The following is a 60,948-nucleotide window of genomic DNA, read 5'->3' on the forward strand; positions in this document are numbered from 1 at the left end:
GTGTCTCCAAAGGGCTTTCACCATTGTTATCGTCTTATTCCTCAATACCTTCTGTTGTGTGTCAAGAATCTAAACTGGTCCTTCCTCGTAGGAAACATCCTCATTAATGTTTACATCAACCCAACTCAAAATGTGAGATGGATCTGGTTCGTACTTCCGTAACATCGATACATGGAAAACATTATGGACCCTATCCAACTGTGGTGGCAAAGCAAGTCTGTAGGCAACCTCTCCTACACCTTCCAAAATCTCAAATGGTCCAATGAATCGTGGCGACAACTTGCTACTTTTCCCGAATCTCATCAATCCTTCCATGAAAAAACTCGTAGAAAAACATGGTCTCCTACCTCAAAGGATAACGACCGTCTCCGCTTATCGGCATAACTCTTCTGTCGGCTCTGAGCTGAAAGTAACCGCTGTCTTATCAACTTAATCTTCTCAGTAGTCTCGAGTACAATGTCCGGTCCTAAGGCGGCTATCTCGCCTACCTCAGTCCAACAAATAGGAGAGCTACAAGGTCTACCATACAACGCCTCAAATGGAGCCATCTGAATGCTCGCTTGATAACTGTTGTTGTAGGCAAATTCAATAAGTGGAAGGTGATCCTCCCAACTACCACCCAAGTTAAGCACACATGCCCGAAGCATATCCTCCAAAATCTGGATAATACGCTCCGACTGACCGTTAGTCTGTGGATGAAATGCCGTACTCAGATGCAACGCTGAGCCAAACGCTGCTTGAAGTCCTTCCCATAACTTCGAAGTGAACTTGGCATCCCTATCTGAAACAATGGTTACTGGAACTTCATGCAACCTTACAATCTCCTTCACATAAAGAACACCAAGCTTCTCTGCATCATCTGTTGCCTTAATAGGCAAAAAGTGAGCCGTCTTGGTTAATCTGTCAATGTTGACCGATACGGACTCATTGCCCCTTCGTGACCTTGGAAGACCTGTCATAAAATCCATAACAATATGCTCTCATTTCCATTGCACTACAGGTAATGGTTGCAATAAATCGGCTGGTCTCTGATGCTCGGCCTTCACCTGCTGACAAGTAAGGCATCTAGCCACAAACTATGTAACATCTTTCTTCATCCCGTTCCACCAATACTGACGTCTGAAATTATGATACATCTTGATACCACCTGGATGAACTGCAAAGCGGGAAGTGTGAAACTCCCGTAGGACGTCCTCACGACAACATGTGGGAACTACCAACAAACCCTTGAATCGTAGACCCGCATCTGCATGCAAAGCCTAATCTTTCACTGTCTCACCACTAGAGATCAAAGCGTGAATGGCATCTAAATCAGGGTCCTGTCTCTGTGACTTAATCACTCGTACAACAAGGGTAGGCTGAGCCACAAGACTAAATAAGAACGCCGACTCACTGTAAACATCATCATCAAAACACTGTAATCCCATCTCTACCAGATCCTTTAGCATCTTCCACTTCCCAATAGCTATACTAGCCAAAGTTCCACGAGATTTCTGGCTTAAGGCATCAGCTACCATATTTGCCTTACCTGGATGATACTGCAAATCAAAGTTGTAATCTTACAAGTACTCAACCCATCGTCTCTGTCTATTGTTCAAGTCCTTTTGGGAGAAAAGGTATTTGAGACTTTTATGATCCGAGAACACCTCGAATCTCTCACCATACAAGTAGTGTCTCCAACACTTCAGAGCAAACACGACTGCTGCTAATTCCAAATCATGAGTAGGGTAGTTATACTCGTGAGTCTTCAAATGTCGTGACCCATAAGCTACTACTCTACCATCCTGCATCAATACACACCCTAAACCATCACGTGAAGCATCACAATAGATCACATAACCCAAGCCACGCTCAGGTATCACCAACACTGGAACCGTAGTCAACCTTGTCTTCAATTCCTGGAAAGATAACTCACAGGCTTCATTCCATGCAAACTTAATCCCTTTCCGGGTTAAACGGGTCATAGACGCTGCCAAATGGGAGAAATCTGTCACAAATCTCCGGTAGTAACCCGCTAGACCAAGAAAACTACGGATCTCAAACACATTCTTAGGTTACTCCCAATTCAAAACAGCTTCAATCTTTGATGGATCAATTGACACTCCGTCTTCTGAAACAATATGTCCCAAAAACTTTACCTCTTGTTGCCAAAACTCACATTTCTCATATTTGGCATACAACCGGTGCTCCCGCAAAATCTGTAAAACAATACTTAAATGGATCCGTGCTCCTCTCGAGATCGTGAATACACAAGAATGTCATCCACGAAAACTACCACAAATTGGTCCAAGTAATCGTGAAAGACGCAGTTCATTAAGTCCATGAATGCCGCTGGAGCATTAGTCAAGCCAAAAGGCATAACAAGGAACTCATAGTGTCCATACCGTGTACAGAATGCTGTCTTTGGGATATCCTCATCCCTAACCCGCAACTGATAGTAGCCAGACCTCAAGTCAATCTTCGAAAAACAACTAGCTCCCCTTAACTGATCAAATAAATCTTCTATCCTTGGCAAAGGATACTTGTTCTTGATGGTGGCACGATTCAACTTCCGATAATCGATGCACAACCTCAAAGAACCATCTTTCTTTTTAGCAAACAAGACCGGTGCGCCCCATGGTGACACACTCGGTCAGATGAAACCTTTCATCCTCAAATCATCAAGTTGTCTTTTTAATTTCTCCAATTCAACTAGTGCCATACGATACGGTGCCATAGAAATGGGCGCGGTACCGGGCATCAAGTCAATAGTAAACTCCACTTCTCGGTGTGGAGGCAATTGTGATACCCCTCGGATCTGAGACACGGGTTGATCAGGCCCAGGCCCAAACCCGAGGGAATATCAAACAATTAATATTTTATAATGAACACGGAATACAAAATAAATTCAGAAATGAAATTAAAGCTAGAAGGAACTAAAAATAGAATCCGCAAAATATTATAATTATTAAAATCCATCAAGCCCAAACTCCAAAACTCCATCAGTTTACAACTTGGGAATCTATCTCTAGTGGACCCTTATTAAACATCCAAACGGAAGATAGAACAACTGTAATAAACGTCCAGAAATAAAACTATAGAGAGAGCCCTACATCGTCGGAAGAGTGAATAGAGACCTCTGCTCAGCACGAACACGTCTAAGCCTGGAACTGTCGTGTACTTGAAAAATAGAAGTGGGTTAGGCCCACGCGCAAGTTCTATACTACTACAATCCAAACAGAGGCCCGATACTTATGTACATCCTAAACAATTCAACAATAGCTAATAGTCCGTAAATATATATATATAGTCACACTAAATGACTCTCACTGGATTACAGGCCGGTCTGAACCTGAATAGAGGTAACATGCTAAAACGCACACGAAGTGGGCATATGTACCTATACCTAAACAGGGTACACCTCCAACCATCGTAGCCAGCTACACATCCCGATGCATATACGCTCCCTAGTCATCGGTCCTGAGGCTCAAGCTCATACCGAGGCACCATAACAGTACATATATAAAATCCATCCAAAATCCCTGGTATTGCCGCTCAACAAGTAGTTGCCATGACAATACAAATCCACGGGACTTAACTTTTAGTTAATCCCATCCTTATTCCAAGTAGGTGGGTAATGGTATTGTTTTAAAAACCAAACCCATCCTTAGTATGCCACCGTCCCATACCGGTGCTTACTTTCCAATCCTCCAATAGTCAATAATACCAATAAATCAAGTATATATCAACTAAATTCCAACATCCAACATTCAATATTAGCAGTGATAGAATAAGCATTAATAAACAGGGTCACAACAACAACATATACATGCCCAATTTAAGTTGTTCCCTTTAGTCTGATATAAAGACAGAATTAATTAAAACTTCCATTTAACACCTTACAAATGACATACAGATATGTAGGGTATGTATCACAAAATCCTAACCTCCACAGTTGATACTAACTGTGATAATGTAAGCATCAAAACAATATTCACAGTATGTATGTAGACATGCTCAAATTATAGTGTTCCACAAAACCGATCTAGTGTTAAACTCAAATCCTCCTAGTATTTAAGTTCCAACAGTTGCTATTACAGAAGTTAAGATAGCTATCATCTAGACCCATCCTTCCAATAATTTATAATAACAGTGGTAAGGAAAAACGTGAACCACAGAACCACAATGCATCCACAAACATGTTTAGTCTAGGTTGAACAAGCATACAACACTACTGTAACTACCAGTTTCATAGTAAAACAGATATCATTTTAGTTTGGTTTAATCTTCATTAATCCTGAAATCATTTAAGAGTGCAAAGAGTATGAAGCCTAAGGGAAAGAGTAAGGATAGAATCTTGCCTCAGCAACTTTTGTTCAAAGTTTCAACGTCGTCTTCTTAAAAAATCCCGCCGAGTTCCAAAACCCGGTTACTGTTCACGGGTACGAAACACTATTCCTGAACTCAAAATCTGATCTCCACCGTTCAGATTGTGCGACACTGAGTCATGAACCTCTCCTCCAAAATTCAGCTCGATCGGACCACGGACGAAGTGGGATCGGAGCTTTGATCAAATCTTGGCAGAATGTGAAAAACTGCGTTTTTCCTTCTCCACTTCCACAAAACGTGGGCTCTGTTAAAAAAAACCCTACACAGACGTCTACCTTATACTTATAGAGTTTTCCTAAACCCTAGGTTCATTTAAGTCTAACTCACAATCCTAACCGGCCCATCCAATTAACGTAGAAACTTACGACGACTATAATATAAAACCCTAATTTATACTGTAATTAAAACCCTAATTAGATGTATTTACCTAATTACCCTATTCACCATTAAATACTTAACAAATAATCTAATTGAATAAAATAATAATTAGTAAACCCAATTAAACCCAAATAAGACACACATAGAATAATTAAACCAATTACACTTAAACCATTAATGCCAATTAAATAATTAAAACACTAACAAGTAATTCCAATCAAATAACTAAACCAATTACACTTAAACCATTAATGCCACTTAAATAATTAAAATACTAACAAGTAATTCCAATCAAATAACTAAAAATAAATATCATTTAAATAAATTAAATCACCACAAAAGAAACAAATTAAATCACCACAAAAAAAAAAAAAAACAATTAAGCACCTAATAAAAAAAATAATGACACATAATCAAATAAAATACACTTAAATAATAAATTAAATACCATTAAATACCAGGAATATCCTTTTTTAAAATTAGGGGTATTACAGCAACTCTGTCAAATCCTTCAGAAACACATCCAGAAAATCACAAACAACTGTAGGATAATATTCTTCCACAATATCATCCTCTTCGGCTATAAGGCTAGCCAAAAAGTAATCACCACGACTCCATCCACGAATTCTATAAAACGATGAAATATGGGAATCACTCCGATCTCCAAAAAAAAAAGAAACAATCTCCCTCGGGAGTACAAACTGTAACCCTTCCTCTGTAACAGTCGATCGTGGCATGAAAGGAAGCTAACCAATCCATCCCGAGAATGACATCAAAGCTAGTCATCTCTAGGAGGATAAGGTCAAACACAAAAGTCCGCCCGGCTATCACAATGGAACAGTCCCTCACGACTCGGCTCAAAGACACTGAAACTCCAACTGGCGTATCAACACACAACGCCGGATCCATAAAACTAACCTCTAACCCCAATGCAAGTGCAAATGATGATGAAATGAAAGAATGAGATACACCAGAATTAAGCAAAACACGAGCCCAAGAACAAACACTGGAAATATACCTCGGAGAACTAAAGATCCAGGAGGTACATTAGTCGGTGCAAGGGCAAAGACACGCCCCTACGGTGCCTGTGCCTGTGAACTACTAATCTGAACACCAGACTATTGTGCCGACACAGTAGGAGTATCCCTCCTAGCTGGTCGTGTATCCTGAGAAGACAAGGCAGGCTGTGGTGGTGGTGGCGATGGTCTGAAACCTGATTGAATTGTAGTCGACTGTGACGGCCTCTGCCGTGACCTTCTGCCACTAGTGGTGCCTGCTCCCTGACTCGGACAGTCCCGAATCAAATGGCCCTGCTAGCCACACCCATAACAAGCCTTCGGAGCTGAAGAAACTAAAGTCAATCTCATGGGACAACTGGACTTGTAATGCCCAGGCTACTGACATTGATAACAAACAACTCCACCCTTGTCAGATCCAACTGGCATAGGAGTAGTAAGAACAGATCGTGTAGATTGTTGCCCCTGAAACTGAAATGAACCACCCTTGTTCTTCTTCCAAGAAGATCCTTCTAAGGATGGCCCTGCACCCCTCTTCTGCTTCCACTGTTCTCTTCTCGCATCCTTATCTCTGTTATCCACTTCTAACATTAAAGCCTTTTCCACTGCTTCAGAATATACCTTGATAAACTGTGCCGTGATCAATGGCCTCATCCGATCATTAAGACCAGAAACAAACTTTCGAGTCTTGTTAACTTCATCTCTCACCATTTCTGGAGTAAAGCGAGAAAGTGAAGTGAACCTGTTCTCATATTCCGCCACTGACATGCTCCCTTGAATAAGATTATGAAACTGGTCTTGTAACTCCCATCTTTTGGAAAGCGGAAAGTACTTTTCATAAAACAATTCCTTAAACTTGTCCCAACTCATCTCCTCCACCTTGTACCGGCTCGTAACCGACTTCCACCATAATTTGGCATTCTTAGCAAACTTATAAGTAGCTAGGATGATCTTCAAATGATCCTCCATCACATCAATTAAAATCAATCGAGTTTCAACTTGCTCCATGTAGTCATCTGCTATCATTGGATCCGCACCGCCCTCAAACATAACCGGCATCAGCTGAGAAAACCCCTTAATAATCTTGAGACGTTTTTGAGCTGTGTCTCCTCAACTTGAACTGTAGGTTGTGGTGCCGACTGCGACTGAGCAGCAATCGTTACCCTCACGACATTTTGCAACAAACGATTCAACTCCAGTGCAACAGAACCTTCACCCACTTCGACGAGTGTTTCAACATCATCCCTCCTTGTGGGGACAACTCTCGGGGGAATCAAGTCCCTAAGAAGTGTATCCTCATCATTTAGCTCCTCCGGATTGGAGCTAGAGCTCTCGCCAACATCACCCCTAGTCGGTCTAGGGCCAACTTCCCTGATTTCCTCACGCCGTGACATCGTTCTATAAAATAAGGAAAATAATTCAATAACGATAACACTAAAGTCCAACCGTGAACAACCCAATGCAAAAAGATACTGTACAAACATTTAGCATGTAATACTATGCAATGAACACATTAATATAGGCATATAAGCACATAAGCACGTAAGCAAGTAAGCAGTTAAGCATGCTTTTTCACATAGCAAAACACTTTTCCAAACAAGGAAATAACAATGCAAATGACTTCCCAGACAACCCAAGGTAAGCCTCTACCCGTTGTCTTAATGGTATTCGAACCATCGCTCTGATACCAAATTTGTAACGACCCTAGCAGATGCCAAAATTTAAAAAAAAAATTCGGTATAACCTCCCCTAAAATAGGCCTTCAACAACCTGTCCCAATACACAAAATACATAATATCATCCAGCATACCATTCATCCGTTCATTATACCTCAACATAGTACCTCTCATGGTGGAACATCTACATACCAATTAATCTAAATTATCATAATTACAGTCACAAAATATATGGTTAAGATTTAAAGTCCCTGTCTTACAACGTTACATGATACAATTGCATGGAAACATATACCATAATTCCATTAGTTTCATTTACATCTAACAAAAGTTAAGTTTGTTCTTAAGTTACAAGGCTATGAATACTAACTTAGTTACATCCCCACAACTATGAATATACATAAAACGGTCAAAATACAAAATAGCAAACAACCTTCTAACAACTTTCAAGCTTGAGGTGGATTGTCGTCCACCGGTTCATTTCCAAGACCTGAAAAAAATAATATAAATAGTAGGGTGAGCATAAAGCTCAGTAGGTGACACTTAAGACACAATTCTTGTGTCCTTGTGAATCCAAACAAAGTATAGGCCAATGGGAAATAGGGATCATGCAATATAGGGAATTAAAATAATATGCACGTCAATTCCAATTATAAACCATGCAATGCAATGAAATGCAATGCATGGTAATGCCACTCCCCATTTTCATTCACCAAACCATTATTCTCAAATGTTAATACAGCCCGCCCTTTAGTAACCCCGTCGAGACACGAGAGGAGGATTGGCTATCGTCCCTAGACCTTTGGTAACCCCGCAGCATCATCGAAGGGCCCGAACAGCTCAACCACGCTAGGGTGACTCCCTAGTCCCCTCTAGTCTATATTAACCTCCGGCACGTTGGTAACCCCGCAGCGACCGGGTTTATCAAAACTATTTGACAAAACTCTTCTCCCAAAATTTCCCCCATTTTCATTTCAAGACAAATTCTCCCATTTCATGCATCCCAATGACATGTGCATGGATGTACATATAATCTCAATATTATGAAAATGGGAAATTTGGCACAATCTAAATAAACATGTTCTCATTAGTCATTTTCAGCATGTTAACACATAGTGGGCATGATAAAACAACATCTAAACATACTTTACACATGAAACAAGTCATAATCAAGCTCTTGAAAATTCTCTAGACATCATTCATACAATCATAGATACAATTAACTCCCAATTAAACATGTTTGACACAACAAGGAGGTGTAATTCACAATAGAACAAGAAAGGAGTAGATTAAGATGCTCCTACCTCAAAATGCGCAAAATCCCTAGAAATGGGTTCTTAAATTCGAGCTCCCAAAGAGGACCAAAAGCTGGAATTTCTGGTACTAGCACGTAGAGCTCGTCGTGCTCATCGTTTTGCCTCAAACGGCTCTCAAATCTGCCAAGGATTGAGAGAGTAATCAAGATTTGAAGTTGTAAAAGAAAAAAAGAAAAAGGAAAATAAAGAGAAACAGAGAGGCTGCGGGAGAGAATAAAGTAGAGGACAAGAAAAATGAAAAAAACGTGGTCTTATGACCACTTAAAACAATTGTGGGCCCCACCAATTTTTATTTTCTTTTCTCTTTTTCTTTTACCTTAAATTCACTCCACACACACACAATTACATATATGTATATGCATAACACAAACATTACAATACCACACAAAATGTAATGGCTGTTTGTGATTTTGATATGATGTTCACGTACGTCGTAGTAGGATGGGAGGGGTCTGCTAATGATTCTAAGATACTAAACGAGACCATTAATAATGAGAATTTGCATTTCCCAATGCCTCAAGAAGGTAAATGTCATACTTGCTATAATTTTGCAATACTTATTTAAAATATCATGGTAAAAAAACGTGCCTTATAGTTTGTAAAATGGCAGGGAAATATTATTTGGTGGACTCCGGGTATGCCAATCAACCGGGTTTCTTGGCTCCCTACAGAGGCCAACGGTACCACTTCCAAGAGTACCGTAGAGCTTCTCGGCAACCCCAAGGGAGAGAAGAAATATATAATCACAAGCACTTGTCATTGCGCAATATAATTGAGCGTTGTTTTGGGATGCTTAAGATGAGATTCCCCATCTTGAAGCAAATGCCCCCATATAGGTTTGAAGCTCAAGTTGCTATTGTTTTAGACTGCTGCACGCTTCATAACTTTATAAGAAAGGAGACGCATGTAGATCCAATATTTAATGATACAACTGTGGAGGCAATGATAGATGAAATTATTGGAGATGATGAAGTTGATGTTCAGCCTAATGTGTCGCAATCTCGCTCGCGACCAATGGATATTGTACGCGATTATATTGTTAATACTGTATGGAATGTAAGTCATCACCCTTGAAATAGGATTTACATGTTTACCATGTTTGGATAATTGTAATAACTACTTTATACTTGTTCCATTTGTTAGTATTTGAATAACGTTAACAACTACTTTATTTTAACTATTTCTTAGGATTTTGACAACTGTAATAACTATTTTATTTTGACATTAATTGCCGATTTCGATAAATGATTCTCTTTATATTTTTTATTAACTTCTTTGGATCAGTTTAATAACTTGTATATACAGTCATGTATAAGATACAGGGTGACGGGCCACCTTGTGCATGTGGAAGGGGTCGAATGAATCTTTATACGGCTGGAACTTCTAAGAATTATGGACATTCATTCTATAGATGTCCAGCTTGGGAGGTATACAATTTTCTTTGCATGAATAAGAATCTTTTAACTACATCTTAGTGTTACAGGTGCATTCTAATAATGTACAACTCTTTGTTGAAATTTAGTCACATAATCGTGCATTTATATGGTGGATGACATGCACCACTGCAAGTGGGTGGTCATGTGCAGGAAGAGTTGGAGGATGTAGTTGCTGTTGTGCAAGCAACACAAAATCAGCAAAACTACATTATCTATGGATGTTGTTGTTGTCTTACTATAACTATATTCTTGTTGTTTTTGCTCATGTTGTTGTTGTTGATTATTGTGGCTGTTGACAAATGATATAATATATTAGTTTAAATTTATTTCATGAACTTTTATTGTGACTGTTGACGAATGCGGAGAAATTTTTGAAACTCATGTATGTAATATATTAAGATTCATGAAATGTATAATATATTGAAACTTTATTTCAGTTCCATATTGAAATAATGTATGGGACAACTGTCAAAATAATATGCAACATTAATAGGTTTTGCAATTTATAATTTATTTTAATGGGTTTTATAATCAACTAAGATAAATGGAGGAACAATATATATATATTAAAAGTTATATCAATTGTATATTAAAATTATACAATAATTAAATTTAACTTTATACTTAATAAAGTTAGAAAAAATGTATTCAAGAAAACGTTATTTAAAAACATTCTTAATCCAACATATTTAATTATTTTATTTTTCTACTGATTTTGGTTACACTTTCAGTCTTCCAAACATGTTTTGTTCTCATATTTCTTAGAACAATATACATTACCAAACATGTTCTACCATGTTTTTGTTCCAAAATTCTCAGAGCAAATTTAGAACACCAAACATGTTTTGTTCTAATTTCAGAACATCACACTACAAAACACTTATTCTATTCTAGGCTAGAGCAGTACACTACATCACACTACACTTCTCAAACGGGCCCTAAGTTTTTTAATTAGAGGAGTTTTGCTTGATACAAACAAATTCTTAAAAGTTTAATTCTCTAAAATGTAGATCCTAGTGGCCAGATATACTAATAAATTGAGATTTAAATTAAGGAAGTAATCATAATTTAAGTATTATATACAATATATTTAAAATAAAAAATATGTATAAAATAATATTAAAAATTGAGTTGGAGTTGGGTTCACTGGCATATCAATCCATAACCTAATCCTGATTATGTTGGAATTGAAAATTTTCAATCCTAGTAAATCGTAATTGTAAAAAAAAATTAGTTATCCAAGCCTGTAAAAGACCGAACCTCATTGGAATTGGGCTTGATTGGGCTACCCAAATTACAGTCTTCAATGAATATGGTGAGTTGGTGGTTGACGGTGAGAAAGAATCCTCTGAGCGCGAACGAGCACTGGAAGACGGCCTTATTGCATTGAGAGATTACATAATAGGTGAGTGAGCCTTATTTTACTTCTACTTTATTGTTTTTTTTCTTTTCTCATTTTAATTTTACTCGATTTGTTCTTCTTTATTTGATTTCAACTTAAAACTTGGTGGCTCTTGTTTTGTTGAATTATTCGCTTTATTATTTTGTATTTGCCCTTGATTGGTTGACAAAAAGATACACTTTTGCGTTAATTAAGTTGGTTTTTGAACTCTTTGTAAATTACTGGCCTTTAATTCATTCGTCAACAAGGGTTGGCCCCAACATTTGGGAAATTAGAATGTGTTTTAGTCCAATAGTGATATCTAAAGTTGCATTACTAGGGTGGTAAACAAAAGAACAATAGTAATAATTGAAGCATTTTGAATTTGATTATCTGGAATTGGTTTCTACAATCATATTACGACTTCTACATAAAACATACCTTACCGTATGCACTAATTTTCCCCTAACTATGCCTACAAAATAATACTTTATGACATTCCATTTTTCGCAAAGCAAATTGATCAAGAATATGACAAGAGCTAAAGCTGAACCGATCCCACTAATCAGAAATAAACCACTAAAATTGTCGAGGTTCAGAGCGTTGGGATTATTGCTGGGGCTACTCAAAGAGTCCTATTAGGACATAAAAGATAATTCATTATTAAACCATGCCTTCTCCATCATCATAAGCTTTCCTTCTACTCTCAGTTTCATAATTGCCCATGAAATTTCAAGAACCAATGGTGAACCTTTCGGGAAAACCTGTCATAAGAAATCAACTATTAATTAGAGTTCGCATAGACAGATAAATAAAGATAGGAAATGTCCACATTATACACAAGGTCTGTTTATTATTTCTATTTATATGCCTGCATATGTGATGACATTGTTGTTCTCTTATGTTCATATGTCTCTGTGCAAAACAATTTGTTTAAGAATGATACTCAAAAAGCCAAAGCCATTGGTCTTTGATTTTGATGCAATCATGGCATAGTCTTGGGAATATCTTGCAAGGAAGATCTTGATGTATGGGATCTCATCAATGATAGCGAGAACACCACCATTTTTAGTCCCCCTTGATAAAGCATCTGTATATTCCTCAGGCGAAGAATATTGCATAAGGTTAGTGTCTTCAAAATTCAAGTTGCTGACAATATCTCCTTTTATGAGAGAGCCACTTTGGTAGCCTATGTAATTCTCTTTTGATGTTAGTTGTATCTGTTGGACCGTCAGCATTGAAGATAAAGTTGCAGTGTAGCTTGAAGTCAATATAAGCACAACGAACACCCAAACAATTACTGCAAATCTTGACAAATTACTTAATAACTTTTCTCCTGCAATGTCAAACACCAAAATTTTGGTTCTTAGTGTTTTTTTTTTTTTTTTTTCTGGGAGGTTAGTTTGTTTTGTTTCAATACAATATACTTTTACCAAATTAAAAAATTACGAAAGAACTTACTATTAGCAAAAACAAAGGTTGAGAAGGAGAACTAGAAGACCGTTCCAATTTGCTGAGCAGCTGAACCTTGGAATTCTACATTTATTGGATGCTCAATAACCCAAACGACAAAGCCGGTTAGGATAAAGAAAGTAGCACTTGTGAGCCATAGATTTGAATCAAGTGGCTTCAAGAAGATCCATATGTTCTTATTGTCAACCCTTGCTATTGTTCCAACAGCCAAGTCCGTATATGGCATTGTAAAGTCAACATATAGAGATCTATTGGCCGTTATTACAGTATCCCCCACGACAGCATCATAATTCTGAACCATTCAAAAATGCAACATACATTAAAAAAACCACTATGCAGATATATATAAATAAGCTAGCATTCATGTCTAGCTGCATGTTTTGTGTCGCGTGTATATGAGGGAATGTGTGTGGGAAATGTGAAAAATGTTTCCCGTACTAAATATTTGTGAATCTCTCAGTCGTGATATTGTTCTACATTTTGAATTAACGTACCTGAAGATAGACCTGATATATAAGATCACTATAGTTTCTTGCCGGCTCCCCATTGGAATCCTCAAATGGAATAAACTCATATGATTCAGTACTTAGTAAGCCATCAATGGCAGCATTGAATACATCAATGCAGAAACCAATGGCAGTTGTTGCATTTGTTTGAGGATCACGCTGCACCTTTATCAACTCTTTGAACCCTTAATTCACTGGTACACCAATTCTTAGCTTGTTACCTTTCATTTGCATCAACCAACCTTTTGGAGTAGTTGTAGATCCTCCCGGCCAGATAATGGTTTCAAGACCTGTATTAGTACTTGAAGACCTCGGATATTTTTTGCTAACAGATGGATTCATTTCTTTACTGATTCCATCAGCCAGTGTCCAAAATCCAACTCTTCTCTCCCCTTTGCCTAATACATTGACTATTTCAAATGCCCTAGAGATTAGTTTCCCGTTCATAAATTGGAACTCACCACTTAAACCCCTAAATTTAATTTGCAATAACTGTTTTAGAATTATTGAGGCACTTTGAGAAGCTCTAATGTTAGCTAAGTCTGTCATGTTCAATGCTGCATTTTGTTCCTTGGTTTGAGAAATCTTATCTGCTACATTCTCCACTGCCCTTGCTAGGGCCCAAATTGCATCATATGCTCATATGCCAAACACATTTAACTCCATCATTTCCTTATTGGGGTTTTCCATACGCATTTTCCTTCTCCATCTTACAGTGAAGTTGTGGAGCTCGCTTGATGGTGGAATATAAGACTTGAAACCTAGTGCGCCTTGTATTGACTCAATGAGTACAGAAGAATCCATTGAATACAAGAGGTCCATAGTCTTGTCAGTTATAATCCTAGCATATCCCTTACTCATCATTCCTAACCTTTTGACGTTTAAGAAAAGACGAGACACTAGAGAAGGTGAAACATGCACAACAACTATTGTTGTTTGAAGAGTACTACTCGTGAGATTATGGAGCTCTACGAGGATATGTTCATCAGTGGCTGAGGGAGAAATGGCACTCTTATGAGCAATATGAATGTTTTTCTCTTGGAATGAGTCGGCCAAATTTGATATGATTTCTCCCTGCTCATAAATAAGGATGACGTTCGTCCATTGAAATGATTCTAAAATGGAAGCAACACCATCAAATTCAAGGATTTGGTCTTGTGTAAGTTGAACAAGGTATAGATATTCTGTTGACAACGTAGGACTCCCAGTAAGAGAAATTATAGGAACTTTGGCCTTGTCCCCCAGTGTAGCCAAGAAATTCGCTTCAGGTGATGTTCCTGGGCCTATGATTGCTTGCACCTTCTTGTTCTCCAAAAGATCAAGAGCTGCATTGGGCAAGGGAAGCAATTTACTTGATTATTTAATGTCATGGTAAAATCCCACAATTTCAAGCATGAACTTTGGCTTCTAATTTCAAACATATCAGTCTGGAAAGAAAATGATAGGTTTATGAAAATGATAAAGAATTCAAATGAGTCTTTTTTTTTCTTTTTTTCTTTTTCTTTCCTAGGCAAAAGGAGCCAAATCGACTTAGGGGACCAAACAGTAGCCTTTTCTTTTATATGGATATGAGGCCATGCATGCAAATAAATAGTGAATGAAAGATGAAGAAGTCAATTCAGGAAAAAAAAAAACTCTCAAGGATTCATTAAGAATGTAAAGCGAAAACTCACCAACAGACAGAGCACGCAGGGGTTCTCCCCCCGAATCCTTTATGTGAGGAACTATCCTTGTTTTGTAGTGTTTGTTTAGAGTATAAAAATCAGATATTGCCATAGTAATGCAGCTATAAACAACCTTTCCAACCAATGATCCCATATCCAGAATTACTCCAACCTGAATTTCCTTCACTACCCCCATACTACTACTTTTATTTGTGCCCGGTACTTCTGCATTTAGTTGATAGAGATAGCTCAACAATATTATAAGTGAAATGAAGATATGGTTCTTCATCCTGTCTCTCTGCCGGAGGAAATGGGTGCTTAATATATATATATACATATATATAAGTATAGGTATAGGTTGGTTGAATATGAACCATTGAACCTAACAATTACAAACTACTTATGTAAGAACTACACGTCTATAAGTCTACCTTAAAATATATGTCCAGCTGTGTCTAGCACGTTCAAGTTAGTATTCGGTGAGGAAAGTAGAATTGTTGACCGGCCTTTAAAGAAAGACAACTTCAACTCTCTCTCTCTCTTCTTTTTTTTTTCTTTTTTTTTTTTTTAATCACTTACGAGTTTAATGATAGCTCATCAAGAAAGGAACAATTTGAAGAATTTCAAATATAGCAACTAAAATTAATTGTGAAACGAGAAAATTGAAGTTTCATCATCACAATACTAGGAGTAGTTAAAAAAAAAAAAAAAAATAGTAGTTAAAAAAAAAAAAAAGAAAAAAAAAGAAGAAGAAGCTATACTAGGCATTATTGATTTTTTTTTTTTTTTTTTCCCAACATTCAGTACTCTTGACCACATGGTTAAGATTGACTATTATAATTTTCAACAATTGCAAAATCAACCAATGACTATTTTACATTGAATTATTTTAGTTGTGGACAAAGTCATTGTGGAAGAAAACGTCTCTTAAACGTCTGATAATGCTTTACTTTTTTTTATATATTTACGTTTATTATATGCACACACACATATAACTTGCCGTGTATTTCTGTTAAAAACGGCATGCAAACGAATAACTGAAGTTCAAAACTTGTGAAATAAGGCCATTCCTTGACTATATCAAGAATCTCTTCGTCATCGGCTTCTGGAAATAATGAGTAATGTCGAAGACTGTGTCTGCTTACAGGTTTTCATTGTCCCTTAAACAAGGTAAACACATAAATTATATATAGGCAATTTCGTATGAAAACTCTATATTTTATGCCGTGTTGACTCAATTTAATTGTTTTGGCTTGTCAACAAATGTAATGACCCTAGCTGATGCCAAAATTTAAAAAAATTCGGCATAACCTCCACTAAAAATGGGCCTTCAACAATCTGTCCCAATACACAAAACACATAATATCATCCAGCATCCCATTCATCCGTTCATTATACCTCAACATAGTTCCTCTCATGGTGGAACATCCACACACACCAATTAATCTAAATTATCATAATTATAGTCCCAAAATACATGGTTAAGATTTAAAATCCCTGTCTTACAACGTTACATGATACAATTGCATGAAAACATATACCATAATTCCATTAGTTTCATTTATATCAAACAAAAGATAAGTTCGTTCTTAAGTTACAAGGCCATAAATACTAACTTAGTTACATTTCCACAACTACGAATATACATAGAACGGTCAAAATACAAAATAGCAAACAATCTTCTAACAACTTTCAAGCTTGAGGTGGATTGTCATCCACTAGTTCATTTCTAAGACCTGAAAATAATAATATAAATAGTAGGGTGAGTATAAAGCTCAGCAGGTGACACTTAAGACACACATCTTGTGTCCTTGTGAATCCAAACAAAGCATAGGCCAATGGGAAATTGGGATCATACAATGTCGGGAAATAATATAGCATAACGATTCAATCTCAAGTATATCCAATGCAATGGTATGAGATGCAATGCATGCTAGTGTCGTTCCCTATTTTCATAATCCAAAACATCGTTTCCAAACTGCTAATATAGCCCGCCCTTTGGTAGGCCCGCAGCGACACGAGAGGAGGATTGGCTAGTGTCCCTGACCCTTGGTACCCACACGGCGTCATTATGGGGCCCAGCTAGCTCAACCACGTTAGGGCGACTCCCTAGTCCCCTCTAGGCTATATTAACCTCCGGCCCGTTGATAACCCCGCAGCGACCGAGTTTCACATAAAACCATTTTATCAAAAACACTTCTCTTAAATTCCCCATATTTATTTCAAGAACAATTTCTCTCATTTCATATAAACCCAATGGTATGTGCATGTATATATGTTCCATACATTCAATGTCATGGCATTTAAAATTCTACACCATAAAATTAAACATTCAACATGTTCAACATCTCCCAAGTAATTATTAACACATTAAGATACAACAAAATACATTTAAGCATGCTTTACACATAAAACAACTCACATTCATAAACATGAATTTCTCTAGACAACATTTAAAATAATCATTGATACAATTAACTTCTAATTAAGCATGTTTGGCACAACAAAGGAGTATAACTCACAATGGAACAAGAAGGTAGTGGATTAAGGTGTCCCTACCTCAAAATGAGCAAAATCCCTAGAAATGGGTTCTTAAATTCGAGCTCCCAAAGAGGACCAAAAGTTGGAATTTCTGGTACTAGTACGTAGAGCTCGTCGTGCTCATCATTTTGCCTCAAACGGCACCTAAATCCGCCAAGAATTGAGAGAGAAATCAATGATTGAAGTTGAAAAAGAAAAAAAGAAAAGGAAAAGACAGAAACAGCGAGAGAGAGAGACTTAAGCTGTCCGAGAGAGAAAGCAAATTGGAAACTAAATGGGTTTGTAATGACCCTTATATCACAGGTGGGCCCCACAGTGGAAAAAGTCATTGTTTATTAATTATATATATAGATAAAGTCAAAAACTTTACAACAAATTGTAAAGTATTTCTTTAAATTATTATTATTTTTTTTTTCACAAAAGAAAAAGGGTTAAAGGAATATATTAACCCTCAATTCAAACCGAACTATAAAGAACAAGAACATCGTGCCAGGGGCAGACCCGGAAACTTTTGTTTGGGGATGTCTAACTAACCCTACGTGTATGCTTAGAAGTTAGAATTCTAAATGTTAATTGTAATAAAGTATTTTTATTAGCAATATAGCTTTTGATACATGTACTGATGTAGATATTAACATATGTAGTGCCTTAATATGTGAGACTAAAAAACAAATAATCCGATCCGGATTGGATTGCATTGGGTATGTTCTTTGACATCAAATACTAGTGTTATTTAATTTGTGCTTAAAAAAAAAACAAATAAAAACAAAATAGATGTTTTAAGGATCATTGAAATCAAGCTTGACTTTATCATACAAACTCGTCAATTAAGCTCTTTTTTTTTTTTTTTTTTTGCCAGCTTATTAATACAGTTTATAATGGCCTCAAGTTCCAGGCTCCAGCTGAACACAATAAAGTGAGCCAAATTTGGGTCATTTATCGCATTAGTTGGGTCTTGAATGGGTTTTTGTCTGAACGAATCACAAAGCTGGAAGGCCCATAGAACCCAAGCTTAATGTCACGATCCGATTCCTAACGACGCCATGAGCATAGAAGATACGCATGCTGGTTGGCTAAGAACATTCATTGACTGGGAATGGTTCCAGGGAAGGGGCGTGCAGGACCACAGGATGGTACCTCTTCAGATTTCAGGCAGGTCGACTCGGTTCAGTTCGAGGTGCTTGTCGCTAGTCTTGGACTTGACTATGAAGAAGGGAGTTGGCCATCCCTGCACAAACTGGTCGGGAGCTGGAGCCGTTCCCCTGACGAGGCCATGGCAGGCTGAAACCAGTCAGCATGTATCCTTGGGAGGGCAGGTCGTGGTGGCTGAGCAGGGCGCTTGCGCGAGCTGAAGCAACGCCTTGGTGCCGCACGGGCCGTGCCGCTGCGCCAAATCTCTAGGCCCGTGACATTAAGCCCAATTCCAATATGCTTTCAAATTAAGTGCAGCCCATTTTAGACTAAGTTGGTTGGTGGAAATAATGCCTGCCTGAGATTGAGTTTTAGTTGTCCTTGTCGAGGCTTACAGGTTTTTTTAAAATCAGTAGTGTCCTATAAAATTTTATTGGGGAGGATAGTGTAATTTTTCAAAACTAAGGGAAGATTTGTGTATTGTACCCTATCTAGAGGATATGTTAGTGCAATTATCCTTATATTTTTGTGCATCTCTATATTTCATTCACTGTAGCTAGCTTTAGAATTATGAATTTGTCAGACGAATACAAGAAGCTTCAAGGATTTATTTGTTGATGATAAAATCATTTGGTTGGCTACAAAATTCAATAAAAATGAATTATTCAGATACACTCCTCTTTTTACTTTTTGATTTTGTAAACATTTCTAAATCTTGCTTGGACTTGAGAGCAACACGGATGGTGATGCTTACCCTTTTACCTAAAAAAAAAAAAAAAAACACTGATGGTGATGAAATACATATAGATACACAAAGCAGCAGTTAAAATAACAATGAGTGAAATGCCAGCTCCGAGTGAGAATCTATTCCCGCAACTCAGTTTCCCCAACCGAATCTGGACGAGTTCAACCATTGAAAGCAGCAAGAAAATAAATGAAAACAGTGATGACAAACCCGAATAGTCCAATATCAATTTTCTGAACAATATAAGATAATATTGTATCCGCAATTCCTCATCTCGGTAAAGGCTGAGAAGAAAATTGGCGCACTTGGCCACCAGGCTTGAGTAAATGAAGAGACTGAATGACAATACTTCAAACACCACCAGCCTCCTGGCCGACCCAACACCGGCGGTACACCCTGGCCGGCACTCCAGGCTGGTCTGGTCACGCGAGGCAAACGATAATCCGATGAATACTCCTAAGGTGAACAACGAGTTTACACTCACAATTTCGTCCACTACGTTGGTGTACGTATCTAAGGTTTCTGATGACACAACATTTTCACTATTTGTTTCTCCATCACCCGTCCTGCATTGAACACATGAAAAAGGAAATATAAAAATTGTATGTAAGTATATTACTCAAAAATATATATGGCACTACTTCATTTGTATAATATATAGAGAAAGAGAGAGATACCCATTGCTGGTGGTCTCCTGATGAGGTTGTGTCCCTTCCATGTTGGATTATTGTGTGTTTTTTTCTTTATGGATCTTCCTAGCTGGCAATTAAGCAGTAGCAAAAAATTGGGTATTTAAACAAATCCGAGAAGAATGATAACCATGTAATCTGGTTTCATACAACGCACACAATAACTGATGAGAAATGCCATGCCAAGTTGTGCACCCGTGTGATCTCGGCCACAAGATTATGTGAGGTGTTTTTTTGTGCGAAAACTGATAAGTCACATATGATGACTCATGAGACAGACAGATGTGGAGTGATAGACCACAGACACTCTTTTTCTCTGGATCACGTTACGACAAGCATTGCACTTACATCCCCTTGTATCATTTTCAATTCAAAATGTTATATTTTCATATTAAATTTATATTTTGAGAGGATCGAATTATATTGTCAAAATGTTATATTTTTGTAATTATACTATAATGGTATATTTTATCTAAAATGTTATTTTTTTGACACAACAATTATTCCACATTTATTTTAACAATTTTTAACAATCTTAAAATATGCGAAGTCTTTTGAAGGCCTATTGGATGGCCTTATTTTTATCCACTAGTTATATTTTGAGTTTGAGAGTTATTATATTTGATAATATTTTTGACAATCTCAAAATAAGAGATATTTTTTAAAAGACTACTAAAATATATATTTTTTATTTACTTATTATATTTTGAGTTTGAGAAGTCATTCGGGACACTGGAGATGCTGTAATCTAACAATTGAGTTTGCATGGCTATCCTACTGGGCGACTATATTTGACACTTCTCGAGTGGGTCCTACTGCGGGATATTTCACTCATATGGCTACTACATTATCGAGACTCGAATAATATAGATGGTGCTAAGGAGAGTCCACCTGTTACAGTGATAAGAACTCGCCAGTTGCATGGACTCACAGCCAAAAACAAATTAACATTAATACATATATTATCTCCATGCATGTAAACATTCGTGAGTGGGGCCTTTGATTGGATCAAAGAATTGAATGGTGACCTAGTTTTATTCATATATTATGTATTGCATGTAGTTATAGGATTTTATATTTTATAAAGATGATCGATGATAGCTTTATAAAAACTTTCTTCGAGTTTCTAATGGATAACATAACCTTTCAAAACTCTAATATTGTAAGTTTTGATGATCCGATCGAGCTGATCATGAAAGCCATAGACATATTGAATATTTTAACATAGCTCTTTAGTATTCCTTTAGTATATGGTACCGCACTCAGGAAATTATAATTTGAGAAAGAAATTAGACAGAAATGTAATACATTACCCAATTCCAAGATCAAACAAGACACCATATAATTTCATTAAGTTAAAACACCAATATGCTATACATGTAACATGTCCAACAGTTTTCAGAGCCTGTGTAGCAAAAGGGTCATGATTCAGTAAGAGAGCAAAATTGCCTATAACATTTCAAATACGTAATTAATTAACTTAGTTAATGAAAGACGTGTTCATGCATCTTTTATGGAACAGGTGCCAGTGTCTTTGATAGAGCAACCATGAGGACAGCCATATAGATGATTAGAACAGAACAGATAATCACAATCATGCTTATGGCGGCGCCGAGTGTGTGAGTTCCCCGGCAAGACAGCTTCCCCAACCTCAGCTGAATGACGTGAAGCATCGAAGCCTCTAAGAAAACACATCCGGCAATGGATGCCAATGCTGACAAAAACAGCAGCAAGACTCGGCTACGCTTCAGACGTCCGTTTTCAAAATCATGTTCTTGGTAGAGGTGAAGATCAACCTTCACTGACTTGGCCACAAGGCCCGAGAACAAGAGGCAACTGAAAGATATGATCTCAAACACAATAAGCCTCTTTGACATGCCAATGCTGCCATGGCACTCCTCTCTGTCGTCGAGGCTAAACTGGTCCGGGGCCGAGGACAGTCCCACGAATACGGCAACGGTGAAGAGTGAGTTGACGTTCACAAGGTCATCCAGGGCCTTCTGGTAAATTTGTATGATTTTGGTGTAATCTTTCTTCTTTTCATGCCTGAGATGATGTATACATTATAGCAGAAAAGTTTAGTAAAACCAAAGTGAATGCCATAATTAATGAAGTAGAAACTAGAGGGATAGAGAGATACCCATTCACCGTGGATGCTTGGTTCCCTGCCATGATTAAATTTCGTAATTGTTTTCCTACTTCTTTATTTTAGGTTTTATTTATTATTATTATTATTTTTTTGAAAAAAAAAAAGGTTAATTAATTGAAATTGCACGATTCGAGAAGAATTGCGACCACATAATCTGTGATTCTACGAAGATAAAATTGGGTTTATTGGTGTGTGGGAGCTAGCTAGAGACAGAAGTACTATCGAGTCTTGTGGAATCTGTGTATACGTACGTTTATTATATAACGATCTGGACCACTTGACAATGATAAGATCCAACCACGTCCACAGAGAAAAATCAAACTAGCTTTCAATATACAAGTACGAGTGTGCTATACAACTAATTGCCAAAATTTATATGCGCGTTTGGATTGTAGAAGGTAAAAATGAGTAGGACAACGAGCCAATTTTTAAGAATTGTTAAATATTTCTTAATTTTTCTAAAAGTTTAAATAGATTCACTTTACGTAAGCACTGAATCAACGTTTTTAAATTGAAATTAAAAGAAATTTAATTTAAATTTAGTTTAGGTTATGTTTTGCCACATAAAATTGAAGTTTTGAAATTAAAATTTGTGAAATTGGAAAAAAAATTTATTCAATTTTCTAAATTGAATTTTCTTTAATTTCATCAATTCCAATTTCAAAGTTTTAATTCTATGCTTATCAAACATGGTTTAATAAAAAATTATTTCAATTCCAAAACTCCAATTCTCTTTACTCATATTTTGTGGATTCGAAATTGTTTATTTGTGAATGTTCATAACTTCCACTTCCTTACAGTGAGGCTACAATTGAATAAATGAGAAGTTAATAGAATGATTTTTTTTTTTTTTTTTTTTTCTTTTTTTCATTACAAACTCTTCCAATATTTTTGGAGAGATTCAACTCTTTATTTTTCACTTTGATAAAAAAAAAAAGGGAAAATTACATATAAATGGAGTTAAAGTTCTATATTTACTTAGAGGCTGAGTCAAAGTTCCATATTTCTCTAAAATAGATTGCTGAGATGGCACATGATTTTTTACTGTTTAGAAATTGTGGTGCCTAAAATACCCTTCTGCGAAGGTACTACTTTTTCTTCGAAGGTACTACTTTTTTGAACTGAAGGTACTACTTTTTGGTATCCAGGTACCATGTTTTTTAAACACCCGCGAAGGTACTACTTTTTCTCCGAATGTACTACTTTTTTGAACTGAACGTACTACTTTTTTGAACTGAAGGTACTACTTTTTTGTTAGGGAAGGGCATTTTAGGCACCACAATTTTCTAAACAGTAAAAAACCATGTGCCACCTCAGCAATCCATTTTAAAGAAATATGGAACTTTGACTCAGTCTCTAAGTAAATATGGAACTTTAACTCCATTTATATGTAATTTTCCCAAAAAAAAATGCCAAATGAACTTGGTTTTTGGTTGATGTGTTTCCTTTTGCAACGCTATCAAGACCTTCAATGTCAGGCTTCCAACAGTTAGAAGGTTTAGCCATAGACCAACAGTTGGAACTCATCGGAACTGAAACTGTTATTAGTAATTAAAAGTGATTTATTGTAATTTATTCCTTTATTTTATCATGCATGTAAAGTACTACTTGACTCTGGTCTCTAGACACTAAAAATTGAAATGTATAACTTTAACGAAAAAAAAAAATTGAAATATATCAAATTTTCATTTCCATTAGAGTGCCGGAACATCAAACTCAGGCATTACTTGGGGTCTTCAAAATCTGTAGAGCGCTTGCCTAATAGACATCTGGCTTTGATATATTTGCCACTAACAATTATAAGTTAATAATTTGTAACCTCTACTAAAATAATTAAATATGTAACCATTCTAGTAATTGATAATGATACTGCCGGTAATAACAGAAGGATAAATTATACCGCCACTCCATAATATTATCTCATATTTTACTTAAATGAATATTTTAATTTTAACTTTCACTCACACCTAAAATTACTTTTTTTATTTTATTTTACTTTTTTTATTTTATTTTTTATTTTTCTGTGTACTCTAACTAACATATGTGAATTCACCCATTTATCGTATTTTTTTAATATAAAATTTATACAAATTGACTTAACTGAAATACCCCCTTTATAATCCAAATCACTCTCTGTCTGTCTCTCTCTATCTGCATAAAACACAAAACCACCCATAGCCACCACACCCCACCCCACCCCACCCAACACCTCCATCGCCACCGCCCCCCACCGAACACCACCCAAAACTACCCATCTCCATCGCCCCCGCCCCCACCCCCACCCCCACCCCCACCCAACACCTACATCACCATGCCCCCACCCATCACCCAACACTTCCATCACCACCTCCCGTCACCCCCACCCCCGCCCCCACCCAACACCTGCATCACCACCACCCAACACGGCAACACCTCCACCACCCCCACCCAATACCTCCATCACCACCACCCAAAACCTCCACCGCCCCTACCCAAAAAATGTATAGATCTGTTCCTACAAATAAACCCAACTGGCTAGATTTTCCATCCAGGTATGATCTCTTCCTCCTACTGAGACCTCGACTCAACAAAGACCGGGATCGAGCCGACTCTCCTAATGACGCCGCTTCCCTAACCTTGTCGTCGTCCCCGCTGCGAACCACCTTGCTGCTTCCGCCGCCTGAATCTCGTCATGGCTGTGCCGAGATGCCGAGGGAGTGATAGAGAGGGAAAGAAAAGATGGGACACGAATCAATTGATGGTTGTGTCTGCAGGTTCAATGACTTAAATGATAATTTTTTCTCTGTTTTGTCCACACATCTGTTGCTGTAACTAATATTATAACTTGGAATATTTGCTAGAGGTGGTGATGGGTTCTTGGTTTGTTGAGAATGGTTGTATGGATAAATTTTGGATCGTTTGGGGGTATTTTTGTTATGAAAAAATTGAAATATTATTTGTAAGCCAACAACTAGTCAAAAGCACGTAAAAGTACTTTGGAATCTCTTGAAAATTGATAATTGGGGTGTTTGGTGAAATAGAAACCACTTTTTCAAATATTAATGAAAGTTAAAACCAAGATATTGATTTAGATAAGATTTGACCTACTCTAAAGAGTGTTAGTGTAATTAACTCAAAATTTAATGATATTTCTTCCCTTCTCAAAGTGTAGAGTTGCAAGGTTAGGTTAAAGTTCTTATGATGGAAGGGCGTGTAAATTATTAATTATAGGAATTTCTCATGCTTCATCATGTATATATATTATATTTCAGTGTACAAAAATACGAAGTTTATAGGATATAAAGCTAAATGATACGTTATTTACCAATAAGTACATATGTTACCAATTACTAAGGTGATTTAAGAAGTTAAATTTGAGAGAAGGTGTGGTATATTACACTGTAGAAAAGAATGGGAAAAAATAAATAAATAAATAAAACACTGTTAATATGAAATAAAGGCCAAGATGATAATAATTGTTTCTCTATATAAAATTAAAAAATGTACAACTTTTGTATATATAAAATGAACAATACTACCATTTACATATCTTATCCATTTAATGCATTATTTAAGATCAAAGTTTTGACCTTATTCAATGCATCTAAGAAATAGTCATCTTGTAATATGGCTATTATTTTCAGTGAAGAAGTACTTATACATGAAAACATAATTTACTTGTAGAAATAGGTTTCTAATATTATTTTTGATACGCCTAATCACGAATACGACAAGGACTAAAGCTGAAGAGAGTCCACTAATAAGAAATAAACCGCCAAAGCTGCGAAGGTTTAGAATGTTGGAATCCTGGAACATATGAGATGAGTGACTCTTAAACCATGTCTTCTCCATCATCTCAAGTTTTCCTTCTACTCTTAGTTTCATAATCGCCCTCGACATCTCAGGAACTAATGGCGAACCCTTTCGAAAAACCTGTGATCATAAGAGTTCGATTGACCAAATTAATTAACTACAGTAAATTACATGTTGTTTAGATATTCATATTTGCATGCCTACATAATTAAGTGATAACCTTTGTTGTCCTATGTTTATTGACACGCTTGAATACTTTTTTTGTAATATATAAATACTCACGAAGCCAAAGCCATTGGTGGTAGATTCTGATGCAATCAAGGCATAGCCAAAGGGATATCTTGCGAGGAAGATCTTGATATATGGAATCTCATCAACTATAGAGCCAACTCCACCATTTTTAGTTCCATTTGATAAAGCATCCGCAAATTCCTTAGGTGAAGAATAGCGCATAAGCCTAGTGTCTTCAAAATGCGGGCTGCTGATGATGACTCCTTCATGAAAAGAACCTTGTCGGAACCCTATAGAATTTTCCTTTTGAATTTGTTGAACCGTCAACAGTGAAGATAAAATTGCAGTGTAGCTTGAAGTCAATATAAGCACGACGAATACCCAAACAGTCACTATAAACCTTGACAAATTACTTACTAATTTTTCTCCTGCAGTTACACAAAAAATTATACTCCCAAACAATCACTATATATGTTTTTAGAACTTTTTTGGAAGGTTAGGTTGTTTTGTTCGGATAAAACATATATACTTTTACAAGGAAAAAAGAAAATTTTGAAAGGAATTTGTTTTTTTTTTTGATAAGTAAGATTTTATTAAAAATTACGAAAGGACTTACTATGAGCAAAAACAAGGGTTGAGAAGGAGAACCAGAAGACCGTTCCAATTTGCTGAGCAGCTGAACCTTGGAATTCTTCATTTATGGGATGCTCAATAACCCAAACAACGAAGCCGGTTAGGATAAAGAACGCAGCACTTGTGAGCCATAGATTTGGATCAAGTGGCTTCAAGAAGATCCACATGTTCTTATCGTCAATCCTTGCTATTGTTCCAACACCCAAGTGGGTAAATGGCATTGTAAAGTCAACATATAAAGATCTATTGGCTGTTATTGTAACATCCCCCACGACAGCATCATATTTCTAATATATCCATTAAAAAATGAAACGTAAATATATCAAATGAATAATTCGTTCTGCAAATATATATATAAACAAACTAGCATTCATGTCTTGCTGTATATATATGTGTGTCATATATATATGTGTGTGTGTGTGTGTGAATCTTTCAGTTTGTGATACGTTTGTAGATTTTGAATTGACATACCTGAAGATAGACCTGATATACAAGATCGTTGTAGTTTTTTATCTTGTAAATTGGAATAAACTCATATGGTACATCAATTGGCAAGGCATCAATGGCAGCACGGAATACATCTATACAAAAGCCACTAAACTTCGTTGCATTGGTTTGAGGATCAAGATCCATCTTCACCAATTCCGTGAACCCCAATTTTGCTGGAACACCAATTCTTAGCTTTTTACTATTCATCGGCATCAACCAACCTTTTGGAGTAGTTGTAGATCCTCCTGGCCAGACAATGGCTTCAAGAGTACCACTACTACTACTTGAAGACCTCTGATACTTTTCGCTCAACATTTCTTTAGTGATTCCATCACTTGATGTCCAAAATCCAACTGTTCTACCCACTTTGTCTAGTACATTCACAATTTCAAATGCCCTAGAGATTAGTTTCCCCTTCATAAATTGAAACTCACCACTTAAACCCCTAAATCTAATGTACAATATCTCTTTTAGAATTATTGAACCACTTTTAGAAGCTCCAATGTTAGCTAAGTCTGTCACGTTCAGTGCAGCATTTTGTTCTTGAGTATGAGAAATCTTATCCGCTACCCTCTCCACTGCCTTTGCTAGTGCCCAAATTGCATCATATGCCCGTATGCCAAACACATTTAACTCCATCATTTCCATGTCGGATTTCTCCATATGAAATTTCCTTCTCCATCTTAGAGCGAAGTTGTGGTGCTCCCTTGATGGTGGAATATGAGACTTGAAACCTAGAACCCCTTGCATAGACTCAATGAGTACCGAAGAATCCATTGAATGCAAGAGCTCCATAGTCTTACCAGTTATAATCCAAGCATATCCTTCACTCATCATTCCTAGCCTTTTGATATTTAAGAAAAGGTGAGACGCTAGAGAAGCTGAAACATGCACAACAAATATTGTGGTTTGAGGAGTAGTACTCGTGAGATTATGGAGCTCTACAAGGATTTGTTCATCGGTGGCTGATGCAGAAATTGCAGTCTTATAAGCAATGCGAATGTTTTTCTCTTGGAACGAATCAGCCAAATTTGATATGATTTCTCCCTCCTCATAAATAAGGATGACATTCGTCCATTGAAATGATTCAACAATGGAAGCAATGCCATCAAATTCAAGTGTTTGATCTTGTGTAAGTTGAACAAGGTAACTAGGATATTCTGTTGACGATGAAGTACCACTCCCAGAAAAAGAAAGGATAGGAACTTTGGCCTTGTCCCCCAATGCAGCCAAGAAATTCGCTTCAGGTGATGTTCCTGGGCCTATGATTGCTTGCACCTTGTTATTTTCCAAAAGATCAATAGCTACACTGGGCAAAGGAAGCATTTACTTGATTGTTTAATGTCATGGTAAAAGCCCCCCAATTTCAAGCTTGAACTTTGACTACAAGTTAAATAACATCACTCTTTATATATCTCACTCTGAAAAGAAAATGCTACGTTTATGAAAAATGATATACAATACAAACCAGCTTTCCTTTTTTCCCTCCAAAATAAGCCAAATTGACTTAGGTGGCTAAATAGTAGTAGCCCTTGCATGCGAATACTAAGGCTCAGTTTGTTTCAACGTTCTTTTTGTTAGGTTTTAAAATTTTTTTTTTCTTAAACTATTACCAAAACCAAACCCTTAAATAAAAAGTAAAAAAATAAATTATATATATATATATATATACATAGGAGCCTAAATGAAAAATAATGAAGAAGAAAATTCATAAGAAAAAAAACTTAGGTACCAATAAATCAAGATGCGTGTGAAATGTAAAATGAAAAATAATGAAGAAGAAAATTCATAACAAAAAAAGCTTAGCTACCAATAAATCAGGATGCGTGTGAAATGAAAAATGAAAAATAATAAAGAAGAAAATTCATAACAAAAAAAGCTTAAGCTACCAATAAATTAGGATGCATGTGAAATATAAAACAAAAACTAACCGGCAGACAGAGCACGCAGGGGTTCTCCCTTTGAATCCCTGATGTGAAGAACTATCCTTGTTGTGAAGTTTCCGTTGAGAGCATAAAAATCAGATATTGCCATAGTAATGCAACTGTGAACAACCTTCCCAACCAATGATTCCATATCCAAAATCACTCCAACATTGATACTACTACTACTACTCTCATTTGTGCCAAGTTGTGCATTTAATTGATAGGGATGGCTCAAAAATATCACAAGTAAAATGAAGATAAGGTTGTTGATCCTCATCTCTCCGCTGGAGCAAATGGGTGATCTTAATTATTTAGATATGGTGGTTCTTCATCCTCATCTCTCTGCTGCTTATGAACTAATTAATGAACGCCACAAGTCTACCTGAAAAACCATCTTCAGCGCGTTCAAGTTGCTATCCAGTCTGAAAAGTATAATTGCTGACTGGTCTTTGAAGAAAGACAATTTCAACTACAACTGAAGTTTATGTGTGTGTGTATATATATATATATATATTTCAAACCAAAGTGAAAGCTAAGCCCTCCCTTCGTCCTTCAACAACTTCAATGAAATACACTTGTATGTGCAATGATAACTCTTTGTCCAACAAGCAGTACTCTTGACACATGACTATTCTCAACAATTGCAAAGTCAACCATAACCATTCTACATTGAACTATTCTACGTTTGAATTGTTCTGCGCTGTAGTTGTGAAATAAGACCTTCACCAGGCTCCTTTCTTTGGATATAAAATATATTTTTATTTTTCTTAATTTTTTGTTGCGAAAATAATATTACTGTAAAACTTAAAATAAATAACTTATTCATCAGGAAAAAAAAAATTCAAAAGAAATATTACGTATCTTTCATTGCTGAAATGAATGGATACATGGCCAATCACAATTAATTAAAAAAATAATAATAACATTAATGTGATGTTTCTAATTTTCTCTATTTTTTTTTTCATTTTTCTGGAACTTTTGTCGCTGCAAGGGCATTTTCGTCTTTTGCCTTTTTGCGAGCCGGACACTGTGGAGTGTGTTAGTTGTGACCTCGAGTTGTTTGGGGCATTTCATTGAGTTCAGGACTCTTTGAAATGCAAGGGTGATCATTTTCGCATTTTTCTATTTTTTAGGCCGGACGGTCCTGAGTGGGACCTATTATCGGACTTGTCATGTGCGGGGATTGTAATTGAGTCCATTTGCATTTCATGCATTTTATTTGATGCATTTTAATGTGGGTTTTATTTAGTTAGGTGTATATATAGAAATTGGTGGGAGTTTATAAAGAAAAAAAAATAAAATAAAAAGAAAAAAATAAAATAAATTTTTGTTGGGATCCACAAGCACTTAAAGTGGTCATGATTTTGGTGGCACTTAAATTTGTCCCACCCCCATCTCTCGTTCTAGACTCTTCTTTTTTTTTCTTTTTCTTGGTTTCAATCTTCACCTCTTGATTTCTCCTTTAATACTTAGTGTTTTTAAGAGCCGTTTGCGGCTATTCGAAGCCCACGACAAGACCTACAAGTTGTTAGGAGCAATTCCTTGGTTGGCGCACTGTAGAAAATTCGAAAATCTTAGGGTTTGAGGTGAAAATTGAAAGTTTTGCATAAAATTGAGGTATGGGTCTCTAATATGCATTTTCTTGTTCCTTTGTGAATCAATTATTATTATTTGATGCCAACATGCTTAATTAAAATTAATTACCTCTAGAATGATTTTCTTTTGGGTGTAAAGTTCATGATTATATGTATAATTGTTGATTTGTATAAAAAACATGCTTCATTATTAATTTCTTTATGTTATTGTGTTGACAAAATTACTAAAAATGATACATGGAAGCTTATGAAAATTTTCTTAGAATTATTGTAATTTCTTTATATTATTATATTGACAAAATTACTAGAAATGATACATAAAAGCTCATGAAAATTTTCTTAGAATTATTGTAAAGCTCACTTGATTATGGAAGTATTGTGAAAATTTCTTTTTGCCCTAGCATTGAATACATGAGATATACATGCATATCATGGGGCATGAATGATGGGAAATGATGTTGAACAAATGAAAAAGGGAGTTTTGGGGAAAATTTGATGAAACGGTTTTTGAGAAATTCCGGTCGCCGCTGAGTCACCAAAGGGCCGGTGTGTTAATGTAACCTTGAGAGAATTCGGGAGATTGCCCTAGTGTGGTTGAGCTATCTGGGCCCCAAATGACGTTGCGGGGGTACCAAAGGTCAGGAACAATAGCCAGCCATTCTCTCGTGTCGCTGCGGAGTCATCAAAAGACGGGTTATATTAACAGTTTATGAAGTGATGGATGGTTTTCTGAAAATGGGGAGTGATATGCATAATATTGCATTAATGGCACGACATTCATTTGTTTAGAACTTGCAGGTTTACATTGTATTTTCCCCGATTTAGCATGACCCCTCTCCCTAGTGTCCTATTCATTATTTGGGTTCACGGGGTCACAAGAGGTGTGTCTTAGGCACCACCTACTGAGTTTTTTGCTCACCCCATTATTTAATATTTTCAGGGCCAAGAAAAGATGTAGTGGATGCCGATTCCTCTCAAGCATGAAGAGGACTAGAGATCTATTTTGATACCTTTTTGTGTACTAGTTAATCTTTGGTGAAGTCTCAAACTATGAAAAAGAGTATTCATTTTTGCAAATCATGACCATGTAACATAACTAAGATACTTGATTTTTTTTTTTTTATGTAAATTGAGACTATGTAAATGCTTAAGTTGAATGAGATGATGATGATGGGCCTAACTTGAGGAGGTTGTTGATGTTGTAGTATTGGGGAATGTATTATATATTTTTTTTGTATTGTATGTTGGGACAGGTTGGATAAGTCTTGAAAGGTCAAGAAAGGCCATTACATTTTTTTTAAGCAGGTTGTTATAGGCCCCTTTTTAGCATACGTCATGCCGATTTTTTATTTTTTTTATAACTGGTATTTAGTTTTGGGTCGTTACAATTAACATATTTAATTACATATTAAGTAATAATTAGTTAAAATCATGTTCCAAATTATATAATAATTTCTTGTTTTTGTGACATAAAAAAGTCATTGAATACAAGATTTCTTATCATCATCACTAATCAAATTGGGTCACCGTGTCTACCTAGATGGCTCACTCAAATGCCTTTCTTTTGAATCGGGTGATTGACGTGGTACCGAATTAAGGATTAAGTCTGGCTTTGATATCAATTATAATGGGTGGGCACTTACCCATTGCCCTTTTACAATTTGACTCAAAAATTTAAGTTATTAGGTATTGTTACAGATTTACTATTTATACTCCCATTTGCTTTCCATTCGGTTATGATGTGGAAAAAATATTCCTTATAATAGAAGACTAGTCTAGTCCAATATCTAATGAATAGTTTCATTCTAGACTTTCAAATGACAGAATTTGGGTGATAGTATCACGAAATCAAATGATGGAATACCTTCTAGACTTTCGAAGATGTAATCCAATTTTTTCCTTTTCTTTGACTTAACATGTGCAAGTTCTAATTGAAAGTATTGTGAAATCAAGGCCTAGCAAGTGTCCCCCCGGCCCCTGGCCCATTTATTTTTATTTTGCATAGGTGTATAATTTATAAAAATATATATAATGCTATCTTTCTTATCAATCTACTCTTCTTTTTCAATAATCTTACTCTTCTTATTTTTTGGTTTGTTGTCTGCTTGCACCGTTATTAGCCCAGCCCCCTAAACAAATTGTTAATTTCATCCTTAAAGCTGAATAGATGCCACTAGGTTGGGTTGAATGCCGAATTTGAGATGTGCATCCCAAGTGGGTTTGATTTCTCGAAATTGACCCCCCATGCCGTTTATCTAATCGTGATAAATATCTCGAAATTTTTTTTGTTAACATTTTTTTTTGTGGCAAGTGGGAGTGTCCAATAATAATAAAAATAAATAAATAAATAAAGTGAGGAGACACCAAAACTACGTATATTTTGGGACGAAGGCTTCCGATCGACTAAGGGAAAAGGAAAATATGCCGGAGAATTACAAAAAAGAGCAGCAGATTTAGGGCTTTTCGCCAATTTGATCGTGTATGATTTATACGAAGGATTTCGGACTTCTCTTTTAATCTTAAGAGGTAAACCCCTCTTCTTAAAACACTTGTACTTTCAATTCTCTAGTAATTCTGGAAATATATTTGAATTCCTTTAGATAGTAGTAGATTTAAATACTGCGTTTTTTTCTTTTCTTTTTTTCTCTTGTTTGATACCTCACGTTCCTTCAAGAGAGAGAGAGAGAGAGAGAGAGATATATATATATATATATATATATATATATATATATATATTACCTTTATTATTTTTAGTTCATCGCTAGGTAAAAAAAATTCAGAACGTGTTCATAAAACGCATCAATCAGTAGCTGGCCAGCAAATTAGGAGCAATATATAGTTGAAGAAGTTCAAAATAATTATCTTGCATTATTAGTTTCTTCGAGGCATACCACGAGTAGTATTTTCAGTGAAAGAGGTAGTTTAATATGAAAACCAATTTTACCATAAACATGTTTCTAATATAAATTTTGACACGCCTAATAAAAAATATGAGAAGAGCTAAAGCTGAAGCTATCAAGGTTCAGAATGTTGGGGATAGCCTCATAATCCTGGACCTTTGGAGATGGCTGCTGACTCTTAAACCATGCCTTCTCCATCATCGCAAGTGTTCCTTCTGCTCTTAGTTTCATAATAGCCCTCGACATCTCAGGAACCAACGGTGAACCCTTTCGAAAAACCTGTGATCATAAGAGATTGACTGACCAAATTAACTAAGTATATATGTACATGTTATATACATATAAAGCAAAATATATATGTACCGTGCATGTTATGCGTTAAGTTATTCAAATACTAATTTGTATGCTTAGATAATTAAGTGATTAACATTTGTTGTCCTATTTTTATCAGGGCATATATATAGATGCATAAACAATTTGTAAGATAATGATATATATAGACACACACTCACTAAGCCAAAGCCATTCGTCTTAGATTCTGATGCAATCATGGCATAGCCATGAGGATGTCTTGCGAGGAAGATCTTGATGTATGGGATCTCATCAGTAATAGAATCAACACCACCATTTTTAGTTCCCTTTGATAAAGCATCGGCATATTCCTCAGGTGAAAAATATTTCCTAAACTTCGTGTCAATAAAGTTCAGGTTGCTGACTACAACTCCTTCTAGAAAAGAACCACCAGGGAACCCTATATAATTCCCCTTTGATTCTGATTGAATCTGTTGAACGGTCATGAGTGAAGTCAAAGTTGCAGTGTGGCTTGAAGTCAATAGAAGCACGACGAACACCCAAACAATCACTGTAAACCTTGATAAATTACTTAATAACTTTTCTCCTGCAATGTCAAACACAAAAATTTTTGTTCTTAATACTTTTCTGGAAGGTTAACTTGTTTTGCTTCAATACAATATACTTTTACCAAGAAAAAAAATAAAAAATTACGAATGAACTTACTATGAGCAAAAACAAGGGTTGAGAAGGAGAACCAGAAGACTGTTCCAATTTGCTGTGCTGCTGAACCTTGAAATTCTTCATTTACCGGATGCTCAATAACCCAAACGACAAAGCCAGTTAGAATAAAGAAAGCAGCACTTGTCAGCCATAGATTTGAATCAAGCGGCTTCAAGAAGATCCACATGTTCTTATTGTCAACTGCCCTTGCTATTGTTCCAACGTTCAAGTCGGTATATGGCATTGTAAAGTCAACATGTACAGTTCTATTGGCTGTTATTGTAACGTCTCTAACGACAGCATCATAATTCTAATACATTGATAAAAAATGCAACATACATCAAATAAACCACTTTTCTAATAATATATAAAAATGCAGTCAAACTTGTCTAGTTGTAAGCATGTGTTATGTGTGTGTATTAAATATTTGTGATTCTTTTATTTGTGATATTGTTCTATATACGTTTTGAACAAATTACCTGTAGATAGACCTGATGTACCATTGTAGTTTCCAGCCCGCTCCCCATTGGAATCCTCAAATGGAATAAACTCATAACGTATATCACATTGTAAGGCATCAATGGCAGCACGGAATACATCAATGCAGAAACCAATGGCAATTGTTGCATTTTTTTGAGGATCACGATGCACCTTTATCAAATCTTCGAACCCTGCTTTCATTGGAACTCCAATTTTTAGCTTTTTACCACTCATTCACATCAACCAACCTTTTGGAGTAGTTATAGATCCTCCTGGCCAGATAATGGCTTCAAGACCAGTACTAGTACTTGAAGACCTTGGATACTTTTTACCGACAGATGGAAACAGTTCTTTAGAGATTCCATTAGTCGATGTCCAAAATCCAACTCTTCTATCCACTTTGCCTAATACATTTACTATTTCAAATACCCTAGAGATTAGTTGTAATACCCCGATAATTTAAAGGATTTATTAATTGGGATTAATGAATTTTATTTTATTTTTAAATGATTTATTTTATTTAATTGAATGTTTAGATTAATTGTCTCATTTTAGTTAGATTTTATTTTGTGATTATACATTTATTGAATTGATATGATGATTGATGTGTGTGTATTTAATTATTGATTGAATTGTGGCGTATTGAGATGATGTGACTTAGTTGTAAATTCTTATTTGTTTATGTAATTAGTATTTTAGTTTAAGTATTTATTTAATTATTTTATTTATTTAGATTAATTGGTTTGGGCTTAAGGAATGTTGGACCAAAGGATATGGTCTTGGGCTTGGATGAAGCCTTGATGGGTTAATTAATAAAGGCCAATGGGTATTTGATTATTTAAATAATCATTTTTATTGATTTAATTATATATAAATATAATTAATTGATAAGGTTTACAGAAGGATATAGGTTTATGGATATATATATATAGGATTTAGGATTTAATTAACCGATGGTTAATTATGGGAGATATATATATACATAAGTAATATAATATATGTTTTTATATATATATTATATTATTTAAATAATATTAGTTTATTATTTTATTTTGTAATCCTACTAGGAATAGGATTTAGGGTTTAATGTGTATAAATATACACATAAGGTTTAGGGTTAAGAAGTTTTCACGTTAGAAAAATAAAAGAGACAAAGAGGGAAGAAGAAGAGAGAACGGACAAGGAATAGGCTGGATCTGAGAAAGCGGATACCGAAATTGGAAAAGACAATCAAAGGTTAAAGCTTCGATTTCGTTTCGAAATCTTCAGGCAAGTTGTCTCTAACTCTCCTCTTAGGACCCATAAATTTATCACCTTGGGTGCCAAAATTTAGTTTAAAATCATTAATTAAATCATGTTAGATCGAAAAAAAATATATATATAAATTATTATATTTAATTTGTGTATTCATTGGATTTTAATTATGTATATAGTTGTGGTATATATGTTTTTAAAATCAATGTATAGGTAAATTTGTGACCCAAAAGGGTTAATTATTTTTCTGGAATTTTTTTAGAATTTTCGGAATTTTTCTATATTTTTCTGAATTTGTTTTATATTTTTATGATATTTTTAGAATTATTTATGTGTATAAAAAAAATAATATATATGCATACTGGGTACACGAATTAGAGGTCTCTGTGCATAAAAACGATTCTGATTCGGTGCGGTCAGGTACATTACACTACGGTGCGCCTCAAATCAAGACCATGGGATGGTCCTGATGACCAGCGAAGGTTCTGGTGTGATACGGTGCATAGGAATTTGGTACACAAGCTGATCTTGGCCATTGGATTATTTAAAGTTAACTAGATTGATTCAGTGTAATGCGGGTGCATGGAGGTTCAATGTACCATAAATTTGAACCTTAGATGTGGCTGATTGAAAGGAGAGTTGATGTGATGTGGTGCTAGTGCATGGAGGTGTATAGAGATGCGGTGAACTGATCCTATGTGACACGCGCATAAGGACCAGTTTACATCCAGCAAATGAGAGAGCGCCACGTCAGCCAGAGGAAGAATCAGGTGCATGGGCGGCGCGTGAGAGCGCGTGGGGGCGCGTGAAGCCACGTGGCTTCTTGTGGAGGCGCGTTCCAGAGTTTTAGGCGTGTTTGGCGGCGCGTGGGGGCGCGTGATGAGGTGTTCGGAGTCCCGGAAAGGTCCTGTGGGGTCCGGTGAATTTTTAGAATTGATTTTAAGCCTGTGAGGGTTGAAAATAACCACTTGAGGAGGTGTTCTTGGTATTCTAAGAACCATAGACGAGGATTAGTAGTAATTGTTTGGAGTAAATATAATAATATATTATATTGTTATGGAGGGTGGTGTATATATGTGTATATATATTTATATATATGTATATATGTGTACACATGGAGTTTTGATTTAATTATGATTAGTATGGAAGAGAGTATTTATATATATATATATATAAATGGAAGGTATTGCATATATATTATATAATATATGTGTATAGGTATATATTATTTAAGATAATTAATATTAGTTATTCTTATATATTTGGATAGACTGATTATTAAATGGTAATATGCTTATAATGTGCATGAGATGTTTATGTATGAATTAGACATGGTTTAATTGTCAAAGGTATAAATAAATATACTTAGAGGGGCATGGTTGATTTGCCAAAGTTATACATGAATATACTTAAAGGAGGCATGGTTGAGTTGCCAGTATATAAATAAATATATTTATAAGGGCATGGTTGATTTGCCAAAGTGTATTATTGTTATGTGTCAGATGATTAAAGTATATCATCTATAAGTATTGCATGTATAGGTTGGATTAGGATTAATTAGATATTCTTAAATTAGAATAGTCTAATACTTTCAGGATAGTGTATTACTTTATACATATTAACAAAATAATACTAGTGGTGACATGGATGATTTGTCAAAGCCTAACGGTGTGATGTAAATACTTATAATCATTATTGGTTTTGGAAAATAAATATAAATGATGGATTTGGTCTAGGTATGATTGATAATTAATCGTTGGTGATTGGTTTCAACAAATTTAGTGAACCTATTAATGGGTAGGATTATTGTATTTATATATAATTATTTATATAAATTTGTATCATCTTATATTAAAGGTTAAAATTTTAATTAGGATGATTTTGGTTAGAGATGCTTTATTTATTGGTTTTCAGAGGCTTGGTAGAGGGAACTTGCTCGTGGGTCTAACCCACGATTTATTTTTCAGGTTATTAGAAGTTCCAGTCTCGAGGTTGAGGATCCGCAGCTGGGAGACTGTCATTCATCTACTCATCTTGTTTACCTTTAATTAGTATAGTTAATTATTGTTAAATGTTTTGTATAAACTGGTGGTTTATAAGATTTTGGTTTAGGGGTCCTTAACTTATGGGATTCCCGAGTTGTATAATATTTCCAGAATTTGAAACTCATGGAAATATTTTTGTAAAAGAGATTTAATTTTATTAATAGAATTCCATTCAGCGATTTAATCATTTTTTATATTCTGTGTTCGTTTAAGTACTATATTGTTTTGATATTCCCATGTTTTCGGGTGTGGGCCTGGCCAGCCTACACGTGGAAATGTGGGGTATTACATTAGTTTCCCATTCATAAGTTGAAACTCACCACTTAGACCCCTAAATTTTATTTGCAATAACTCATTTAGAATTATTGAGCCACTTTGAGAAGCTCCAATGTTAGGTAAGTCTGTCAAGTTCAGTGCATCATTTTGTTCTTTAGTATGAGAAATCTTATCCACTTCCTTCTCCACTGCCCTTGCTAGTGCCCAAATTGCATCATATGCCCGTATGCCAAACACATTCAACTCCGTCATTTCCATATTGGGTTTTTCCATACGAAATTTCCTTCTCCATCTTAGAGTGAAGTTTTGGAGCTCCCTTGATGGTGGAATATGAGACTTGAAACCTAGAACCCCTTGCATAGACTCAATGACTACCGACGAATCCATTGAATGCAAGAGGTCCATAGTCTTATCAGTTATAATCCAAGCATATCCTTCATTCATCATTCCTAGCCTTTTGACATTTAGGAAAAGACGAGAGGCTAGAGAAGGTGAAACATGCACAACAAATATTGTTGTTTGAGGAGTACTAGTAGTAAGATTGTGGAGCTCTACAAGGATTTGTTCATCAGGGGCTGATGGAGAAATTGCACTCTTATAAGCAATGCGAATATTTTTCTCTTGGAACGAATCGGCCAAATTTGAAATGATTTCTCCGTCCTCATAAATAAGGATGACATTCCTCCATTGAAATGATTCTACAATGGAAGCAATGCCATCAAATTCTATGGTTTGGTCCTGTGTAAGTTGAACAAGGTAACTAGGATGTTCCATTGACAATGTAGGACTCCTGGTAAAAGAAAGGATAGGAACTTTGCCCTTGTCCCCTAATGCAGCCAAGAGATTTGCTTCAGGTGATGTTCCTGGGCCTATGATTGCTTGCACCTTGTTATTCTCAAAAATATCAATAGCTGCATTGTAAAACCCCCCCACTCCCCACTTTCAAGCATTAACTGAGTTCAAGTTCAAAAATATCACTTAGAAACAAGAATACCAGGTTTATGGAAAAATGATATACATTTCATGTCCTATTTTTCGCATTAAAAGATAAATAAGTTTTAAATTTTTCTTTGGAACAAATAAGTCCTATTTTTTTTTTTTTTTCCATTTAAATTCCAAATCCTTTTATCTTCAATTTATATCTTGTTTAATTTGATATACTCTTACTAAAATAGATATAAAATTAGACACAAACTCTCATATATACACTTACAAAATTAGATATAAAATTTAAATAAAAAGAAAAAAATACGTTTTATTGATACTTTATAGAATAATTAATTTTTTGTACTAAAATCTGTCATGTATTCTACACAAGGCTTTTTCAATTGAATTTAAACTAGATTAATTATTATTTAAACTTTTAATGCAATATTATTAACTAAAACTTAAAAGAATATAAATAGATTATATACCAATTATTGAATAAACTTCTAGTATTTAGCAAGGGTTTAAATGAAAATTTTGGTGATTTAAAAAATCTCGAAAGTAAGATGGGATGGATGTGGAATGCAAAACAAAAAACTCACCGGCGGACAGAGCAGGCAGGGGTTCTCCCTTGGAATCCCTTATGTGAAGAACTATCATTGTTCTGCAATGTCTGTCAATAGCATAAAAATCAGCTATTGCCATAGTAATGCAGCTATGAACAATCTTCCCAACCAATGATCCCATATCGCGAATCACTCCAACCTGGATTTCCTTCACTACACCCATACTACTACTTTGATTTGGGTAGAGTTTTGCATTTAATTGATAGAAATGGCTCAACAATATTAGAAGTGCAATGAAGTAAGATGCTTTATCTCTCTGCAGGAGCAAATGAGTGCTTAGTTATTAAGTTAGCATACTCATGCTCTTATATATAAGCATATGTTGAAGTAAAAACTAATTACATAAAGTCTAAATGAAAGACACTCCTAATTATTAAGTTAGCATATTGTCTAGCAAGTTCAAGTTAGTATTTAGTATGAAAAGAAAGACAATGGTAGAAGGGCGGACCAAAGCTATTGCATCTGTGGGAAGACTTTCGCAGAAATCTTGTGTCTCAATATCATTTTCAAATCATTTTCAAAGGTAGAATTGTTGATGGACCTTTTAATAGTCTACATTTCTGTTGAGCTAACATTTTAATGTCGACGCATTTCACTGGTTGATGTGCAAGCAAATGCGTCAACTTTATGTCAACTAGTTCTAATACGTATTTGCATGCGTGTTAACTAGTGATCATGAACTTTGACAAACTTTCGACTTTTTGTCAAATACAGCAGCATGACTCAGCTATGCTTCAGAGGGCCGTTGTCTTGGTAGAGCTGAAGATCAACCTTCACTGACTTGACCAGATGGCCCGAGAAGAAGAAACAACTGAAAGATATGATTTCAAAGATAACAAGCTTCTTTGCCATGGCACTCCTCTCTGTCTTTGAGGCTCAGCTCGTCTGGCATGGACAATGCTACCATGGCACTCCTCTCTGTCCCACAAATATGGCAACAGTGAAAAGTGAGTTGACGTTAATAAGGTCATCTCCAGGGCCTTCTGGTAAAATTTGTATGATGTTGGTAATAGTCTGCCTTCTTTTCGTGCCTGAGGCATATATTATAAATAAATAAAACTGTGACCACATAATCTGGTTCTATGAGATATACATTGGGTCTGTCTATGGGTGTGTGAAAGACTAAGTATTGAGTCTTTAGAATCTGTATATATACATGTATGTATTGTGATCTGGAAATAGAGATCACCCACTTGAGAGTGATAACAACCACAACACGAAAATTCAAATTAACTTTCAATATATAAGGGAGATGGATAAGTATAGTATGAGTGAGGCTATTATTGTAGCAATGAATTGAATGGTCAATGGTGAAATTGACGGAATGAAGTGTGGCATACTTCTCAACATCTCTTCGAGCGCTTGCGAGAGAGACATCTGGTTTTGATATATTAACTATTAATAATTATTTTTAATAACTTTAGGGTCGATATTTAAACAATTAATAAGGTATTAACTATTCTAACAATTAATAATTTTAGTGACAGTTTATTATAAGTTACAAGACCAAGGGTTGTAACGTATGACTTCACGAGTGTTATCTCCTTATTTTTCAAAGCACGAGGAAGAAATAAAAAGAAATAGAAGGATGATGACTACAAGGGAGAAAACTAAAGCAAGCAAAGAAATTTCCAACCAATTTGGTTCAAGTAGTTTTCAACGGAACCAGATTGAATCACAAATTCTGGCGACCACTGCATTATTCAAAGATTTGTCTTGGTCTACACTTGATGGACGGAGGATGATGAAAGGGTGAATTTATTTGATGGAGTTATTCCAACTCTTGGCCTTTAAATGATGGGCTGCCCAGTGGATTAGGACCATTTATTAGGTTAACCCGAGATTGAGGACCTATGTGGAAATTCACATTGACTGAATTTTCAGATGGGTGCAATGAATTCACATGAGAAAAATATGCCATCAAGGGATTCGGCTGCGATTGAGTGTTAGAATTTTTCATAGTAATAGGGTAATGGTAACGACCCACGACTATCAAGGGATTCGGCTGCGATTGATTGTTAGAATTTTTCATAGTAATAGGGTCATGGTAACCACCCACGACTTTCGGAGTCCGTTTACATTGTGGAAGTGAACACCAATTGTCCATTACATTGTGCCCAAAGTAGATAGTCAAGTATTCTAAAAGATCTGCCCGAAACAAAAAACCCTATTCCATAAAAACAAAATGAATATACTATTCCAATATGTTCTACTGAAATAAATACCGAATATTACATGGCTTTGTCCACGTCAAATAATTTCATTATTTAACTCCTTATCATCGATCTTTTCTCACCCAATTTTTTCCTTTTTCTCTCTCTTCTTCTTCATTTCTCTCTTCGTTACGTGTCTGGTTTCACCAATTCTTCTTATATATCTCCTTTCTTGATATATACACATATCCAAAGTATTTTAGAGACAAGATCCAAAATTCTTTATCCTTGGTCCTTTTTCAAGATCGCTTACTTCTCTTTATTCATAAATCTTCCAAAAATAAATCTTTCCAATCTCAAATGAAAAATATGCAGAAGACGCCATTATAAAACACATTAATCTCTTACGGAATAATAATAAAAATAAAACAAATAAATAAACTAACCTAGAGAAGAGAAACGGATGAATCTTCTCAAAGTTTCTATTTGATTTTTATAGATACAAAATCTAAAGGAAAGAAACAACAGTTGTAGCTTTTATTTTCTTTTTCTTTTTCTTTTTTGTTCTGTTTTGGTTTTGTGCTTCTATATTTGCAAAACATGAAGAAATTTAATTTTTTTTTTTTATTTTATCTTCAATTTTATGAAATCAAAAAGAGACAACCAAAATCAAAGATAAGATTGAATACAGAAAAAAAAAAATCAAGAATTAGAGGAAGAGAGGAGAGAGAAGGGAAGAGGTAGGAGTTATATTTTTAGAAAATAATCTGACGTGGCTGAGCCACGTTAAGTTCAACTTTTTATTCAGTTGTTTGGTTCGATTCTTTTATCATTTTTCATAAATAAAAAATAGGAGAATGTACCCCTGTTCTTAAAACACTTGTACTCCAAATTTTGTACTAGCTCTGGAAATATAATTTTATTCCTTTAGATGGTAGTGGATTTAAATATTGCGTTTTTTTTTTTTTTTTACACCTCATGCTCCTCTTATTTTGTTGCAATTTTATTTGTGCATTTATTCTTGTTCCTGTAATGAGATCATCGGTGAAATATGATCGTGAATTCAATACATACATATATATATATATATATATATTGACATCATTATTTTTAATTCATAGCTAAAAGAGTATTTGGACGTGTTTATAAACTGCATCCATCAGTAGCTGGCAAACAAAGGATCAATAGGTGAAGAACTTCAAAATAGTTGTCTTGCAACGTTGGTTTCTTCAATGCATGATAGTATTTTCAGCGAAGAGGTACTTTAACATGAAAACCAATTTTTCCAGAAACAGCTTTCTAATGTAGTTTTTGACACGCCCAATCAAGAATATGACAAGGGCTAAGGCAGAAGAGATCCCACTAATAAGAAATAAGCCACGAAAGCTATCGAGGTTTAGAATGTTGGGGCTAGTCATAGAATCCTGCAACATAAGAGATGACGATGTAGGACTCCTCCTAGTAAAAGAAAGGATAGGAACTTTGGCCTTGTCCCCCAATGCAGCCAAGAGATTCGCTTCAGGTGATGTTCCTGGACCCATGATTGCTTGCACATTGTTATTCTCCAAAAGATCAATAGCTGCATTGGGCAAAGGAAGCAATTTTCTAGATTATTTATTGTAAATTGTAAAAGCCCCCCATTTTCACGCATGAACTTTGACTTCAAGTTCAAAAATATTACTCTGAAAAGAGAATCCCAAAACAGAGTAATGCTAGAATGAGTTTGATCTCATGAAAGTTGTTATGTGTTCTTTTTAAAATTAGCATATTTTGGGGAGAAAGAAAAAATGATGCACAAATTACAGATCAAAATACTATATGATTGATTCGTATGATCTATTTGTAATTGAATTTTGGTACAAAATTATGATTGTATAATCTACCTATAATCATCTTTCAAATGATTAGATGCGCATTTCAATATTTGTACATGATCACAATAAAAAAACAAAGAAATCATGACAAGTGTCACGAGGTCGACCTCATTACTCTTTATGAAAAATGAAATATAATTCAAAAAATTATCATCAAGTCCTCCTTTTCTCATTAAAATACAATTAAGTCCTAAAAAAATTCTTTATGATCAATGAGTCCTACTTTTGAGATTTTTTTACATCTAAGTTCCAAATTACTAAATCTTCAATTTATACCTTGCTAAAGTCGATATACTCTTGCTAAAATAGATATAAACTTAAAATCAAACTTTCATATATACCCTTATAAAATTTAAACAAAGTAAAAAATATATATATTATTGATTTTTTTTTGTAGAATAATTAATTTTTTGTACTAAAGTCATCGTGTATTCTACACAAGATTTTTTGAACTGAATTTAATCAAGATGCATGTGATATGGAAAACAAACACTCACCGGCGGACAAAGCACGCAGGGGGTTCTGCCTTGGAATCCCTGATGTGAAGAAGTATCCTTGTTGTGTAGTGTGTGTTAGGAGCATAAAAATCAGATATTGCCATGCTAATGCAGCTATTAACAACCTTCCCAGCCAATAATCCCATATCGAGAATCACCCCGACCTGAAATTCCTTCACAACACCGATATTAGTACTCTGATTTGCGTCGAGTTCTGCATTTAATTGATAGAGATGGCTCAACGATATCAGGAGTGAAATGAAGATATGGTTCTTCATCCTCGTCTCGCCGCTGGACCAAATGGGTGCTCAAATCAATCAGCGTCTTCACCTCATGTTGCTGATGCTCTTATATATAACCATACGTTGAAGTTGAATATGAACTTACGCACAAACCAGAACATAAAATGAACTAATGACTTCAACTGTCACTGATCAAGTTGACAGTTCCCTTAAGCCAACCATGGAAAAATATCTCCAGTTTTATTCTAGGAAGCTTCGTTAAATTTTAAATATGGTTGAAATTTGACTTAAAAGCTCTTACATAGAAGTCTTGGCTGATCAACGGAGTCGTCATTTTCTTGTGGGTTCCACTTTTAGCCGTGTCGAGCAAGTTCAAGGTAGTACCCCTTTTGAAAAGTAAAAGGACAATGCTGCCGGAATGCATCCTGTGGATGCAAAAGAAGTCTTATGTCTAAATAATTTTTCAAAGTACTGGTCTTCTGAGTTTGTTCATGATTTCAGTAAACCTTGTTTGATCATGTATGATTTATACAAAGGATTTTGGACTTCTCTTTCAATCTTAAGAGGTTACCCCTCTTCTTAAAACATTTGTACTTTCAATTCTCTAGTAATTCTGGAAATATATTTGAATTCCTTTAGATAGTAGTAGATTTAAATACTGCGTTTTTTTTTTTGTTTTTCTTTGTTTGATACCTCATGTTCCTTATATTTTTTGCAATTTTGTTTTTTTATTCTTGTACTTGTAATGGGATGATCGTCAGTGAAAAATAAACGTGAATTCATGATACATATATATATATATATATATATATATATATATTACCTTTATTATTTTTAATTCACCGCTAGCTAAAAAAAATTCAGAACGTGTTCATAAAATGCATTGATCAGTATCTGGCCAGCAAATTAAGGAGCAATATATAGTTGAAGAAGTTCAAAATAATTATATTGCAATATTGATTTCTTCAATGCATAATACCATGTTTTAGCAAAGCGGTACTTTAACATGAAAACCAATTACCAGAAGCAACTTTCTAATATAGTTTTTGACACGACTAATCAAGAATATGACAAGGGCTAAAGTTGAAGAGATCCCACTAATAAGGAATAAACCACCAAAACTATCTAGGTTCAGAATGGTGGGGTTAGCCTTAGAATCCCCGACCTTTGGAAATGGCTGCCGACTCTTAAACCATGCCTCCTCCATCATCTTGAGTTTTCCTTCTGCTCTTAGTTTCATAATCGCCCTTGCAATCTCAGGAACCAATGGTGAACCCTTTCGAAAAGGCTGTCATAAGAGATCTTCCAAATAAATTAAGTATATAAAGTGCATGTTATGCATTCAATTGTTCAGATATTTGTGTGTAGATAGTTTGTTGTCCTACTTCTATCATGCATATATAGATGCATAAACAATTTGTATATATACTCACAAAGCCAAAGCCATTTGTGGTAGATTCTGATGCAATCATGGCATAGTCACGGGGATATCTTGCGAGGAAGATCTTGATGTATGGGATCTCATCAATGATGGCGGTGACACCACCATATTTAGATCCCCTTGATAAAGCATGAGCAAATTTATCAGGTGAAGAATATTGCATAAGCCTAGTGTCTGCAAAATTCAGGTTGCTCCATGTGACTCCTTCTACAAAAGAACCATATTGGAAACCTATATAATTCCGCTTTGGTGCTGATTGAATCTGTTGAACTGTCAAGAGTGAAGTCAAAGTTGCAGTGTAGCTTGAAGTCAATATAAGCACAACGAACTCCCAAACAATCACTGTAAACCTTGACAAATTACTTATCAACTTTTCTCCTGCAGTGTCAAACACCATTAATTAATATTGTTTGTTGTTTACTTTTCAGGAAGGTTAGGGTGTTTTGTTTAGAAAGAACTTACTATGGGCAAAAACAAGGGTTGAGAAGGAGAACCAGAAGACCGTTCCAATTTGCTGAGCTGCCGAACCTTGGAATTCTTCATTTATCGGATGCTCAATAACCCATACAACAAAGCCGGTTAGGATAAAGAAAGCAGCACTTGTGAGCCATAGATTTGAATCAAGTGGTTTCAAGAAGATCCACATGTTCTTATTGTCAACAACCCTTGTTATTGTTCCAACACCCAAGTCGGTATATGGCATTGTAAAGTCAGCATATAAAGATCTATTGGCCGTTATTGTAATATCCCCCACGGCAGCATCATAATTCTAATCCATTGATCAGAAATGCAACATACATCAAATAAACCAATTTTCAAACATGTCTAGCTGTAAGCATGTGTGATGTGTGTGTACTAAATATTTGTGAATCTTTCATTTGTGATGTTGTTCTATATGCATTTTCAATACACTCTACCTGAAGATAGATCTGATATACAAGATCATTGTAGTTTCCAGCCCGCTCCCCATTGGAATCCTCAAATGGAATGAACTCGTAAGGTACATCACCTTGTAAGGCATCAATGGCAGCACGGAATACATCAACACAAAAACCAGTGGCAATTGTTGCATTTGTTTGAGGATCTCGATGCACCTTTATCAAATCTTCGAACCCTACTTTCACTGGAACTCCAATTCTCAGCTTTTTACCACTCATTTGCATCAACCAACCTTTTGGAGTAGTTGTAGATCCTCCAGGCCAGATAATGGCTTCAAGACTACTAGTACTTGAAGATCTCGGATGCTTTTCACCGACAGATGGAAACATTTCTTTGGTGATTCCATGGGTCGATGTCCAAAATCCGACTCTTCTCTCCCCTTTGCCTAACACATTAACTATTTCAAATGCCCCAGAGATTAGTTTCCCGTCCATAAATTGAAACTCACCACTTAGACCCCTAAATCTAATTTGCAATATCTCATTTAGAATTATTGAGCCACTTTGAGAAGCTCCAATGTTGGCTAAGCCCATCATGTTCGATGCAGCATTTTGTTCTTTGGTTTGAGAAATCTTATCCACTACCCTCTCCACTGCCCTTGCTAGTGCCCCAATTGCATCATATGCCCGTATGCCAAACACATTCAACTCTGTCATTTCCATGTTTGGTTCATCAATACGAAACTTCCTTCTCCATCTTAGAGTGAAGTTGCGGAGCTCGCTTGATGGTGGAATATAAGACTTGAACCCCAGTGCGCCTTGCATTGACTCAATGAATTCCGAAGAATCCATTGAATGCAAGAGTTCCATAGTCTTATCAGTTATAATCCAAACATATCCTTCGCTCATCATTCCTACCCTTTTGACATTTAAGAAAAGACGTGACACTAGAGAAGGTGATGCATGCACAACAAATATTGTTGTATGCAGAGTACTCGTGAGATTATGGAGCTCTTGGAGGATTTGTTCATCAGTGGTTGATGGAGAAATTTCACTTTTATAAGCAATACGAATGTTTTTCTCGTGGAACGAATTGGCAAAATTTGAAATGATTTCCCCCTCTTCATAAATAAGGATAACATTCCTCCATTGAAATGATTCTACAATGGAAGCAACACCATCGAATTCAAGGGTTTGATCTTGTGTAAGTTGAACAAGGTAACTAGGATATGTAGGATGAGTCCTAGTAAAAGAAAGGATAGGAATTTTGGCCTTGTCCCCCAATGCAGCCAAGAGCTTTGCTTCAGGTGATGTTCCTGGGCCTATGATTGCTTGCACCTTCATATTCTCCAACAGATCAACAACTGCAATAGAGAGGCAAAGAAAGCAATTATTTACTTTATTAATTTTGAAAAATATATGGTAAACAAGTCAAATGAGGGGTTTTATTTTTGTGTGGCAAAAGAAGCCATAAGTCAATTTGAATGCATATGAGGCCAAATTGATTTTATAATAAATGAATGACGAAGATGACAGACAATCCAGAACAAGAAAGCTTATGGTAGTAATCAAAACTCATGGTGATGTGTAAAACAAAAACTCACCGGCAGACAGAGCACGTAGGGGTTGTCCCTCGGAATCCCTGATGTGAAGAAGTATCCTTGTTGTGTAGTGTGTGTTAAGAGCATAAAAATCAGATATAGCCATGCTAATGCAGCTATTAACAACCTTCCCGACCAATGATCCCATATCGAGAATCACTCCGACCTGAATTTCCTTCACAACACCGATACTTGTACTCGGATTTGCTTTAAGTTCGGCATTTAATTGATATAGAAGGCTGAACGGGATTAGAAGTGAAATGAAGATACGGTTCTTCATCCTCATCATATCTCAGCTCATGTTGCTGATGGTGTTATCTATAAGTTGAAGTTGAATATGAACCACTCAAGAATTACTTACGTACTATATTACGTAAGATAACCGTGTTCAGCAACTTCAAGTTAGTATCCAGGTTAGTGTGAACTAGAATTGCTGAGTAGCCTTCTAAGAAAGACGTCACTGACCACCGACCAAGTCATGGAAAAATAATCTCCAGTTTTATTCTAGGAAACTTCATCAAATTCAATTTAGTTGGAAATGAACCTTGACGTAAAGCTCTTACCTTACATAGAAGTCTCGGCTGGTCAACATTAGAGGAGTCATTTTCTTATTAATGTAAATTGGTTCATCATTTCAGTGAACCTATCATCCCAAATCTCTTTTATGGTTCATTCAAATCCCTTTCACTGATTTATTAGGTGTTAACTCTGCTAAGGTGTATACTAGATTAAGATTAGTCCAAGAAATAATTGTCAAAAATAAATAAAAATAAATTAGTCCAAGAAACAAAATAAGACACTAATCTTCCTTTTTTCTACTTTTCCATTCTTTTTTTCCTATTCTTTCCCCTTCTCTCACTCTCGCTTCTTGTCACGATCCAAAAATCCCAATAAAATCCTCAATTCATTCAAATCTAAATGCATCATAATACACCCAAGATCATAAAAAAATTGCCCCTCTTTTATACAAAGTCAATTTCCTCAAATATACACAAAAATTCTTCAAATAAATAAAATAAATCCTGCAACGCTGACTCTTCTACCTAAACTCGAAACTAACAATTCTTGTTCATCTTCAATACCTAAAACTGGAGAGTGGTGAGACAAAAAATCCCTGTAAAAAAAATCATAACACGAATTTCATAGAGGTTTAACAAAAAAAAAAAACTTCACAAAATAAATATATACATGTGAATATATAAACAAAATACATATACATTTAAGTAAAATATTTAATAAAAACTATTGAAACCAAAACACTCTAAACCATTCAAGATATAAAAAATCCTACACTAAAAAATAAAAAAATTTCTCACTGAATCATCAAAGCCTCAAACTCCCGGCCTCTTATGCAAACTCTCGATTCTCTCTCTTTCTCTCTCTTCTCAAACTCTTGAGGTTTTTTCTATCTTCTTGCTCTCTTTCTTTCGATACCCATCAGTTCACTAAACACTAGTTATATAAACTTCCAGCGACACCATATCCCAATACACACCATATCCCAATACGGCTCAGCACCTTATCTCTTACTTACCCATGTCATTTCATTTACATTACTTTATATATATCACTTTTACAACATCAGCCATTCGGCCCACGTGAATAGCCTTGAGCCAAGACTTTTGGCCAAAAAACATTCTATTTCGTAAGCTCCACGTCAAATCATCACCATTCTTTCATCCCTTCCATCTGACATATATTATTATAAATCAAAGCAACAAAACCAGAAATTCAAACCCATAAAACATTATTCAGGTGGACCCGTCAAAAATAACTTTTTCTTGATTTCCCTTCCTATTTCGATGCTCCCTCTTATCTCTGCAAAGCTCAGCCACAAAACTTCGGTCAAAAAGTAAAAAATAAAATTAATCATTACATCACCAAATCAAACCAACCCATCAATTCGGCAACGACTTTCTACTTCCATCTCTATCACATTCTCCACCTTCCATCAAACAACACACCAATATATATATAAATTAGTAGCATATAACACACCAATACAACTACACCTCCACTAAAACAAATTCAAAAGTGAAATTATAAATTAAAATCTTAAAAAAAATTCAGCTATCACACTTCTATTTTACTTTTTGGTGTACATAGACGACTTCTTGCATTTTAGACTCCTATAAATCAACATGGGGATAAGGAAAAATTACATATAAATGGTATTAGCATAGATATATTACCATTACATAAATATAGTTTACATATTTACGAAAACATGAATTAAAAGTCAAGGCACTTTATTTAACCCTTTTAGTAAGTTAAAATTATATTTTCATCCCTAGAAATTTACTTTATGCACAATTTACCCAAAGAACAACTTGTTCAAGTCTTAGAATTTTGTCAAACAGCAATTAGGAACTGCTATATATCAATAGAATTAGGAGACACAACACATAGTTTACAAAGAAGAATCGAAGAACTTAGATATAGAATTATATTAATATAAAATATTTTAGAAGTTAGACAATAACGATTTTAGTTTATGAATAGAATAGACCTTAATAATTTAAATACTTCTAGAAAACAACTCGGAGAGAATCTTGATTATATTAAAGAACAAGTAATACAGAATTTTAGTCAAAATAATTTAGATATCAATAGTGATATCAAAAATATTACTGAAAATCAAAAAATAATTATAGACTACTTAAAATCCCTCAAAAGCGACATTCAAAGGTTATTATAATAATTTTATAAGTATTAGTAATCCCGATTATCTAACTGCGTTAGCTGAACTTTACAAAATTGATTAAAGTCCATAGTATTTACAAGTTTTAAAACAGACATACAATCAACTAATATACATATTAGACAAAATAACTTTTTAATTCAGTTATTACTCCAGTTATCTGATAAGGTTAATAAGTTTGAAGAAAGATTAGAAGTAATACAAGAAAGTATTCCCAGATAATCTTCTAAAGAATTGTCCGAATTATCAGAAAAAATAAAGGAAATTAAGTTGTCGACCAATAATCAGTCCTTCCCTGCAACAACCAAGCGTGTAAATTTACTACAACCTCAACCTCATAAGCGAATACCATAATGGCCATTATCCTTAGAAAAGCCAAAGAAATAATGAGAGTAGAAGATCTATATGATAATGAATATGATGCTAAAAAATATATAGAATAAGGAATGAAAAAGGTAAAAAAATAAAGTTAATCTTTATTCCAATAATTTATTAGAATTCCAGAGCAAGATATATAATTATTTTAGCCAAAGAAAAATAAGTGCAGTTAATAATCAAGTTATTTTAGACCTTATAACACCCGAAGCATGTCAAGAATTAAATGATAATAATTTAGAACTCATGCATTTAGGCGTCATAATGATAGGATTAGTAGGATTAAACAGAGCAGAAATAGGAACTAGAGCACTTGCTTATATTTATGATGACCGATGGAATAACCATCAATAGGCACAAATAGCCAGCGTCAAAATAGATTTAGCCGACAATACAGCACTAGTAGGATGTATTCCCAACTACACAATGACTACTAGAGAATTCAGTAAACATATTAAGATAGCTATATCTACAAAAGGATACAATATGACAGGACAATTTGAAAATCTATTAGTTAATACTTTATTTATGGGAAAATAAGTTAATCAGTATAACTTAAAATTTAAAGCCCAATTTAGTGAAATAGTTAAACCTTTTAGTAACAAATATGTCCAGATGATAGAAGCTAGAAAAGTAAGTAGTATTACATATGAAGGAACAGAATGAAAATTACCTAAACTTACTACTACACCTAAAAAGATTCCCGAAAATAATATGATATATGTTTCAAATAGCGGAGAAACTAGTATAAGGTTTAGTAATTATAAAAGACAAAACAATTTAGTAGATGATACCCAAGAAGATTTTTTAACTACACTGATAGAAATAGAGAATCCCGAAGAGATAAATGTCCTTTATGATAGATTGGAAGATGAAATTTTAGATAAAATAATGTACGATTTTGATAATTTAGAGTTAGAACCGTTGCAAGACAAGTATCCAAAACCTAAATACAAACTTATAGAAAGTATTTACTTAGGGCAAAGAAATAGTGATGATATTAAGAAAAATATTCTAAGTGTAGGATTTGAATCCTTCTATACAGCATCAGAGTTAAACACAGTAAAAGAAGAGTTAAATGTAATAGAACATAGAGACGGAAAAGCACCAGAAGGATCAGAATATCAATCAATTGATCAAGAAATGACTGACCAACGAAAGACTAACGCCTCGGGTAGTAATACCATAAATGACGACTATACTACTGGACAAAGATTAAATCCCTCAAGTGAAACTTATGTAAAAAATAAAAATATACCAGATATGTACACATTAACACAATATCGTAGACAATATGATAATATACCAGCAGAACAAGCATGAACAATATTAGACATAGCAAGACACGATCCCCAAGATTGGGCAAAAGTAATCGAAAATTAGGAACAAGATTGTATTAGACAATTTATTTTGATCAATTTTGACAATAGAACTCAAGTCCTAACCTATTGTGAAACCTTATTAAGAGGAACCATTCATGACTGGTGGCAGTCTTATAAAGTAACTTATCCCAATGATTATGCCCTCTTACGAGATAATTTTACAATTCAAGGTTTTACCAACCTAATCAAAAAGGTATTAGTTGGCGAAGATAGATTATTAGATGACACCCTAATAAAACAAAATAAAGCTTTACGTAATTTAGAATTATTGCAGATTTGTGACTTTAGATACATTAAAGACTATACCAATAAGTTTTTTGAGTATTTTGCAGCCACTGGTAAAAAAGGAGATAAAACCTTACTCGATAGGTATCTTCAGAAGTTATTCAGAAGTGTAGTAACTAAAATATGGGAAAAATGGTTAGAAAATCCAAGACGCGATACATTAACCATAGAAAATAGAGTTAATCATGTGTATAACATGTTAAAAGCAAAATGTAGACAACGTAAAGAATCCCAATAAATCAAAAAATAATTTTATTATATGTGCAGACAAATAGATTTTCCACCCCAATATGGTTGTATGCCTCAAAAAAATTATAATTATAAACGCAATAAACCTAAAAAATATAATCTACGCAGAAGTAAGACCTACAAGAACTTTCGTAATAAAAAACCATATGTCAAAACTAACCCTACGCAATTCAGCCCTAGGCAATTCAGGAAGCGGCCTTAGTATAAAAAGCAAAAAATAAATAAAGATAACAAGGATAATAAAGACAAAGATAATAAGGTAAACACTTTACCCACAAAAGAAAGACATTGCAAATGTTTTATTTGTGGAGATCCATGACACATTAGACCAAATTGCCCTCATCGCTACAAGCAGAATCCTATTAAAAGGATACAAGAAAAGATCAACATACTTGAAGATATTGAAGAACAGATAGAAAAATTATATGAAGTAGAAAGTATTTATAACTCTAACGATGATAATGAAAGTATATATAGTATCGAGAGCTTATATAGTAACTTTGATAATGATGAGGACTTTGAACAAGGGCTTCATTCAATAGAAAATTTCGTTTACACTATAAGTAATCCATCATGTCAGTATAACTTAGTTAGTTTTCAATTTTCTTCTTATAATTGTAAACAGTGCAATACATCTATTAAAAAAGGTCATTACTGTGAAAACTATTGTAAAACTTTATTATGTCATAATTGCTATACAAAATATGAAAATTAGCAAGAAGATATTTTAGTCGAATCTATAAATTCAATATATAAACCATTTAGTCTAATTCAATTCCCGGTAACATTAGAATTTAGAGAAAAATTAATTCAAACCTTAGTTATGCTTAATACTGGAGCATTCAAAAGTATAATTCAAAAACATTTAGTACCAGATGAAGCCTTAGTAAAGTTAAACTATAATATTAACATGAGCCAGTATAATAATGAAAAACTTCCAATAACCCATTGTGTCCAAAACATTCTTATATTAATTAATAATGAAAAGTTTATTTTACCTCAGACTTATGTAGTTAATAATATTCCTAGCATCTATGATTTTATCTTTGGATTAAATTTTACAAACTCACTCATTGGAGGATTCATGTATACCCTTACAGGCTTACAGTTTTTTTAAGAAATGAACCTTTATTCCATCCAGAGATCCTTATATTGCTCAAAAAGAAAAAGAAGTCATTACTTTTGTTAATAATTTACCTATGACAAAAGAAACTACAGAAAATTTATTTGATGTATCCGAATTTTTAGAAGACGTCTCTGAAGCCTTAATGTTTCTTAGTCACCTAGATGAACTAACGATTTTCCTTAATAATAGAGCTATATTAAAAAACCCCAAACTAAACATTGATAATCTTATAAGACTAGCTGAAACCATAGAGATTCTAGGCGAAGATTCCTAGAAACACTAGTACAAAAATAAAATTGAAGCAAAACTAAATTTAATAAATCCTTTTATAACTATAAAAATACAAGATAATCCTCATACCCTAGATGAGCAAGAAGAATTCCAAAAAGAGATTAAAGAACTTTTATTACTAAAAGTAATAAGAAAAAGTAATAGTAGACTATGAAGCACGGACACGGATACGGGACACGGGTACGACACAATATGGATACGGCGACACGACAAATTTAAAAAAAAATAGGATACGGACACAGCGGGGATACGCCTATAAAATTATATATATATAATTATATATTTAAAATATAATTACTAGAATCTTGTATAAATAAATAAAACAACAACAAAGAACATAATCAATTTCAATAATTTCATCTTTGTTATAAGAAAAATATAGACAAGACAAAACAGAAAATAAATAAAAAATAAAGTTGATCCAAATTCCAAACGAAGATGTGCAAAAGAGATATAGTTATAATGAACTAAATATGTATATGAATAAACATATATACTTTCAGTCTTTCACAAAGTTTTGTTCATGTAACTTATATATATATATATATATATATATATTGTTCATGAAGAGAGATGATTGAAGAAGAGGAGAGACTGAGAGATGAGTGAGAGAAAATAAATTTTGTCTCACAGAAGTGTTGGACCGTGTGTCCGAGCCTCGGACACGCGTGTCCAATAAAAAATAATATTTGGACACTTTACAGAAGTGTCGGACACGTGTCCGAGCCTCAGACACGGGTGTCGGTGTCCGAAAAGTGTCCAACACTGGTACGGGGCCCCTGAGAGGAGTGTCCGTGCTTCATAGATAGTAAACATAGGAGTTTAGCTTTTATGGTGAGAAATAATGCAGAAATAAAAAGAGGAAAAACTCGTATGGTTATAAATTATAAAAGATTAAATGATAATACCTATGATGATAGTTATAAAATCCCTAATAAAAATGTTTTAATAAATCAAATCCAAGATAGAAAATGGTTTTCTAAATTTGACTATAAATCAGGATTTTGGCAAATCCGTATGGCTGATGAATCCATTGAATGGACAACATTCACATGTCCTGAAGGACGTTATGAGTGGTTTGTTATGCCTTTTGGATTAAAAAATGCACCACAAGAGTTTCAGTGAAAAATGGATGCTATTTTCAATAAACACTCAAAATTCTGTTGTGTTTACATCGACGATATCTTAGTCTTCAGTCAAACTAAAGAAGAGCATAGAAAATATCTTGAGATTATTTTCAACGAATTTATAACACTGGGACTCATTATAAGTAGTAAAAATATGATATTAGAAAAACAAGATATTGAGTTTTTAGGTTTATACATAAAGGACGGAAAAATATAATTACAATCTCATATTGTCAAAAAGATTTTTGACTTTCCTGATAAATTAGAAGAAACCAAGTTGTTACAAGCATTTTTAGGATTATTAAACTATGGTCGCAATTTTATTCCAAAATCAGGACAATTAGTAGGACCTTTGCATTCAAAATTAGGAAAACATGGTCAAAAATATTTTAATACTCGAGATATAGAGCTAGTTAAGAAAATTAAATCTCTCGTCACTCAGTTAGAACCTTTATAACTCCCACTTGAAAAAAGTTATAAAATAATTCAGACAGATGCATCAGCTCAATGATGGGCAGGTTTACTTCTTCAAAGACCTACAAAAGAATCTTCTCGAGATGAAGAACAAATTTGTCGCCATACTAGTGGAACTTTTAATAAAGCACAATCTACTTTACCTTCAACAGATCTAGAAATTCTAGGAGTAACCAACTTTATTGAAAAATTTCAGATATTCCTTGATAAAGAATTTCTTATAAGAACAGATTGTGATAACATAGTTAAATTTGCAAATAAAGCAAAGCAACAGCGGATGTCTGCAAAGAGATGGATTTCCTTTATTGACTGTATTACTGGACAAGATTTTAAACCTATATTTGAACATGTCAAAGGAAAAGATAATTATTTAACAGATATTCTATCCCGTTTACTAATTGATTGTTAAATTTTGCAGGAATAGAAATCACAAGCAACAATAGCTATAGCCTTATACCAGGCACTTCTAATCCTCTTTTGATTATCCAAAACCCAGCTCAACAGTTCTGCGCTAGACATAATCTTTTTCCTGACCAAAAACTTATTTTAGATAATATTTGGTTTTCTAGAAACAACCCCGATAGAACCCTCGTCAGAAATCTAAATACTTTAAGTGAATATTTTGTATCATCTAATAAAGCATATCAGAATTTACAGTAGGAACATGAGACTCTTATATCTTATTATAAAAAGTTAAATTTAGCTTATCAAAAACCGACAGCAAATCCCACAAAGCTAACTATTTCTGAGCAACGAACTGATGAAGATGAAAATCTTCAGAAAGTTCAATTTCTGCAGGTATAAACTAAGTATGCCAAGCTATTACCCATGTTTTCTCCCACATACAGAGAAATCCTAAGACAGAAAATTGAGCTCTTTCCTGAAGACATCAAGGAACCTATCCTTGAAGAAATTAAGTCAGATGGGCTCAAGGAATGGGTTGATATCCAAAATTACCTCAGAAACAACAGTCCACCCAAAGGAACCCGTTATAACTATTTTTTCCTACGGTTTATACAAACAAGAAACCTAGTACCCATGGCCATTATCTTGTTAGATGTAGACATTGTTTTCTTCTATCCTTTTAAAATAACCCGAAAAACCATTTTCTTTACAAAAACAACCATCTGTTATTTAAGTAAGCTGTTAGAATTAGGAATGATCTATAGCATCACCATACCAAAAGATATGCCATTAGAATATCTAAACTTTTTAGGTAATTTTCCCAACCGTTTAAATCAAGCCATTGCCTTCGAACAAAAACTAACCCAAAATTTCATGCCAGAAAGTTCAATTCTCCTTCAAATCCATAGTATTCCCCCAGAATGGGTAAAAGATGGAGCTATAATTCTGGGGCAGCATCGAATTTACATTCACTTTGATCCCACAGAAGTCAAAGTTCTTACCCGACACATTGATTTTGTAAATAACTTTCGAAATGAGATAGAACCAGCTACCTTTAACCATCTGGTATACTACAAAGTCTATCGTCAAGTTTACCTAAGCTACAATCCTGGTTTCAGACTCTATGATCATAATATCAACATGAAATTTTTTGTTAAAGCAAGAATTCCTCATATCCTTAAGTCTCCTCCAGAGATTGAGATATTGCCAGAAGTTGAAAAAATAATAAATGAAGAAAAAATGTTGTTGGAACAGTTCGATTTTGCCTACAGAAATGAAGAAACCAACTCACCAGATAGTACTGATGAATACTTGGCCCGCAGACATGCAAGAGCAGAGTTGACAGTCTAACAAATAGCACTACCGACAGGAATTTGTCCAATATGCAAGATTTCTAGTGGAAAAAAATATTCTCCACAATAAACAGGAAAAAGCAGCTTCAGCATTCAAGAAAAGTAGATTCTCAACAGTGTACAGTTAAAAACAAATCCATCGAAAGCAGATTCTCAACAGTAAAAGTAGATATAATTCTCCAGAAGAAGACATCAACAGTTCAGCAATAATTCATGTCATCTTATCTCTAACGCATTTTGAATCTTAACCATCCATGCAGCATCTTCAAGCTTAGCCGACGATTCATCCCTCTCTTCTTCTATAAAAGGAACTTTTCTGCTCAAGTAACGATCATCGAGTTTTAGAACAATCAAGTCTAGAACCATCAAGCATTCCAGCCTCCAGTTCCCAGTGTGTTTTGTAACTTCTTTCAATATATTTCATTTGTAAAATATAGTGTGAGAGTGTATCCATGTATAAACAGTGTGTATCCATGTATATATTTCTTATGAAATAAATTATCCAATTTGCTCTTATTCCAAAACTTGATAATCCCAATTTAATATTTTAAGTACTTTCGGGCCAGTGTTCAGGCATTTCTACTGGGCGTTATCAAAGCGTTATCAGGTTCGGCAGTCATTTCTGTGATTTAATTGTTATATTATTTCTATGTTATTTTGTTTGCTTCTATCTGGTTAGATCCAATTCAATTTTGGTATCAGAGTTTATACTGTTTCGTTAAATTTAATTTATATATATGATCTTTTGTCTAAAGAAGTCTATAAATTCATAATAGCTCACTAAGAAACTTTAATCTAATTAAAAATACAAAAATAAATTTTTTTTAAGGTGTTCCGTAAGCTTATTTCATGTTTTAAGGTTTTTATGTTATAATAAAATATAGTTTGGGTCATTGTAGCATTATAAATTGTTGTGTGGTCCATAATAGAATTATAGTTCATTTTGAAGAAATAGTACACTGGTCCATCCATTTCTAAGAAAAAGTTGGTTTGTTCCCTCATTTTCCAGAAATAACCCAAGTTTGACTTCATCACCTTGTAGTATTTGGGGCCTTAAGCCCATGCATTAGTAAAAATCCCTAGGAATAATTTAGGAAAAAAATAAAGACAATATAATGAATGATAACAAAGAACGATTAGGCTCATCTACATTGAGAATTTAAGATGTAACAGAGATATAGATTCATCAAGTGCCATATACACTTTATTATTATTTTATATATATCATATCTTTGTAAAGACAATAAAAAATATGTAACAAATAATAAAATAGAATTTCATTTTATTCAAATTGATGAGGTTACAAATTCACAATAACAATAAAAAAAATAAACCTTCTAATATAATATATGATGTGATATGAAAATATATTTATATTCGACTAAAAGATTTAAAAAATAAAAATAAATAAAATAAAATAAAATTTAGATAACCTTTCTTCTGCCTTGACCATCCTAGTTTAAAATGTGTAAAGAGCATGACTATTTTGCTTCCACAACTAGTGTGAGAGAGAAATACTATTCCAAACAAAAGCATTAAGGTATGTTGGGAAAAAAAATACAAATTACAAAGACGTAAATGAAAAGAGAAATCATTAAATTATCATAAAGGAAAATAACGTTTTAACATGCCTAACAAAAGAAAAAGTGACTTTTTATATAAATTCAAATACAAAAAATATTTGTTTGAGTTGTCGCATTTGTAAGTATATATATATATATACTAGATAGAACCACGTGCAATACATGTGATTATAACTTAATCATATTTTGAGATATAATAAAATAGTAGAAAAATCTATAATGGAATTAAAATAATTGAATAAAAGTAGTAAATTAA

The 60,948-nt window shown here is 34.6% G+C and overlaps 5 protein-coding genes across 11 annotated transcripts; all 5 read right to left on the bottom strand.

Annotated features, from left to right (window-relative positions):
* Nucleotides 1-7,869: 7,869 nt before the first annotated feature.
* On the bottom strand, nt 7,870-20,488 carry LOC132269206 (uncharacterized). 7 transcript variants are annotated; one of them, XR_009469434.1, is made up of 4 exons: nt 20,309-20,484; nt 19,842-20,197; nt 17,774-17,899; nt 15,756-16,950 (listed from the first exon to the last, which is right to left on the bottom strand). XR_009469434.1 is itself a non-coding variant. In XM_059770310.1 (3 exons), exons 1-3 carry the CDS (start codon nt 20,347-20,349, stop codon nt 7,885-7,887), a joined length of 441 nt encoding a protein of 146 aa, XP_059626293.1. In that variant the 5' UTR covers nt 20,350-20,488; the 3' UTR covers nt 7,870-7,884. The 7 variants fall into 7 exon arrangements, 6 of the variants coding, with proteins under 6 accessions (XP_059626293.1, XP_059626294.1, XP_059626292.1 ...); XM_059770310.1 differs by lacking the exons at nt 15,756-16,950; nt 17,774-17,899 and adding an exon at nt 7,870-7,928 and having other exon boundaries at nt 20,309-20,488; XM_059770311.1 differs by lacking the exons at nt 15,756-16,950; nt 17,774-17,899 and adding an exon at nt 11,963-12,335 and having other exon boundaries at nt 20,309-20,486.
* Nucleotides 20,489-21,642: 1,154 nt separating this feature from the next.
* Nucleotides 21,643-22,694, bottom strand: LOC132268379 (uncharacterized). Its single transcript, XM_059769233.1, has 2 exons — nt 22,461-22,694; nt 21,643-22,366 (listed from the first exon to the last, which is right to left on the bottom strand). Exons 1-2 carry the CDS (start codon nt 22,490-22,492, stop codon nt 21,832-21,834), a joined length of 567 nt encoding a protein of 188 aa, XP_059625216.1. The 5' UTR covers nt 22,493-22,694; the 3' UTR covers nt 21,643-21,831.
* A 3,241-nt stretch (nt 22,695-25,935) lies between these two features.
* LOC132269208 (glutamate receptor 2.7-like) lies at nt 25,936-29,248 on the bottom strand. The gene is made up of 4 exons (XM_059770313.1): nt 27,597-29,248; nt 27,109-27,412; nt 26,544-26,920; nt 25,936-26,381 (listed from the first exon to the last, which is right to left on the bottom strand). The coding sequence occupies exons 1-4, from the start codon at nt 28,938-28,940 to the stop codon at nt 26,064-26,066; spliced, it is 2,343 nt and encodes a 780-aa protein (XP_059626296.1). The 5' UTR covers nt 28,941-29,248; the 3' UTR covers nt 25,936-26,063.
* A 14,260-nt stretch (nt 29,249-43,508) lies between these two features.
* Nucleotides 43,509-46,312, bottom strand: LOC132269210 (glutamate receptor 2.1-like). Its single transcript, XM_059770315.1, has 2 exons — nt 45,181-46,312; nt 43,509-44,388 (listed from the first exon to the last, which is right to left on the bottom strand). Exons 1-2 carry the CDS (start codon nt 45,263-45,265, stop codon nt 44,039-44,041), a joined length of 435 nt encoding a protein of 144 aa, XP_059626298.1. The 5' UTR covers nt 45,266-46,312; the 3' UTR covers nt 43,509-44,038.
* A 36-nt stretch (nt 46,313-46,348) lies between these two features.
* LOC132269209 (glutamate receptor 1.3-like) lies at nt 46,349-49,705 on the bottom strand. The gene is made up of 5 exons (XM_059770314.1): nt 49,346-49,705; nt 47,781-49,105; nt 47,326-47,632; nt 46,856-47,241; nt 46,349-46,710 (listed from the first exon to the last, which is right to left on the bottom strand). The coding sequence occupies exons 1-5, from the start codon at nt 49,629-49,631 to the stop codon at nt 46,408-46,410; spliced, it is 2,607 nt and encodes an 868-aa protein (XP_059626297.1). The 5' UTR covers nt 49,632-49,705; the 3' UTR covers nt 46,349-46,407.
* Nucleotides 49,706-60,948: the final 11,243 nt, after the last annotated feature.

This window comes from Cornus florida, unplaced genomic scaffold (genome assembly GCF_030987335.1).
Source record: "Cornus florida cultivar Cherokee Brave unplaced genomic scaffold, ASM3098733v1 CherokeeBrave_3.0.0_Hap2_Chr08, whole genome shotgun sequence".
In the NCBI taxonomy this organism is placed as follows: Eukaryota; Viridiplantae; Streptophyta; class Magnoliopsida; order Cornales; family Cornaceae; genus Cornus; species Cornus florida.

Coding starts and splice junctions, on each gene's coding strand:
- LOC132269209 (XM_059770314.1), bottom strand. CDS start 49,631: ATGATGAGGATGAAGAACCGTATCTTCATTTCACTTCTAATCCCGTTC. Junction 49,106..49,345: donor CCTACGTGCTCTGTCTGCCG/GTGAGTTTTTGT, acceptor TCTCTATTGCAG/TTGTTGATCTGTTGGAGAAT. Junction 47,633..47,780: donor TATATCAGATCTATCTTCAG/GTAGAGTGTATT, acceptor TCAATGGATTAG/AATTATGATGCTGCCGTGGG.
- LOC132269208 (XM_059770313.1), bottom strand. CDS start 28,940: ATGCTTCCTTTGCCCAGTGTAGCTATTGATCTTTTGGAAAATAACAAG. Junction 27,413..27,596: donor TATATCAGGTCTATCTTCAG/GTATGTCAATTC, acceptor TGGATATATTAG/AAATATGATGCTGTCGTGGG. Junction 26,921..27,108: donor AACCCTTGTTTTTGCTCATA/GTAAGTCCTTTC, acceptor GTGTAACTGCAG/GAGAAAAATTAGTAAGTAAT.
- LOC132269206 (XM_059770307.1), bottom strand. CDS start 20,349: ATGGAAGGGACACAACCTCATCAGGAGACCACCAGCAATGG. Junction 20,198..20,308: donor CAGGAGACCACCAGCAATGG/GTATCTCTCTCT, acceptor TGTTCAATGCAG/GACGGGTGATGGAGAAACAA.
- LOC132268379 (XM_059769233.1), bottom strand. CDS start 22,492: ATGGCAGGGAACCAAGCATCCACGGTGAATGG. Junction 22,367..22,460: donor CAAGCATCCACGGTGAATGG/GTATCTCTCTAT, acceptor ACATCATCTCAG/GCATGAAAAGAAGAAAGATT.
- LOC132269210 (XM_059770315.1), bottom strand. CDS start 45,265: ATGCTCCTAACACACACTACACAACAAGGATACTTCTTCACATCAGGG. Junction 44,389..45,180: donor CCTGCGTGCTTTGTCCGCCG/GTGAGTGTTTGT, acceptor TGCCCAATGCAG/CTATTGATCTTTTGGAGAAT.